A 72,089-nucleotide genomic window follows, 5' to 3' on the forward strand; every position below is an offset into this window, starting at 1 on the left:
AAAATCTTGTCACTTGGTTTGAATTTAAATGATGATGATCAGGTCGCTCAGTTTGAATGTGTTTGTGTGGATATATGTGTCATAAACTGCAAAACGGTAAATCTGAAAAATTAAGGTAGAACGCACCTCGGGGACAGACATTCCGACTCTCAAACTTTTACAATTCTCTTTTGATATACCACATGTGGGGGTTCATTTTAAAGCTCTTGGTCAAAGAAAACTTTTCCACTGGCTTAGTTTTTCGAAATTTTAAAATTTATATTTTTCTCCATGGAGTTAACACAGGGATGGCGGCCATTTTGAATTTCAAATATCGGTAAATCTTGGGTAATTCTTTCTCCAGTACCAAAATTTGCACGGTGACCCCTTATTTTATTCTTGATTTTGAAAGAGAATGATTGAAAGATTCCTTGAGGAAAGTTAGAGCAAAAGTTTAAGTCTTTCACTTTCGAGGTGCATACTACCTTAAGGCAGCTATAGTATGTAAAATCTTTCACGTCCGTGCTAAATTTACAAAGGTAACATTTATGGCAGGTAAAAATTCACAAGAACAAACAAACACAGCAAATTTAGCACAAACTATGAATGCTTTTTTATTTGATAATTGTCTTGTTCAAATTGTCATAAGAAGAAAAAAAATTCTGAAAGAAAGACGTCATTTTTCCAGAAAACCCTCACACATGCTGTTGCGGATGCAAAAGTTGAAGTGAAAGTTCTGTGACTTAGCAATGTTTCTCATAGTACAAGTTTTAGTGAATGAATTAACAAAACTGAGATACACATATACACAGTTAAAATATTTATCATTACTCAGCTCAAAAATAATGATTAGATATGGGAAGTTTATATCCTTCGTAAATGCTTCGAATTCGAACGGAAAACAGATGTGCGTGTGGTGGCGCTCTTTGCTGAGGTCGATGAGCGCGAGCAGAGGGGTAACAAAAGGTCAAAGGTTGCACGTGACTGAAGATGTCTCACAGATTGGCACTCAGTGGATTGGCATTGTATTCGGACGGTAAGTTCACCGCTGCCATTTCGCCTACGTACATTTTTTTTCAAGGCAACCGGAGAGCTGGTTGCTGCAGTGTCCAAAAGCGAATTCCATGACAGCAGCCGGGCATGAATAATGACCAGCTGTAGGTGATCTGCATTAGCCATGAGTACACGTTAATCGTTATCTCACTTCAAGTTACAACCTCCATGCTTGGAGTAGGCGGCGTTGTTGTTGACAATGTTGTTGTTGATTTTTAGGGAGGGTTTTCCAAGGGGCACGCGTTTAAGCATCTTTTATATATCCATGACGTTCTGAGTTCTCAACAATCCATGGTGGATAGAGGGACTGTGGTGAAAGTAACCTTACGTTAAGCGACTCAATGTAGGATAATACTGGTACTGTAATAAGTTCACCTTTTCATGCATGGCGTCACAACTCTGCATGTATGTGGTCTGGCCCTACTATCAATCACTTTTTACGTATGCAGACGTGATTATTGATAATGTCATCATTGAAACATTATTTATGTAACTGTGATCGTGCAGGTCTTGATTTGTAGCTACACTTTTATATTCTGCTACCAAAGGTCACACTTTGTCTGTAGTATGTTTGCTGTCTAGGGCCCTCAACGACAAGATTTCTGACAACTTTTGTTTTCTCAAGGGGTGGATCATCACTGCTAGGCCATTCAGGTGTCTGCAAAACTTTGACAAAAAGGCAGCTTCACTTGTCCTCAAAGAGATTTTCCATGGAGAAGGTAATTCTGACTCGTTTTTTACAACACTTGAATGTGCATTGTCAAACAGTGTTTAATTCCATGACTTGAGATCTGTTCATTTTTATAGCATTTGATCCATTCTGTCTAGGTTGTGAGTTCATAAACTCAGACTTAAAATAATATCTATGTAGCAGTGCAAAAGATCTGTGATCTAGTTTTTCAGTTGACTGTTTACAAGTTTTCACACTTTAATTCAGCGCAGGTTTCAGTGTTCATGTGTTTTCATATACAGAGCAACCTCAGGGATACCCGTATTCATAGTTGAAGTTTGGGAGCCATTTTTCTTTAGTTCGCTGAAAACTATCTGTCCATAGTGAACGCAAATTAATAGTAGATCAAGACGACAGCATCAGAAAGGAGTGCACATCATAGAACTATATGCAAATCTAGCCAGTTATTCCCCTCCCCTCCACATGTGGGTTTGAATTCTTAGTCTACTCCACTCAAACATTTCAACATAATCAAAAATACATGAGAAATAAAGAAAATCGCAGAATTCAAGCAAGTCATGGAAAACTGTAAGCTCAACTCAATGTACTGTATGACTGAACAGTTAATTCATAGTTCGGAAAATTCACACAGTCATAGTATTAAAAGTGTATGGAGAACTGTGCTCTGTGGTTTCCTTTGATCATTTTCAACAAATCAGTAACTTCCAAAACCTTTGCACCTTGAGTTTTTCTAGAACTTTGCCCCTTTTCATAAAATTATTGTACAGCATGTACATCCAATGCAGACAAAAGCAACTGTAGTTCGATTATCAGTTTCTCAGTAACCAAAAACTTTGTTTTCACTTTGCATTCCCGTATCCTAGACTTCAAGTTTTGATTTTCTACCTTGTGAGAAGAATTGAAACAGTTGAAAGTTTGCTGTAATTTACATTTCTTTCTCACAACTATACTGTGTGTGTATTGAACTTTCAATGATTTGGCTTTCAAGTGCATCAAAGGGTATTTCCATCTAATTATGGACGCCAACTTCATGTATCTTGTCTTGAATTTCAGAGCGTGCCCTGGTTCAGAGTCAAAGGTCTCATCGCAGCACCAGTGACACCACTGACCAAAGATGGGTAAGACGAATTCCATTGTGACTAGATTTGACTTTGTTATCCAACTGTCGTGAAATAGGTCAAAGGTCACTGTCGTAGACTGAATTTGGTTAAAAGCAAAGCTTTGTATCTCTCTCTTTGATGTAGCTGTTATGCTCTCCCCTCACCGCCCTCTAAAACAAAGTAAAAAGTGTTTTGCTATTACTATACAACTGCTCAAGCTAGATCTTCAGTAAAATACAATTTGGCATGATGATGTTGAGTCAGGCATGGAAAATACTCTGATTTCTGACAATCACTCACTTTTTTACTTGTAGGGAGATAGACGTGTCCAAGATTGATGGTTATGTTGACAAGCTTTGCAATGATGGCGTTAAAAATGTCTATGGTGAGTTTTGCTGTTATGTCATGCTATTGCTGTTTAATGATAAAGGTCAAATTTGTCAGATATTACGACATCTTTAGAAACTGCACATTTACTAATGTAGTAATATCCAAAGTGGCTTGCGGTTTGATACACAGCAAGAAAGAGAGAAAGTTCTGTAACACGATTGCCACAATACACACATCACCGAGTTGAGAGATGGCTTTACCTCAAAAAATAAGGCACAATTTATTCAATATCCAGCGTCGATGGCTGCTAATTACATCTCTAAATTCATACCTGTTATCCTCTTTGCATCAAACTTGATCTTCTGTGCATTTTAGAGCATGATTTCCCAGGCAACCCTTTCTAACAACAGCTGCTGTACACTCATTGGCTCATTCAGTGTACTAATCAAGCAATCATAGAATGACAGCAGATGGCCAATCACAGCGCTACTACTTTCAAATGTACTGCAGCTGTTGTAAGAAATGAAAATTCTGTTTTCAAACTTTGAACCTGTCTTTCTAATATTTACAGAGGCCTATGCCGTGTATTGAGCCAGAAACAATTGTGGTAATATCCCATACACACAGACTCTTACTCACAAAACAATGGCAAGTTTTGCTATTTGCCACCTTGGCAGTTCCACAATAATGAGGGCTAATGGTATCATTATTACATGCCTCGATGTGAGCGCAAATCAGTGCATTGATTTTAATAGGAACATTCGGGGAGTTGGCGGGCCTTGTGAACTATATACTGACTGGTTTCCATAGTTACCCGGTCCAGTGAAGCCCTTTGACGTTTTCGACGTCAAGGCAGACACTTAACACTAGATGAAAAATATCCATGCATGAACTGTTATTTTGACTTTCTTTTAAATCTGTTTGATGCTGGTCGATAATGGTAAAATTGTTTGAGAATATAACTAAATGTCATATAGAGTTAACTGTGAAGAGGCATGTAATAAAATTATTATTGCCTGAATACATGGATGGGTCTACCGGTATATGCCCTTGCAGCAGGAGACAATTTGCCCTCCTTGCGTCGGGCAAATTGTCACCTGCTCTCGGGCACATAAATCCATGTATTCAGGCAATAATATATGGCATTCTACAGGATGACTTGTATTTACATTCTTACTTCCAACAGTACAGTAGCTGAAGTTTGTTTTTCCAGATTCTGTGATTTGTAATTTCCACAATCGTCAAGATGAATGCATTTTACTTTTGGGAAATTTGATTTACAGTTAATGGCACCACAGGGGAAGGATTTTCACTATCAGTGGAGGAAAGAAAAATACTAGGAGAAAAATGGTTGTCTGCTGGTAAAAACAAGTAGGTACTGTTAAATGTATAAATGTGTATGTTTGTTCTACCTTAGATCAAATTTTATCATATTGGAGAGATGCACATCATTTGAGTGATGTCATTCTAATTCATGCGTGTCATATGAACAATGGTAGAGGAGACAGTGAAGATATTTAATTATAACATAATTCCTTTGTTTTTATTTTCTGCTGACAAGGAGCCGGAGTGCAAGTTTTCAAAACTTAAACTCAATATCTTGTAGGCAAATTAAATTATTTAATACCCTATGGTATTTTTATTGATATGAATCTGCCAGTTTGAGTGATTTCTCTGTAACAGCCAGTGATGTTCTGTGAATTTTGTACAGAGCAGCATCTGTGATATAGTGTAAATAATTTCTTGACATAAATTTGTAATCATCCCTCAGCAAACTGTTGAATTTTGGATGCCTTGTACCTGCAACACTAGCAAGATATAGGGGTGGGCAGGTTTAATAGAATTGGTAAACTCATGTACATTGAAATGGGGCTGAAAAGAGCTATGCTTTATTGTAATGATAGTCAATATCTCAAATAAGACAATCATTGGTATGAATTATATGTAATTTTTTCTCTCTTTAGTTCATTTTGTTTGTTTTCTTTGCAGGCTTGACTCCATAATATTGCAGATTGGTACCGGAAATCTGAAAACCACACAGGAATTGGTAAGTGCTCCATGGATAAGCTATAAATCATTATACTCATAACACCTGCAATTACGCTACAGACCAGTGATAGAATATTGTGAAACTGTGACTTATACACACAACTATCACAACAGTCTATAATATCTTGCTAATTCACAGTGTCGCTTGAAATATTTCCACCTTGTATTCTCACATTCATTTATTGTCACCAACGTTTTACAAGTGCCATATTATACTTCTTTCATGTACTAGGCAAGACATGCAGAGAAGATTGGTGTTCCGGCAATTGCCGCAATACCAACCGTTCCTCTAAAACCAAAATGTGTTGGTAAGTGGTTGCTGATTCTTAGGTGTGGTAGATGTCACCACTCTGTGATATATTACTGTAGTACCACTGACAGAATGACAACAACAAAAAAATCACCGCTTTGAAATAGATATTGTTGTAGCATACCCATCAATAGATATAGCCATGATCACCACTGCCCCTCCAAGGAGCATCAGTACATGCAGTAAGAGATACGATGTTTCTCCCCAGACAAGTCTGGCAGCGCCACGTCAGTTGAGCCAAGCCAGTGATCCATGATAGAGTGCTGCCAAGTCTTGTATTCAATTCAGATGTGCCACAGTACATGTTACATTGTTCCAGCACATCTTTCAGCTCTACGTGTGTGTATATACATTGCATGCATAACCAGAACATATGTACATCTCTCTTACAGATGACATCGTTGTGTACCTGAAGCAGATTGCTGAAGTAGCTCCCAACACTGCACTGTTTTACTATCACTTTGACAAACTGACAGGAGTCTCATGTGAGTCGATATTTTTTGTAGAGATCATGAAAATAAATAGAGAAAGGCAAAAAATCATAAAAATACACATTTGTGTAGAACAGATTCTGTGTTTAAAATTTTTTCCAATAGTCAATAAGACCACAAGGAGCAACAATCCTTGTCAGATTCTGTGTTACAAAATTTCAAGAAGAGCTTAGATTTGTGTGGCTGCCACGAAACCATATCCAATTAGAGTGAATATGACTTGAATAAAAGTAGAAAGAATACATATTTACTGTGAAATTTCCAATCACACTCGTCTTGATTTCATGATTTGATTGTTTCTAGTTGCCATGGAAACACTTCTAGACGCTGTGAAGGACCAAGTGCCAACATTCCACGGAATGAAATTCACAAGTGAGGACCTGTATGATTTGTCACGGTGCTTGCAGCACAGCGGCGGAAAATACCAGACATTCAGCTCCAGGGATGAGGTAAGTACAAGCACACCATAGTCTCGTATCTGTAGATGCATAATGATATCTGTCCCCATTTTTAGCTCATATTTGGTTTTATATATAAATACCAAAAAGAGCTTATATGATGAGTCTGAGTGGCGTCTTGTCTGTATATTTGTGGGTATGTGCGGATGTATGTCCGTCACACACAAAGGCTCCCATACCGCCAAAGCTACCGTCTCAGTATTTGGTGTACAGGTAGATGTAGGGGTTGAGATGTGAATTTGTTCAAATGAACACATCAGTGTCAAAAATGTGCAAATGAGGAAAGAAAAAGGAAAATCTGCAAATGTTAATGAGTGGTCGCATGCCAATGGCTGAAACAGGATACTCCAATGACCTGTAGTCATTTCCTGTCATTGTTTATGAACTGTTACATATTAACAGACCTGCTCAAACTAAGGGATGGACCATTAGATCTTGGGAGGGGGTGGTCACAATGAAATTCTGAACATTTTTTTTACAACTGTAAATTTCTAAAAAAAAATTTTTCCAAATCAGAAAAGCTGTGCTGATATTTTTACTTAGTAAATTTCAGATTTATAATTTTTTTTAGTTAGACGCTGTCTGAGGATACAATGTACATCCATATCACTAGCGCAAATAAGATTGCGTGCTGTAACTACTTATGGCCCAGTGATTTATATTGCTGATAGATTTCGCAAAATGTTGCAGATCATCTTTTGACAAGCTGAGAAGCTGTTTGCAAAAAATGTGGTGAAATTTCAATATTTGTGTTTTTAGGACAATTTTGCCCTTTTTTGATCAAAACATCAATTCTCTGTAGCAGTATGTCAAACTTCTGTCATTCTTGTTGTTTTTCTGGTTGTACTGTGCAGAAATCATTGTCATAACATCAACGTAGAATTTTCCTGCACTGAACAGATAGAAACAACATTTATTGTTGATCTTTGGTACCCATACTGGTGTGTACCCAATTCTGATCAAATGTGAGCGACACCGTATAATTGCACATTTTTCATAATCTGGTCAAAATATTTACATCTGATTTTCTTTGTTTCTCTCTTTCCAGCTACTTTTGCCTTCCTTGTGTCTTGGTGGGCAGGCATTTGTTGGCAGGTAAGCCTATAAAATTTGATACATAGCATTCCACAATTTCGATGCCAAAATTTTGAAAAAATAAAAAGATGAGCATTACATTCCTGTGTTATTGGTATTAAAATGGAAGGACCATGAACTCAAAGAGATCAGCTTCAATTTTTTGTCAATATTACCCATTAGGTTAGTACATGTGTTTGCCTAAAATGTGATTTTAATATAACTGTGACAGAAATGCCTATGTGTCTCTTGAAGGTAAAGAAGGAACTTTGCATTGTTACGCAAGTCCGGCCTGAGACTGTATTTTAGTCCCCACGGACACCGTCCGGGGGGACTTATAGGTTTGGTCATGGTCCGTGCGTTGTGATGGTCCGTCCGTTCACGCAGAATCTCAGAGATGCCTGGAGCGATTTCATTCAAACTTGGTACAAGGATTACTTCATATGTCATACAGATGCACGTCGATTTGTTTGTGATACGATCCAATATGGCTGCCAGGCGGCCATTTTATTACGATTTTTTCATGTACAGAGCCATAACTCAGGCATGTTTCAACTGATTTTATTCGAAGTTGGTACAAGGACATTGATCAATGTCATAGATATGCACGTCAATTTTTTTGTGATACGATCCAATATGGCCGCCGTGCGGCCATTTTGTTACAATTTTTTCATGTACAGAGCCATTACTCAGGCATGTTTCGACAGATTTTATTCAAAGTTGGTACAAGGACATTGACCAATGTCATAGCTATACACATCAATTTGTTTTGTGATACGATCCAATATGGCTGCTGTGCGGCCATTTTGTTACGATTTTTTCATGTACAGAGCCATAACTCAGCATAAGTCAACTGATTTTATTCAAACTTGGTACAAGGACATTGACCTATGTCATGCACATGCACATTGATTTGTTTTGTGATACGATCCAATATGGCCGCCATGTGGCCACTTTATTACATTTTTTCATGTCCAGAACCATAACTCAGACATGTATCAAGCGAATTTATTCAAAGTTGGTACAAGGAGATTGACCAATGTCATACATATGCACATTAATTTGTTTTGTGATACAATCCAATATGGCTGCTGTGCGGCCATTTTGTTATGATTTTTTCATGTACAAGCCATAACTCAGGCATATCTCAACCAATTTTAATCAAATTTGCTACAAGGACAAGACCTATGTCAGACATATGCACATTATTTGTTTTGTGATACCATCAAATATGGCCACCATGTGGCCATTTTATTACGATTTTTTCATGTCCTGAACTACAACTCAGACATGTATCAAGCGAATTTATTCATAAGTATTTTTATCACAGACCTAATGAAGAGGACTCTATCCTCTCTGAGGACCTGTAATCAAAGTACCCCTTAACAAGTGGGGACTGTGTCATCAACGATGACTTTTTCAGAATATTAATGTTCAGTGCTCAGTTAGATGTTGTTTATTTGCATCGTTGGATATAAAGTTTTATCTGAAGGACACTAAGAGTGAAAGAAATTCCTTTGACAAGCCCTCCCATCTTCTTGCAGTACTCACAACTTCCTTGGAAGATTCAACAACAGAATCTATGAGGCTTTCCACAGAGGTGACATTGACACCGCCAGGCAGTTACAGGTCAGGTTCATTAATATGCAAAAATATATATTTGTCCACATTTTTTTTTATTACAATTTTTAGCTCATATTTGGTTTTATATATAAATACCAAAAGAGCTTATATGATGAGTCTGAGTGGCGTCTGTGTCTGTATATTTGTGGGTATGTGCGGATGTATGTCCGTCACGCACAAAGGCTCCCATACCGCCAAAGCTACCGTCTCAGTATTTGGTGTACAGGTAGATGTAGGGGTTGAGATGTGAATTTGTTCAAATGAACACATCAGTGTCAAAAATGTGCAAATGAGGTAGAAAAAGGGAAATTCTGCAAATGTTCAGGAGTGTGGCATGGCAGCATGCTACTCCACTGAGCTTGAGTCATTTCCTGTCATTGTTTATGAACTGTTACATATTAACAGACCTGCTCAAACTAAGGGATGGACCATTAGATCTTGGGAGGGGTTGTCACAATGAAATTGTGAACATTTTTATTCTACAATTGTAAATTTCTAAAAAAAATTTTTTCAAATAAGAAAAGCTGTGCTAATTTTTTTTTCTGAGTAAATTTTCAGCTTTATAATTTATTTTAGTTCGACGCTGTCTGAGGTTACAATGTACATCCATATCACTAGTGCAAATAAGATTGTGTGCTGTAACTACAACATACATATGGCCCAGTGATTTATATTGCTGATAGATTTCGCGAAATGTTGCAGGTCATCTTTTGACAAGCTGAGTGGCGGTTTGCTAAAAAAGTGGTGAAATTTCAATATTTGTGTTTTTAGGACAATTTTTGCCCTTTTTGATCAAAACATCAATTTCTCTGTAGCAGCATGTCCAACTTTTGTCAACTTGTTTTTCTGGTTTAAATATTTCTTGTATTTTTTCTGGTTGTACTGTGCAGAAATCATTGTCATAACATGGAAAATAGAATTTTCCTGCACTTTAATTGTTGATCTTTGGTACCCATACTGGTATGTACCAATTCTGATCAAATGTGAGCGACACTGTAATAATTGCGGTATTTTTTGTAAATTACTCATGCAAGAATGGCAAAAGTACCACTCAGTAGGTGACAGCTAGTGTAACAATGAATACTGAAAGACATCTTTACAGTTGCGGCAGCTGTATTTAGTAAGAAACCTGTAACCACGAACTGGATTATTTAAGAATCAAAATAAACATCAACTCAAGTCTGACAAGTGAAGTCTGTGTATAGACAAGTAAATTCTGTAGTTTTGACTGCAAAAAGATGAAAAATGTGCATTCTCCTTGCCACATGGAGATCGCTTAGGATTCACATATATTTACATTTCAAGGAAGATTTGTGATTCCTTTACACAGTTAATTCAGAGAATAAATGAGCAATGATGACTAATGGTAATAGCAGTCAACTTTGAACAAGTTTATGCTCTTTTTATCAACAAAATCTTGTTTGCTGCATTCTCAAGGGCATTCTATTCGGTATTTTTTTCTAAATATTGTTATTAATCATTTTACAAACCATGACAGGCTTGACTTCTTTGTTTTGTTTTTTTTTCTGTTTAGTATCAACAACACAAGTTCATACATATTCTAAGGAAGTATGGTGAGTACTATTTGTATCAGTCAACAGGAGTGCTGTTTAACCCTTTCATCACCATGGTTTGGTCTGAACCCATTGTCAGCAATGGTGATTGTGGACCTGTTTACAGGGAATTGGGGATGAACAGGTTAAGTTACATGTAGAATGCGCCTCGGGGACAGATATTTAGACTCACAAACATGTACAATAGTTTTTTCGGCCTACCACTTGTTGGGGGCTCATTTTGAACAAATGGTAGGAAAGTTTTCATTTTTTCACTTTTGTGAAAATCGAAAATTTAATTTTTCCAAATAGAGTTAACACAGGGATGGAGGCTATTTTGAATTTCAAATATCAGTAAATGTTGAGTAATTTGTTTCACTGGTACCAAACTTTGCAACGTGACCCCCTGTGTAAGTAATTACGGTTGAAAGTTCGAGAAAAAATTTCAGTCTTTCAATTTTGACGTTCGTACTACTTTAATACCAATTTAATAAATGATTCATTAAAATTTCTTAATGTTGTTATTTTGAATTGCACTCATCACGTAACTGTTGGTATCTGTTTGTTTGAGGGCTGCCTTAAAAAATTGTAGAATGAGTTTTCCTGTTCAAAATAGCATTGCATCCACTGTTTTCTTGTAGCCTATTACCTGGTCAGTAAACATGGCCAGAAGGAGGAAATCTAGCTCACACTAATTGTGTTCTCAAATCACCATAAATTGAACAGATTGTTGCTTCATAAAGCTCAGAACACCCCCTAAGAAACCCGAGTGCTTTGGTAATGAAGAAGGGGGGGGGGGGGGCGAGGGGCGGGAGGAGACAAATGTTCTTCAAGGGCAATAAAAGACAACTGATGCTGTATGTCTGTGGCACAAACTCAACTTACTTTTGATGATTTTTTCACAAGTATTGTTTTTAATGTGAGTTACAGTTTCTTGTTCTACTCCCCAAAGTGTGTTGAGATACACAGTATTCAATTTCTCTACTCAGTCACTATAGGGAAAAAGTGTGTGACTAGAGCGAGAAACTGACGCTTTCTCGCAATCGGTGAGAATCTGTTCTATTCTCACCGCTGTCGGTGAGAAAATTTTAATCTCCACTGGAGATTGGTGAGAAATGCACTCCTTGGCGAGAATCAAGTGTGAGAATAAATTCTCACCGGTGAGAATGGAAATTCTCACTAAGTACAGCGAGACTTGAAATTCACTGGCGAGAATCATCAGATTCGCCATTCATTGGCAAGAATCATAGAGACTCTGAACGGCGAGTCTTGATGATTCTCGCCAGTGAATTTCAATTCTTGCTGTACTTAGTGAGAATTTCCATTCTCACCGGTGAGAATTGTTGTCACACTTGATTCTCGCCAAGGAGTGCATTTCTCACCAATCTCCAGTGGAGATTAAATTTTCTCACCAACAGCGGTGAGAATAAGAACAGATTCTCACCGATTGCGAGAAAGCGTCAGTTTCTCACTCTAGTCACGCATTTTTCCCTATAGTGAGTCTGTACATGTGTAGACCACACTGTAATTGTTAACAAGTGAATTCTGATCCAGACTAGAATTCTAATGTCACCAGTAGCAGTGCATTTTACATGTAGAACACTATGTTAACATGCAAGATAGTGGGTGTTTCAACACGCTTTGGGGAGTAGAACAAGAAATCGCCAATTCATGAGAAGTTCCGGCTACTGATCCGTCTAATGTATCTTATCATAGGTGCTGATCCAAGTGTGCACAAACATATCATGGCCCTGAGTGGATTTGACTGTGGACCTGCCAGGTATCCATTTGCAGATCTGTCTGAAGAACAAATTCAAAATTTGAAGAAGGACTTGGAAGAGATCAAATACTTTGAAATGATAAAATAAATCATGTCATTGAGTGACAAAAACTAGTAATGCTTGTCAGTACTCTAAGTAAACATGTCAGGTCAGGAGCATTTTGCCCCTATTCAGAACTCTTTTGAAAAATGAAATAATTTGCCAGAATTCTCTTAATCTCAGGCAAAACATGCATTAAATTCAACAATCTCATGTGGATAAAGCTTGGTTATCTGTTAAACTATGATAGTTGGAACCATACGCATTGGTTTTATACACCTGATATTGAGTTCAAGGTCTACCAACACAGTATTGAACCTCTTTCTGAAGTTTTGTATTACTGAGGCTTGCAGTTTTTCAGCAATAATTTTCTAGTTGTAATGTCATTAAAATTCAGCTCAGGCAATAGGGGTTCATAATATACTAAGTGGTCCTGTTGTTTTTCTTGTATTTAGTTTGTAGGTTTATAGGGACTATTCCATTCTGATTTTGCCAAGATTTACTTAATTGAGAACTTTTTATTATTCAGAATATTTTTGTCAATATTTCAAGGGAAGCTAGGGAGTCTTTTTTGCATTGGTTTTATCTATCTCCAGGGATTCACATGATCAATGATTCAGATTTATTCATTTGTGACAAAATGAGAAAAATCAGCACGTTTCTTTTTAAACTGTTGTGTTATTTTACATATGGCCAAAGTGATGAATTCTTTGCTTTAGTTTACCCACATGCTGCATGTGGAGGTATTGTTAGGTTTTCCTGGGAAAGACCCGGCGTATTTGAACAGACATTTTTCATGTAGATTTTCTGCCTACAAAATTTTGTCTGCAAATCATGTAAAATGTGCTTAAAAAGCACGTGCATGCCAGCGGAATGTCACAATGCAGTGCAACATAGTATGTAGGAAAGAGAAGTACAAACATTTAAGCATACTCAGAGAGTGAGAGAGTCTTTCAGTTATTCAGGTGTGATAATCACTACTATCGCATAATTTCTGCTTGAAATCAATTTACATATAATGATGTGCTGCCTTTACAAAGTTATTATCAAGGGTCTTCCATTTCTTCAAAATTATCAGACTTTTCTTACATTTCCTCTAATCTTGACTGTGAATGGGTCATTGAATTCATGTAGTAAATTCAGTATAGGTGGGGAGATGTACTAAAGGGGAAAATTACAATCAGGGAAATACATGTATGTTGGACACACAAAAAACACTCATCGACTTTGGATGTGGTTTCCCAACCTATCATTTTAATTGACACCATATCAAAATTAAATATAAAGTATTTGTAGAAAAATGTTAATACTTTTGGAAATCTGTGAAAAAAGTTGAAAATAAAAGTGTATGGATTAAATATATATTCTCGTGGTGATTTTAATTTTCTATTAATATACATGACAAAGATAGTAGTTTGAAAGATTTTACAAAATGCATGTACTGCACAAAAAGTTACTATATGAGGTTTACAGTACATTGAAAAAAATGACTTTAAGAAATGCAGTTATTTGTATTAAAGGTAATACAATAATTATAATTTGAATATTAAGAGTTCTTGGACACAGAAATACCGTGACAGGTAGGTCTCAGGTTGCAGTGTTGCCACGGTTATTGCTGTGGCAATTGTTCAAATAAATGTTGAAGTCAACCAATAGTAAAATGCAAAAATATTTTATGAGGTACTGGTAAAAGATTCATTGTGTGAACTCACTGTCACACTCACTATTCTTTGTTTCTCGTAATTTTTTATTAATGAACTGGATTCTTTCAAGAATGGAAAATATTCTTGAAATTTTGCAGCTGGTTAGTTAGCTTTGTCTGAACTGATGACAGATGTTTCATTGTCTCACATGCATGCGAGGCAATTGTTCCCAGATCCGAGATGCCCACAAAATCCCCCCATTTTGAAGTTTATGCCTCATATAATGCTGAACGAAGTTATTTTCAAAACTGAAAAATTGCAGGCTCATTTATCTCGTGTCATTCGCATGTACGTGAAAGCTTCCAATATGAGACTGAACACCAAGCACAGACTGTGGTGTCCAATCCATGCCAAAAATGACAACTGTCTATTTTACTATTCTGAATTCAAGTTTTAAAACTCAACATTCTATTCAGAATTCAATTTTAAACAAATAGACACGATTGCAAGTCAAAGGACGTCTTCATCCTACAAGAGCTATGGATAAGGTTCTAAAGGTCTATCTGCGTCTGAATCTGAGTCTTAGTCGAAGGTCAGGAAAAGTCAACCCTACATCGATAGAGGTCGCTCTAACATATCGAATTCGAATTCTGCAAAATCTATATTCTCCAAGACTGAATTCTTCTGGCGCTCTTAAATGTAGTCATCAGATTCAACCTTCATGACAAGTGTCACACGGCATTTCGAAAAGCAAAATGGGAATTTGTAATTATAAATTGTAAAAATGAAATTTAAAGGGATAAAACGGAGAGCTATTATGTTGAACTGTGAAACACTGAATTGTGAAACACTGAAATGATCAGAAGTAGCAAGTCGAGTAGACGAAAGTAAACTACAATGTAGACAGAGACACAGAAAGTCGACTTGTAAAATCAATATATAATGGTAATAAGGCAAGTCGAGAGAAATGCCGAGCTGTAAAATTGAATTCAGAGTTGTAAATAGAAAGTAGTAATTTTGGCCATACATAGTATTTTTGATTTCATATATTGGTAAATTTTGAGCACTGCTTTTGTTTTCTCTTATGTATAGACTATCGTTTCAGGGGTTTCTCAGGCAGAGTGTGATGCAACATTTTCTATTCTTATTGTGCGTTTCGCCTACATGGCACATTACAATAATTTGTGTACTCAGGGAGGAAAATCACAAGTGACGGATCATAAGATCTTGGGAGGGAGGAGAGTTATAAGGAGGGGAGGAGGCAAGCTTGCCAAAAAATACTTTTTGCAGGCATATATATTTCTACAAAGAAATTCACAGTGAGGTCAGCCGATAAAAGTGTAAATTTTGGAACTATAGTATGCTAAATGCGCAAAATCCGGGGTTTTTTTTCAAATTTCGGGACGCGAAAAAAAAGGTTGCGTGGCAGAATTCTGAGCACACCTCTACAGATCTGGTGACCCATCCTTTGTAGGGACAGAGCCACGACTTTTAATCAACTGCAATATTTCACAAAGGGATTTTCGCTCCCACTGTCTAGTAAAGTTATCTCACTGGCAGGCTGAAGATTGTAATGTGTTTCACTTAGATTTGAACAACATGATCATCCCCGAGCTGGACGAGATTGTATGATATAATTTCGCAAAAAATGTTATGTGTCGTCATAACGAGCAGTCACACTTGTGTATCTCTATGAATGTCTTTCCACCACGTGTTTCGCCGCAGACGATTCGATGCAGACCTGCACCGCAAAATCTACCAAACTGAGCATTTGTTGGCAGGGTTCATCGTGCTGTTGACGGGGCAACTGAATGCATCAGCGAATTCGGGAGAATTTGACAGCGCTCCTATGCACCTAAAGGAAGAAACACAAAGGTTTAGGATACAGTGCGCCATCTGTTGAGGGACTGTAGTTAGGATGAAACAAAGAATAATGGAGTGTTGTAACAACTCTTGCTATTTGTCACATTGTTTTGATAGTAACGCAAGTTGCTCACAAAATATCTCTGATAAAATGGCTTTAATGTTCAGTTTCCACATTTGTCTCAGTTTAATTTTTCTTTTCTTTTCTTTTTTCGTTTTTCCCAGTTTTCCGGACGAAATCAAGGTTTTTTGGCGTCAAATAAATTCGGGATAGTGGAATAGGTAGGAAACAACTAAAACCCTTTTAATATGGCCGTTTCTTGAAGATTGAAGTTCAACCCATGACAATGATAGTCTACAAGGGCGACAAAGCACCTTGTTATATTTAGGGATGCCCATAAGCACAGTGCGATATTGGCTGTGTAATATACGTTTAGAAATTTAAACATTTCGGCGTCTGTTATTACATATATATTTGCGTCATAAAACTGTCATGAGTAAATAATCTACCGGTACCTGTATCTACCCGGGCTGTGGGCACCAGACAATACTTTGTTTCTCGCGCCTTGTTCTGTGTACTTGCTGCACCAAATCTGAAACCGAATGACAAAGTAAGAGCGTACACCAACCTGTTAGATTCATTTTGATGTTGCATTAATACATTTCGGTAGCTTGGATAGTTTTCTGCAATGGTCACTTTTGAATAGCACCCGATCTACGTCGAAAATACGATATCTAACTTCTTTTATTTGAGCAATAATGTACCCCCTCCTGGCCCACAATGGAAAGCAAACTTTGCACAATATAATATGGAGTGCAAAATTTGCTTGAGTCCATTATGGGCTAGGAGGGTGTACATTATTGCTATTTTTTAGTTTTGGCAATGCCAAAGAATTCGTAGATGCAGAAAACATTTGGGGCCACAATGTTGGATAATCGGATACCTTATTAGTAATAATCTGAGGGTATGACGTCAAAAAATTCACTGATATTAACAAAGCTGTGATATAATAACACAGAAAATTGAAAATGACCTTGTTTACTTAATTTACAACTCTTCTTTCCTTACAGAGATGCATATAGAACGAAATACAAAGCTTATTACTTGACTTATTAAGAACTACAAGTGCCGAACGCTTAAGCTTCAATTATAATTACAAAGGAAATGGGAAAACTGACGTACTTGTCCAAAATTAAGAAATAATAACTGCTCCTGTGTGAGATTTAAACCTGGAAGTAACGGCTCTTCTTCGCCTCTGTCTGCCAGCCATATTTTATATCCCTGTAAGATAGACAGTGGTGGAAATGTTACCAACAAATGCAAAATTTCTCATTTTATCATTTAGCTTCTGTTGATATCTTACCTAGACTTAGGTCGAATACATGGATAAATTGTTTGTTGAAGAATTTCCTAACAGGGAGTCCGATGACTTATTTACGGGCTCAGTGATAAACACTTCAGACCTGTAAGCCGTTTGATCACGTGGAGGAGCCTGCTGCCTTATTTCCATAGCAAAAGGACAATTTTTCGTTGGTAGATAATATCTGCAATACCTTGTACGCCTCTTTCAAGCCACCATTATCAGCAATGTTTTCTCCTTGCGTTAAAACTCCGTTCAGCTGAAATGATGAAGAGAAACCAAAATTTCCAGACTCCATATTATTGGGAAAATCGAGTGATACATAATGTGTCTATCATACTTCCACGTGCACGCAAATGTGTCCACGTATATGCACGCACATACACATATACATACGCACATAGATACATATGTATATGTACGTACATGCGCATACAACATACATACTACATACATACATACATACATACATACATACACACACACACACACACGTACGTACGTACATAAGTACGTACATGCGTACGTACATATACATACATACATACATACACATACATACATACATACATACATACATACATACATACATACATACATACATACATACATACATACATACACACATACACACAGACACAGACACAGACACACACACAGCCATAGACAAAGAGACTAACCGTCATATTACACTCCTCAAACCAATATTGGTCATACTGATCAACGATGCACTGAGCTCTTTCTTTGTACGCTTTGATGGAGTTCTCTGTCCACCACTGTTGCAAGTTGCCGTTTTTGTCGTATTGTCGACCTAATACATGAAAAAGTAGTTAAAAATGGTGAATCTAAAATTATAACTTACTGCGAGGAAATGAGTGGGAAATGTTGAGTTCTCGTCATCAGATGAGACGCACATTTTGTTTCGAGATTCGAACAGCTTACTAAGATCATGGAAGGGACCTTCGTACCTCAATGCTAAGATTAAGCATGCTCTTTTTTCACCTAGTTTGATTCACGTAACAGTAGTCTGGTGATTGAGTGCCGTGTCATTTTCAGTAAACCATCCGGAAGTTACCGTGTCTCTATTAATAAACCCAAACACGATTGGAACAAATTTGGGATAATTAGATGGCGAAGTAATGTCTTTATTTAAAATCTGCAAATGTAAGCTAATCTGCTTTTCTTTTTACGTTACACACTTGTTTTTCTGAGTAATTTCTAATATTGAGACATTCACCTATAGGGTACCTAAGAGTTTTGAGAAATTTGAAAAATGTGAAGATCCAATTATCCCAAAATAGTTCCAATCGTGTTCCCATCCTAATCATCAATTTCGACGATGTGTTTGCCAGTACACTAAGACAGGAACTGTAAAGGGTCGCATACAGCTTTTAACATGACTGTGCAGCTTGAAGACATGTCTGATGCCTCATGACCTGTCATACCAGCAGTATATCACCGCTCATTTTCATGAGAGCATACAAAAAGTGAAATCCGAGAGATCATTTTATAGAGATAATAAGACCGACCCACATGGGTTAAACCAATGACTGATCAGTATATAAAGCAGACCCCGGGGAAATGTTTGCAAGACGATAGATCTACTTTTCTTCCCTACAATGTCATGGAAATAAATTGAAAGTCGCCCTGTACTGTGTATTGTTTTCTATGTCAACCTGTCACCTTGCTAGTTCACTTTACAAGCTATCGAGTTGCTACACTCTGCCAAGCGACGACTTTACCCAGTACTTAACCCTTTGAGTGCTGTTGTTTTTCCTATCAAAATTTTAGTGCAACATTCTACCAATTTTTCTGCAATTGTTTTGATAATTTTGACCAAATGAATATCACATTTCATTGGCTACAGTTTTTTTATGAAAATTTTGGCAAAAATCTGAAAAAAAGGTATATTCTATAAAGGTGACAAAAATTGACTTTGGCGCTCAAAGGCTTATATATCGATGTCCACAGCTCCAGATAAGTCAATTAACAACTGCCCATTAGGCGACTATATCGCTGCCATAGTGGAAATGCAACTACTAAAAGGTAAGATATGAGGTTGAAACAAACAAACAATACCCACAGTATAGTAAAAACAGTTTTACAATAATTGTATTATGAAGATGAAGCAGTGGAAAGGGCTGAAAGGGTCCTTCGTAGTCATGGCAACATTTCGCTGTTGGTATGCTGGTACATGATTGGAACTACTTTGGGATAATTGGATCTTCATATTTTTCAAATTTCTAAAAAATCTTAAGTGCCCTAAAGCTGAATGTCTCAATATTACAAATCATTCATAAAAACAAGTGTGTACCGTAAAAAGAAAAGCAGATTAGCTTACATTTGCAGATTTTAAAGACATTACTTCACCATCAAATCATCCCAAATTAGTTCCAATCGTGTTATGGTGAACTTTGAACTCAGTGCATATACTTACCTCTGTCGTCAAATCCGTGCGTTATTTCATGGCCTATTACAATTCCAATACCGCCAAAATTTAAGTAGCTGTTTTGGGATATGAAAATGAATCGTCAATTCTAAAACCGAAGTAAACTATGTTGACCATAGGTCAAAAATAACAACATGTATTTTATATACCATTGCCATCGGTATTTTTGTTCGCCAAAAAACTGTTTGCTCTTCGCTAATTACTCAACTGAGACAAAAGAAAACCAATATTAACAAACCTGCTGAACAAACATATAAACAAAACAAACTGACAAAAAACAAACAGACAAACAACAAACAAACACGAAGACTTGCAAATATTCTCTGTGTTGTTTGACTTACTTTGGCGAATCTTTGTGATAATATAGCCCCTGTAGTATTCCGGCGGGGAAAGCTGTGCAGAAAATTACATTCGGATGTTAACAGACAGGAAGGGCTTGTATGCTTTTAAATATTTACGTCGGCTGAAGTGGTTACATCCGTTTGCAGTGTTTATTCGTGTGTGTATTTTATTCATTTTCGAGATATTTTCATTAGTTGTCGAGTGGTGAATTCGTTACTTCGCGGGTTCTTCTACACTGTGCGAAAAACCGCAATCATGGCGTAATATTCATAGATTGGTATTGCAATATTTCCATCTTCTGATAGAAGCGGTGTCAGCAAATATCGACCGTACATTGCGGGTTTTTGACTCGGAAATGGCATGGTAAGGTCCGCAGACAGGACAAAAGAAAGACGTCGTCGGGTTGTACCCACGTAAATTAACACATAAGCACGGAACGTGTTTTCATCGTGTACAATATGAACTATGATTTGACAGAAGTGCCTCTGTCTTTCCATACGACATCAATTCCCGCACTGTCCCACTCTGTACTTCAGACAGCATTTAAGACCGATGACATCAATTGATCTACAAATGTCGCCTGCATACTCCACGAGGTACGCTAATAACATCACATTTTCAGCTCAACGTTTGTGTCTGTTAATTGCAACGTGAATCAAATGTAAAAACGACTTGAAATTAATGCCTATAGCTGCACTAAAATACTATGGATGATTGACGGCTTCGTGTTGACGGCCATACAGTTATTCGATAAATGCACAAAATAACACCTACTTATGTCGTTGTTTGTGAAATCATAGAATGCATTGACAATAGCAGGTCCAACTCCCCATCTAAAACAGGGAAAATAAAAAAATACATCAGGTTATTCCGAGGCATAATTTTCATAAATATAGATTAGGCCCTGAAGCTTTTAGTAAAGAGCGGAGATTAAGGTAACTTTTACCATTCGGATTGCTATTCTATTGGTACTTATCTAATAACAGACTTACATATTCTTAAAAAAAAAAAAAAAAAACTAACAAAAAAAAACCACTCACGTCGCAGTCTTGTTTCGCAGCTGATGTATGAATAATATAATCATATCATCCTCAGGCGCATGCGCCATGAACGCAAAATCTAGAAATCTGGCGACCACACTGGGGCCGACAAATAGTTCGTGCCGCTGTCGACGTACGACTTAGTAACTGATACTTACTCGTCAGGGTCGACTGGTTTTCTCAGATACTCAAAATTCTTCGCAATGCGCCACGTGACGTACTGAAGATAGTTTCCAAAGTGATAGTCTGGTGAAAAGTTAAACTGTCAAACAGAGAAATGAGAGAAATACGTTTCATAAACCCGTCCTATAATCAAAAGTACCGGATGGGAAACATTTGCTAGTTTGCAAGAAGGCCGATCAAATACTTGGCTGAAGTGCAGTGAACACACGTATACATACATCAATGAACTTACATACATACATACATACATACATACATACATACATACATACATACATACATGCATACATGCATGCATGCATGCATGCATGCATGCATGCATACATACATACATACATACATACATACATACATACATACATACATATAGAAGGTATGGAGTTAGATTCTAATCTATGAACCCCTTGAAAGGATATTATATATATATATATATATATATATATATATATATATATATATATATATATATATATATATATATATATATGTATATAACATCTGATTGTCAGTGAAGTATATAAAAAAAATCACATACATCAATGACCTTACTTACATATTTGTAATATTCGTTTAATTTGTCGTCGTTGGTAATCCAATCTGGATATCCAATCTTCCGCAGCATGGTCCAAACCTTACAATATATCGAGCATCAAATGTCAGTGAAATCTGTCATCAGTGATGCCAAGATATCAAAATGCAAAGGTTACCATTGTGTGTTACCACAGCAGATAAGGCAGTTACTATTGTCTTCGACGAAATATACAAGGAGTGAAAAACAAGAGAGAATTGATTGGTTCCTTATAGATCACATGGAGTTAGATTCTAATCTATGAACCCCTTGAATAAATGATGTTCAGCTCTTAAACAGTGTTTACAGATGACATGAATACAGGTTAATAGACCATATATTGTGACAAAACAGCAAAAGAGTATCGTAGCCATACACGCGAGTTTACCTTCTCCTTAGCGACGTTCCTTGTATCTCTGTCCATCCATGTCGACTCATCAATCATACCTCCAAAGGCTTTTTGAATGTAGTCAATCATTCTGTTCGTCTGCATGATGGTGAAGATGTAAGAAAGTTACTAAAATAAGGCCGACGTCCGTACTTTTTTCTACATTACGATGGGATGGATGCCGGTCGGAATGTTTGTCTGTGTGTCAAATCGTCTGTTGACCGTTGTCTTGATTTTTTGGTTCATTTTTTTCCCTCAAAGCAAAGCCTACCATCAACTAGCGATCAACAAGCGATGACCCGCATGCAACATTGCTGCATTTGTAGTCTTGTTAGGCGATGGACTAATTTTAAATCCATAATTATATTTTAAACGATCTTATGCTAGCCTTTTACATTCAGGTTTATGTCATAAAAATGTATCAATTCAGCAAGGTGTTGCACATCTAATCAAAATATTCCTTACTAAGCTTAACGACCAATCAAAATATTCCTGACTCTCCTTATCGACCAATCAAATTGGATAATTGGTGGTTGGACTTTGAAATATCACTTACGCTTTCTTTACTTTTCTCGTCGTAGTGCTGACTGATAAACAACCTCCCCGTTGCAAACCTCATCACATAATTAATGTGATTCATGCATGTCTCGTTCCGAGATTGCTCGGCCCTGTTTCCGAAAACTACCGAAGAGTACTCGGTATTTGCATTTCTGAACTCGGAACTCAGCTGGCCGATGAGATTCGTGATGGCTCTCCACACGAGGTAGTTTGCCACTGTCCTGCAAGGTAATTGGATGGAGAAGTGGCGATTTAAATGAAGTACTATACTTTGTTTTCGTTGAGCATGAAACAACAGGAAGAGAAGTGATCAGTTGACCGAGAAGCACTTGTTGCGTGGCAAACAAAGTAATATTATCCTTGACGAAGGCAGATTTCATGGAAAAATATATGCTGCAAATACCTAAAGAAAGAATACGTGAAAGTGCAGATAAAGTGATGAATTGTGTCATCTGTAAGTGGCGACTTTAGGGAGTTGAAAATCAAATAGAGTAAACGTTGCCATGCAAACTATATTTCTAAATATGTCTAATATAACGATCACATCAAGCATTTTCTGACACAGAAATCAGTTCGTATGACAAATTGACGGATTTCGCGTTATAATTGAAATACTGTGTAGACTACGAGCATAAGAACCGGAAAAGACGATAATACTACTACCTTTGGTCTGTATCAGAAACTAACGACATAACTTCTTTCACGTAGTTTGGTTCACGGACTATCACCTCTTCCAATTGATCAACAGACACAAAGTTAGCGTTATTTATGTAATTGACCCAGTTGACCTGTTGATATTGAATCGGAAGAGCAAATTAGTTTGGCGCAAAGGCACATCATTTGGGATCATGATCGATGTTTACTGCCACTCAATGATCAATCGTCGATAATTGAACTTCAGAATCTGTTTTTCCGCAGTTTCCCGGGTAACTCGAGAATACCTTGGAGAAGCTTAAAAAATCAGTTGTATAGTGTTTTTGTTCTACAGGTTTTTTGTTCTTTTTTGTCTTACAAATATACATTTGTCGGTTTACTGTACATGACATCCAGAAGAAAATGTATGAGAGAGATTCGACTAGAGTGCACATGTAGATGCAGCAAGAATTAGGAAATCCCGGAATGACGAAATCAGTTGCCATATATCGCTTTTTTGCAAAACATGTTGAACGACAGTGAATGACACCTACGTCGAGAAAAATGATTCATTTTCCTTTCCCTGCGGCGATCAGTAAAGAACCTGCTATGCTTACAGTTCTCATTTCTACCTCATTAAATTAAATAATAAAGCAATGAGCCAATCAAAACTGTTGTCTCACCTGCGGTACGTCAAACTGCAGGTCCCTGAGTGTCATTTTGTTATAAAGTTTCTCCATGTCCCTGCGATTTTCTGCCGGCGAAGTCAACTGAAAATGAGCAGAAATCCGATGAGAAACAAGTGATAAACACATTCGAACACAAGCGACCTAGCGGCCGATATAGCTCCGCTGTGTTTATTAGAGAATAACTATTTTTGACACATGTTGATGAATTCGAAGAAGGTGCATGGAAATCTTTGATAACTCAATGCAGTGGCCAGAAAAAAGTGGCTAAAATAAGCTGCAAAAATACAAAATTGAAGATTTCATCATACTTTGAATATATCACATCCGATCATCCCTAAGAACATGTCAACCAAAGCTATCTGATGAGTAGTTTTTTGAGAATAATTTTCTGACCAAAATATTCGACCAAAAATGGCAACAATTGCCCCCAAAATAAAAATTGCAGATTTCATCATAATTTCAAAATATCACACTTAGTTCATATATAGAAACCTGTATACCAAATTCCAAAGTTGTTAGACCAGTACTTTTCGAGAAACGCATTTTTTGACCAAAATGGCAAAATTGCCCCAAAATTACAAAATTGCAGATGTCCTCATTATTTCAATAAATATCATTTAGTTCATCTATGGAAACCTGTATACCAAATTTCAAAGCTATCAGATAAGTAGTTTTGGAAATACACATTTTGTGACCAAAAATGGCAAAAATTGCCCAAAAATACAAAATTACAGATTTCATCAGAAATTCAACAAATATTCTAAGCTTATCTGTAGAAACCTGTATACAAATTTCAAAGCTATCAGACCGTACTTTTTGAGAAATACATTTTTTGACCAAAAATGGCAAAAATTGCCCCAAAATTACAAAATTGCAGATTTCATCATTATTTCAATAAATATCATTTAGTTCATCTGTAGAAACCTGTATACCAAATTTCAAAGCTATCAGATGATTAGTTTTGGAAATACACATTTTTTGACCAAAAATGGCAAAAATTGCCCCAAAAATACAAAATTACAGATTTCATCAGAAATTCAATATATATTACTTAGTTCATCTATAGAAACCTGTATACCAAATTTCAAATCTATCAGACCAGTACTTTTTGAGAAATACATTTTTTGACCAAAAATGGCAAAAATTGCCTTAAAATGCAAATTTGCATATTTCTGCACAATTTGAACAAATCTGAAATAGATCATCCCTAGGGACATATGTACCAAATATAAAAGCTATCTGACCAGTACTTTTGAAGAAGAAGATTTTTAAAGATTTTTTTACCAAAAATGACAAAAATTGCCTTAAAAATACAAATATGCAAATTTCACCACCATTTGAACAAATCTGATTTAAGTCACCCTAAGCAAACTGCATATCAAAGTCACCCTAAGCAAACTGCATATCAAATTTCAAAGCAATCGGACGAGTGGTTTCAGAGAAGAAGATTTTTTTACCAAAAACACCAAAAAATGCCCCCAAAATACAAATATGCAAATATCACCATGATTTGAACAAACTGAAGTAAGGTCACCCCAAGTGCACTGCATATAAAATTTCAAAGCAATTGGACTTGTGGTTTCAGAGGAGAAGGCAATTGTTGACGGACGACGCCGGACGCCGGACGCCAGACGCCGGAAGCCGGACGACGGACGACGACGGACGACGACGGATAATCAACCTATTTGATAAGCTCCGCGTCGCTGACAGCGGAGCTAAAAATACAACATCCACTGATTTTGTTAGAAAAGTGATCATCCTACTCTGTCCCAACTGTTACCGACCATGGTCTATTTGTATTTCGCTTCGTGGATAACCACCAACTCAGACTATCGAACAAATTAACGCTTTGAGTGCCAAGGTCAACTTTTGTTGCCTTGATGGAATATATCACCGAAAACTTTTTCCAGATGTAGACGATTTTTTTATAGATTTTTCCCAAGATTTTGTCAAAAATTGTAGCAAACGAAGAGTTTTCGCCATTTTGTCCAAAACTACCAAAATATAATACAGCAGATTAATGAAAATTGGTAAAATGTTACACTGAAATTTTGGTGGGAAAAATTACTGCACTCAAAGGGGTAAGAATCCGAGTGAGTATCGACCTTTTTTAGACGTAAAGATAGTGACTTCGACCCGCAAAGAACTCGAAATGGGTGGCTAGATTATTCCTTCACTTTCAGTCCCTCGACTTCAGCCATGGCCAGCCACCTATATCTTACGTCACGTGATTCGGACGACCGTGTTAGTCGATGGGTCGAGAAGGTCATCTTGGTGTTGTTGGCTTTGTCAGTAAGCAAAGATTCAAGAGTATACATACGTTTGCAACGGCTATTTCGAAATCCACCACTTCCTGCAGCTGCCTTTCGGCTTCTTCTCGTTCAGCGCCCAACATCAGGGACACGTTCAACATGAACCCGTAGTACACTTTCAAATACTGTCAAGACGAAAGAAAATAAATCAAACACAATGTGAAAGAAACCAGAAATGACACGCGATTTATCTTCGCTCAACTATATGATCAAAGGGCAAGACAGACAAGCCCTGGTTTACACGATAAGGCATCAACCGCCAATGGTGACCAAGCCTTATTCAATTCTTAGCTTTTCTGATACAATGACGAAATTGCAGCATTTTCCGGAGTATACAGTAATTTAACACGTTTTTGTCAGAAAAGACATTAAAGAACTTGCATGGCACAATAAATGACCGTCTTTTTTATTTTCATCGGAAAACTCTTATGTTAATCGAAATTTCTGAACTGCAAACGTTGGCGCGAAACGGAGAGATGTCAGTGTTCCGGAATATTCCTCGCTTACTCATAACGTACCTCTTTGATAAGGTATACATATGTGTGCATTTACTTGTGTATTGCTGAAAATGATGAATTTCTCCGTTGGTTAGCATCAAGAGATCTCACTCTGGACACGCGTTTGCCTATTGGCAAATTTCGTCAATAGATCGTTAAAAGCGACAAGGTCGCAACAAGGTCAGCCGAAACCATATTTTAAAGTGTTGAGTTATCGTTTGAGGTCCTGGTTATCGCAAAAAGGTCAATAAGGTCAATACTATGACACGCAGCTTTATATAAACATAAACAAGCTATATATGTTTTCTTAGTCTGTAACAACATTGTCGAATGAATTATATATATATATATATATATATATATATATATATATATATATATATATATATATATATATATATATATATATATATATATTCATCATCGAAACATATCAAACAATAAGTGGAGTACAGCCTAGTGTTTTTGTCACTATCTTCTTTGCTGGGTGGGTATGTACCCGGCCGCCGGTTGCGAGTTATAATCCATTCGAAAAGTACTGAATTTGAGAGAAATTTACTTTGACAAGCAATGTGTGAGGTCTGTGTCTAAATTTTCAACGATAATTCAATCAATATCGTGAGCTTGCTCGGTTTACAGCGCGTCTGAAGGCTACGTCCGAATAAAATCGAGTTCTTCATAAACACACTATCAGCTGGGAACTAAAGCACATTCCGCAAAACAACGGTTTGAAGGGATACACGGATCATGGGCACAAAGTACATGTACATGGGCTTGAAGATTCACACACGGTTACCAACGAATTCAGCAAGATCTGCAGGGGATCATATTTACGAGCTGTAAGTCTTGGTCTGTTTATATGAAAGCACACTGATCTTTGACATCAGCAAACGTCGGTACGAACTCCAGAGCGTTTTAGCGTTTGTCACGAGCTACAACATTTTTTACTTAAAGCGCTCCAGAGAAATTTCATGCAAAGGTGTTTGTATATATATATATATATATATATATATATATATATATATATATATATATATATATATATATATATATATATATATATATATATATATATATATATATATATCCCTGACAGTATGTAGAGATTTATGTAATCGAATCCTGGCATTTTATTTCAACGAAGGGCTGATAACTGACCTGCAGACAAACGCCCTCGTTGTTCTAAATACTATGCGACTCAAACTTCATTGGAATTTAACAAATCAATAAAAGCTTGCTTAATTTATGATATAGATTGCGTGGTTGAAGTAGATTGGGAATCAGATTTATTTTCTGTAGCAGTTCATCAAGATCCTGAATCCTGAATAATTATTAATTGTCGTATTCGTATACATATTCTTGCACGGATATCAACAACAACAATAACAGTCTAAAGGCTAAGTGTGTTTCCAAGCCTCGAATGTGTCTCCAAATCTAGTTTAAGGGTGCAACGTAAGACTTATTTATCATATGAAAATATCAATATATTAGAGTCACCTTTTCATCGAATGGTTAACTAGACATGGAGTTCAAGTTTCAATTTAGCTTTTTATCTTACCTTCTTTTCAGCAATGTCTTGAGTTCCTCCGAGGTAATAGTCACGACTTGGCATACTCGGCGTCGCCTGGTCAATCTGTTAAGCATTTAGGAAGCAAATCTTAAAAATTTTGACCGCAACGTAGGAGAGAAAGGTTTTCTGTACATGTAAAAATTAAGGTAGGCATACTTTGTTTCCAGTTTGAACTGACAAAAAAATTAGCCTTTTATCCTACAGTGAGAACTTGTGTGCGCATAAGAGCGAAAGATAACGAACTTTTTCGAGACATTGTAAAATTAGTATGTTCAATGTGTTTCCGTTTTCTCGATAGCATATTCGTATTACTTTATCACTTTGCCCATGACTTCCTATGTTAGAGCTAAAGGGACGACTCTAAAGGCCGCGACATTGCACCTCACAGCTTGTTTTGTGAGTTGAAGTGCGCATCTGCTATTCAGAAGCAGACACAATGCACTGCATTGTGTATAATATGCGCATTTAAACGGTCTCTGCAAGAATCTCTTCTGTCGACTGTGAGACTCTTTTGATGTGACAATGTCACTCTGACCAATGATCACGTGACTAAAGAACCTGAATGGTGGTACCCTTGCTCTCATCACCTAACGTTTCATCTCTGGCTTCACCAATCTTCTTAGCAACATGATCTCGTAGTTCACAAGGCAAGTTTTTGAGGATCAGTTCAAAAGCATGCCTGTCAATCATAGTCAGCTGCTACATGGGAAGGAGACGGTTTGCTCTTGACAGCGACTGTCTCTTTTAAAACTGATTTTTAAGTTGGAAGCACCATCATTTTGTGGCTGTTGCTGGCACGTGAGTGTCTTCCTCCTGTCTAAGAATGATGATTTCGTAAACCTTGTTACCTCTTTTCCTTAGTATGTCTAGACATCTAATCTAAATAATGTTAGATCGATTGTTTGATGTCCCCTGCACAACAAAAGTTTATTAAATCGAAAGTTTTTACAAGGCCTCAGTAAAATTGAAGGTAGGGGGAGGCCATGTTCAACAAATTCAGTAAAGGGGGAGGGTCATTTTTGAGGCAAAGGAATTGGGAAGACAACATTACAAACAATGGACATGCTGAAAACTCCCTATTCTATGGCGAGAGAATATTTTACAGTGGCACTTTGGATCACAAATGACACGGACTCAATCACTGCCAGCCAGTATTTGCGCCAATGTGATAACTAAAAGCCTGTACGTCAAAAATATGAAATGTTGTCGTCGACTGAACAACGAAATCTAACTTAATATGTCAATCAACACACTGTCAAGGATGGTAAACTCGTTGGACGGTTCAAAGGTCTCAAAAATGGCGCGATAGGAACCGAAATGGGACCGTATATCATCAGGAGTATGTCACTCGCTTATAAAGAAATATATATTATTAAATCATTATTATATGTATGCATAAAGTACTCAAAGACGTGCAAATACATGATTACATGCATACGCAGATACGAAAATAGACTCTTTAAAGTAAGCGTAAGTTCTTTTTACCTGTTTGGTGTATATGAATTTATAAATTACAAAACTCCCATCACGTGAACAAGCCTACAAAGCTAAATTGATGACTATCGAACTTTGAAGAATTCACATACCTGGAGCAGATGTCTTGAAGATTCCTTGCTGTCCGTGGTGACGTAAGTGTTGATGAGGAAGCTGCTTCCGATGTCGCGAAGGAGCTTTGACATCAAGTGTTCAAAGTTGAACGTATCCGGGTTCCAGTTACCGCCAGGGTTGTTCCCTAACACTGGCCATCCACCGTAGCTGTCAAGTACCGCTATCAATGGCTGTGCGCCTCGTTGCTCTATATCATCTGAAAAAATATCCATTGTATATAATGATATGTTAAATACACTGGGATTCTATATTTGAACCTTGTGCGTAGTGCACTGTAACAAACTGCAAATTAGTGATGCAGCCAGTGTTTAGAGCCTGAAACATTCATCACAAAATTCCTTTTGTCGTTCATCTCCTATACAAATACGGAATTGTACTTGCTTTTTCAGACTTCTCATGTCATGTGAGCTTAATTTGCATGTCAGATGATTATAGGACAGATTCATGTTATTTTAGCATAGTTGTACACCAATGTCGTCCACATCCTAGCGTTGTCTTGTAACTGTATGCTTGTCCCTCAGCGTTAGCAGCGTTAGTGTTAGTAGGTCGAATAATAACTGTAATTTATGCAAATTGATGAACGCGACTTTGTGTGTAGTGATGTGTGGCTGTATGTTCTAAGTGTAACAAGAAATGGAAATTCATATTTATAAGTATGCGTTTAGTAGACCATAAAGTCCAATGTTGAACTGAATTGTACAGTGTGTTCTTTGTCGAGTTCAAATCATGTCTCAGTTGACGGTACTGCGATTCAGTACAACAACAAAAGCAAATGATTTCTGTATTGCGTTTCTTTTCATATTGCTTATTATATACACCATTATTTATATGAATTTGTTTGCCAGATGAATGGAAAAACCAGAAAAACTGAAAATCAAGCAAAAGGCAATAAAAAGTATTGGTTTCATAATTATATTTACCGAGTTTCATGCAAGCCTTAAAATTGTTCTTGGTGTTCGCTATTGCGGGTATATCTGAATCATTAGCGGGACTGGATAACAGTTCTGAAAAACAAACAAACAATCATTCATAGGATGAGACTAAAACTGTAAAAAGTACACCTGTAAGAAGGAGGGTGCGTTGACGCGACCGTTAAATCATAATTTGTCAGATAAAAATTGCAAATGTTAGTTATTTGTGGAAAGCGCACAGGTTTGCTGAAACACACTGTCAGGGTTATGGCACATTGAACATCTGACTATCTTGTACTTGAATGCGATCTAAAAGGGGGCGTTAGTTGTAACTTTTGATAGTATTTCGTCAACTTTTGTTCACAAGACAAACACAGTGTCTCCTTCCTCTCCTTGAAGTATGTCGACACATAGATTATTAGCTCTGCAACGTTTGCCATCATGTAAGCTTACAGTATACTTAGTTTTGCTCGTGCATAGTAACAGATGCATCATGGGAACATACCTAAGAGCATAGTAGTGACTTTCTCTTTGATTTCTGCGAACATGTCGTATCGGGATTTCTCTTTGGGAATCTCGTTATTCTTAACCCACGTGCCGCAGGCATAGTCATAGAAATCATCGCACGGGTCTACAGACAAGTCCATTCTACTGCGCATGTCTTCAGCTGGCATACGTAAAAAGGGGTGAGAAAAAAAACACAGATATAGTTTGTCGTTGTTACAATATTTCGTGTAAATTGAAGCAGATATGCAGCTTCATTACATTCCATTGTAACATATTATACAAGTTGTACTGTATCGTATCGCACCTAACAGAATGTAATACTATTATAACTGTACAGTTCAGTATACTTTTGAGGCAAACTTCATCATCATCATCACCATCATCATCATCATCATCATCACCTTAGAAATCAGTATCATCATCTTCATCATATCGCCATCATCAACAACATCACTATCATCGCTGTCGTCATCTCATCATCATCATCATCATCATCATCATCATCGTCGTCGTCGTCGTCGTCGTCGTCATGTCCTTGTCGTCGTCATCATCGTCGTTCATCCACGTTAATATCAGCTGTCCAAGACATCACCATTAACACCAGTTTCTTTGACAGAAAGTACCCTCTCGTTTGCAACAAAGTTTCGCAAGAGTCAATTCGATTTTCTTGCAGTTATAAAAAGTTGGTCGAAGTTAACCCAATCAACCATGCTCGGTACTTACCAATCTGTATGCAGTGATCTGTAAGACAGTATCGACGAGATGAACTATCATGGTCGTTCTGGTCCGAAAAGTCGTCAACTGTAAAACAGTGGGACAAAGGCGATGTTATGGAAATACGTTAGCATCAAAATTTGATTCACTCTTCCCCTATGTGTATAGCATAGATAGATAGATAGATAGATAGATAGATAGATAGATAGATAGATAGATAGATCGATAGATCGATAGATAGATAGATAGATAGATAGATAGATAGATAGATAGATAGATAGATAGATAGATAGATAGATAGATAGATAGATCAAAATTCCACGTTATGTCTACACGATATAGAATGTAAGGCCTATCATCAAACTTTGAGTCGCTCTCCAGTCGTGTAGACACTGTAGTAGATTACTTGATAAATAAAATCAATGGCTACCAAGTTATGTGTACAAGATCTCGAAAGTATGTGCTACACGTGATCTTGAATAGTGTGTGGTTTCTTGATAGTTGAATGACGCCACTGGCGATATTTGTGAAAATAAACCATGGATTCTTACCTAATATAATTGTTACGCATTTTAAATCAATAGTACAAAATACGCTTCATCAATTATGTGACAATAGAACAGTTATGATGATACACTAGCAAATCTGTGAGTGACGAGATGTTTTGTTTAACCTTCAGTTCGGTTGTAACGTGTATTCTTCCATTCCGCGTCGTTTGCTCGAGTCGGGATCGGACATCTGTTGATAATTCAGTTTGATGGGTCAGCTCATTGGGTGAGTGCGCTACAGCTCAGATCTCAAAATTTATGGAACATGGCTTCTTACGGGCCACAACAAATAATGGTATTCCTACGTACGTTTGTACCCATGCATTCCATTACAGATACTCATACCATTCTAAAAAGTTTATGAAGGTTCAATGAAACATCATGCCACGTTCTGCAGTCAATCATATTAATTATTCCGTGTGCTTATAAATTGGATCCGATAAATGCACTGAGCGAGAGAGAGAGAGAGAGAGAGAGAGAGAGAGAGAGAGAGAGAGAGAGAGAGAGAGAGAGGAGAGAGAGAGAGAGAGGAGAGAGAGAGGAGAGAGAGAGAGAGAGAGAGAGAGAGAGAGAGAGAGAGAGAGAGAGAGAGAGAGACAGACAGACAGACAGACAGACAGACGGGGAAGAGAAGGGCGGCAAGACCGGACGGAAATAATAGGCAGAAAAGGGACAGACGAAGACACGAACAGGCAGAGAGGAACAGAAAGGCAAAGAGACAGACCCAGAGGAGATCGATGCAGACTAATGGACAGACAGAGTCAGAGACAGCATAGAAATATTATAACCCGTTTAAATGAACTAGAGTCTCCGTCACCATCACAGAACCTTATACATGTCTAAGTGCATTGAGGTCGTAGAATACAACGCCACTTCTGACCTGTGGGATTGACACGCGGTCGTCACTTAAGCTCTGGTGGAAACCACAGGATGATCCGTTCTACTTTGAAACATAAATCAACCAAAACGAGACGTAAGCTGGAGTAAAGTTTCATCTTGATAAACTTTCAAACATCATCCGCGAGATGACAAGTAAGATCTCTTCTATCCGTGCTCTACCCTTCGTATTGATTTCATAAATCATTTATTAACTTTTTCGGACGCCGAAGTCAATTCTCACTGTGTTCGGGAAAAACTCTTTGAGTGCTTATATTGTGCTGATAAACGACAGAAACACGTTCCAATAAATTATTAATTTTACATATGACCCCAGTAAGTATCCTCGCTATGGACAGTACACTACAAGTTGCAGCGCGAATAATTTCTCCGGATTGCAGAAAAGATGTTTTGACATCTTTACATTTTGTATCTTTCATTCATCAAATGAGAACCATTGTGCTGATTGTTGTCGGATCATCGCCAATATCACAACCACTACCACCACCACCACCACAACAACCACCACCACCACCACCACCATCATCATCATCATCATCATCATCATCATCATCATCATCACCACCATCATCATCATCATCATCATCATCATCATCATCATCATCACCACCACCATCACCACTATTACCATCATCATCAACTCCACGCCATCATCATTATTTCATCGGAAAACTTGCAAAGAATCACCGTGTAGATTTACATTCTGAATCATTTCTAATACATCTACATTCGAAATCGTCCATTTGTACTTTGAATAGACCAGATGCCCTGGACTTGTCCAATCAATATTTTCTCAACGTTTGTTGTCGTCGTTCGGCACAGAGTGAATGACAGTCAAGGCTTCATTTTTGTACAATGGCAAACTAAGCAATTACTGTCGCGTACAAGCTGTGCACAGCAGTACAGACTTGGTAAATTTTCGTCGTTTCCAACTATAATGAAATTTTAGTTTGACGAATTTCACAACGTAAACACATCGAAGACTATTAAGAAGACCGCGATGTGGACGGACAGCTCTATAACACGGTCTAAATATTTACGGAAACGACGCCTGGTATCCTGCTACCGGTGTCGTCTTTTCTGGAAGTATCGTATAAATACTTGCCAAGCGTTGAACACAAAGAGTCAAACTTTAAACGCATGGAAAATGTTCTGTGTGAAGGTCACAACAAGCGTAACACTCGCGGCAGTAAATACTGGCAGCGTTTTCGCTGGGGAAGACACCTAACGTAAAACGCCTTGCAGTCTCGTAAAATAGTCCATTAAAACCACAACTAAAGAAACCACACGATGAAAGGCAACAATGGGTTTGGTAAACAAGTCCTGTCTCCTGTTGTAACCATTCCCGTGTTTGTCCTCCCTGGATATGCAGACTTTAAAGGCGTGTTCTCGCAAAGAGACTTCCAGTAAAACTATATTTGCTGTCAGTACGTTATACATAACTGCTCATATGCGTATCTCCATACGTTACTCTGAAAACATTGGTCGAGTCTAGATACAGCGTTGCATCTGTTCTCGCCAGCGGGTCCATGCAAGAGCAAATATCAAATGCATTGTAGTTTTGACACAGGTTTACGCCATGGAAAATGTTTCTCTGGTTCATGACATTTGGCAAAACTGATCCAACGGTGCAATAATTTTTTTTTTTATTTTACAGTGTTCCTCAACCAACTGTGCGAAACTGTTAGTACAACATTCCTTTTTTAACTGGCCGCAATTATACTTCCTTGTTAGCATATATATGTATGGAGGTAAGGCAGCTAAGCACATTAAACCTTTAATTTTAATAACTATATGATATCGTGCATCATATTGATTTTTTGTGTTTTCTGTTATCGGTTTGTTTGTCATTACAATGGCGAGGATTTTAGAGAAAGCACTTATGAAGGGCACATAGCAAACGACGTTTAGATCTCTCAAGGTAATGTTAGCGTTGGACTGAAATACAGATTTTTAAACCAAATTGTCATGCGCAAAACCAAGTCTCATACATATCAAGTCCATTAATTAAAGCCTTTGATGATTTACTTAAATATTCTTGTTTGAACTGTTTCAGAACTTCTACCGTTATTTTCTAGTTTGCAAGTTACCTTGAACTCGACACTGTTCTATAACATATCTGATGACTGATCTATCCGACACTTCTACGATTTCTTAAACGTCTCCTCCTGAGAAGATTGACACTCTGCAGCCAACATGTAAATCTTCACCTATTTCAAAATCTACAATACTCCTTAAACTTTTTCTTTCGAACTCACAACTGATTAACTGCCAAACTTTATGTTCTGTCTCTTTTCGACATTTCCCGGATGGCAAAATGCAAACAATCTTGCTCTGGGTCAGTGATAGGAGACATTGGCTTTGCCAGGTAAGAGATATTTTTTGCAGGAGAAAACATTGGCTGGAACTGCCATACCTATTGTGTATTTCGAAAGTTGTTATGTACAGAGTTGGTCGAGTGGGTAAATAAAAGCGGCGAGAATTATCAAAATCATGACGCATGACGTATGACCCATCTGATCATGTAACCAAAATAAGCATACAACTGGCCAATTAATTAAACTTTGTAAAATCATGACCCACACACGCACACTGTTACCGACATCTCGACCACAAAAAACACACGTTTCATGGTGAAAATTTCTAAGACCACAGAACTACACGAAGCGGCAGTCTGAGTGCAATAGAGCCTAGCATAGGTCAATGCCATGTAAGCTTTTTTCTCAAATGTTGAACTTGTATTGGAAATGTCTCGACTGATAAACAACTTTGTTAATTTGCAGTATTCATGGTATTCAGAGGAGGCTCTAGGGTACAAGGTCGGTCTTTGTGGATGTGTTTTCAAACCGTATTCAACGGTTACCTGACACTGGGCTTTTTTTTCTGCAGAAGCGACTACAATTGAACATGACAGAGTAGATAGTTGTTAAATCTCTCCGTGACCGATGATGCTAAGGCATACGCAGGTCGAGTCATCGCCATTACTGAGGAATAGGAATGTAGTTTTTAGAGTTCTTCTATACTAACTTTTTCTGTTGCCATTAAACACACATAAGGTTAATCAATACCAACACTTTGGTGTTATCTATCGAATAGTGCATTGTTTTGAATACCAGAAATAAAAGATAATGCTTACGCACAGTGTTGAAGAGAGAGAGAGAGAGAGAGAGAGAGAGAGAGAGAGAGAGAGAGAGAGAGAGAGAGAGAGAGAGAGAGGAGAGAGAGAGAGAGAGAGGGGAGAGAGAGAGAGAGAGAGAGAGAGAGAGAGAGATGCGCCTTGATCAAACACATTCACAGGATCCTTAAAAACTTTGTAAACGTATCTACCATTCGTTGCCTTACCTTCATTATCATACTCCTCTGTACTCCGTAACACCGCTCTGGTATTTACGTTATCTGTCATGCACAGCAGCAAACAGCTGATAAGTAAGACGGCGGACTGGAGGGTCATGTTTTACGCTTCTATGGCAGCTTGTCAGCTATGGACGACGGATAGAAATAAGCGTCAGCTAGTCAAAGCATGGATGACTGGTACTGCCAAACATTGGAGCAAAGTGTGCAGTGAGGCACTTTTCAACCAGACCCCCTGAATACGCTGCTTTGGGTCTAATATGCTTTTAATACGTCATAGATACGTCAAGGGCGATTAGTGATAATGCGCACACCACATGTCAATCGTGATTACGCATTGGAGATAGATCAGGACTTTACCAGAAGTGTCACCCAAACAACTGATATAGGGTAGTGCGACGATCATAAACGTGGCTGCAAGTTTTTAACGGTGCGACATGCACTAGACTGCAACGGTCAACCGTCGCGTTTACCGCAAGTTCCGTCGCTTTTGCAATCAAGGTCGAAGAGGTTGACAGCAAAACCGCGAGGGGCAATATACGTTTACTCTGAACGAGGCTGGTAAATCCAAACCTTCTCAAAACTCTGTGGTTGACTTCTGATACCTGTGAAAACCGGACTCCCCCATGCAGAAAGCACAGACTAGGGTTTTTTATCGCATGAGGTTTAAAAGATCGCAATGAAGGGTGTTGAAAGCACATTGGAGGAAGACATATCAGAATTCTAGTACCGCTAAAAGTTATGTTTTACCATGAGTAGGCTGTTTTGGAAATGGGTAACAATTTAAAGTTAATTAACGGAATAATAGACAGGAAGTGCGTACGCAAGTGCCACTGTTTCGTTGTGGTATTAACATGATTAAGTATATGTTAAACACGGGAAACCGTCAACTGAAAGACGGCTCGTTGATGTAACAATGGTGTTGTGATTCACAATCTCTCGGTGTATCTGCGTAAACATATTATATCACAGTCATTAAATCTTTTGTGAACACATGCACCCAGGCCAGGACCCTGCAATTTTCGAACTCTGAAAAACAATATAGTTGTAAATAGCGCTTTATAATGTGAAGACGAGGGGACGCATGATCCACATGGATGAAAACACACGGCAGCTACCGAACCGTTTTAAAAAAGTTGGTTTTGCCTTCATGATCTGGGGAAGCGTGCCGTTGTCTGCGCGATTCGACACCAATAAAGGCATGTACAGCGAAATGTTCTGTGCGCTAACTGTCGCCAACTGTTCGCTATCAATCATTGCCGGACAGCGGTGATCGAACGCATGTGTTTGCCCTTGTTGGGTCGAGAGCACTTGTTCCATCGTTTGATGCTTATGTAGGTCGAAGCCCTATGAGGTATCTTACAGCCAAAGCGTCGGTGTATGGACGCACAGTGAGTATTTTGGAAGGCCCCCTTTTTTCTCAATATCATGCGGTCTCAAGTCTTCTCTGAGAAACCTACCTTTGACGGGTTCGTTGATTCCTGAAGTACACAAGAAAAGCACGCCGTGTGAGGTGCCCTATTCTGTGTCGTTCACTCTACCGAATTGTCTTGAAATAAATCAAGTTTGCAAGTCGTTCGGTACCAGTATGCTACGGTCGCCAGCCAGTCAAGATAGGACAGGAGCATTAAGCATTCTGCAAGACTTTGAGCTTTGACAAAGTTTACTCAGAGCCAGGTCAGTTATTATTGTCGTTTCGAAGTCACCAGCAACGAGACCTACGCCTGCTGTAAAAATAACACCAAGAATTAAAAAGAATCATAGCTAGCAAAGCATATGAACTCTTTCTAAAGGTGAACAAATCGCATCTATCGATATAGTCATTTCACTCCAACGAGATTCACACTTTTTATTGGGGATCAAACGGGGACCATGATTCACTCATTTTCCTGTGTCGTACAACAAATACATTTTCCGTGTGGCCGAATACTCTATCATGTCATAAGGTAATCAGAAAGGGTCAGAGATAGACAATAGCAAAACAAAATAGCTTCACACAGCCTTCGACTTTGATTTTATTAAAGGTGTCCACTTTATATCTGAAAAGTTAGCTTCGCCTTGTAAGATATAAACATCTCAATCATACTTGGATTGGAACAGCAGTATATTCCAGATAGTAGACGCCGCGAAATTTAAAGACAAAATTTTGCTAAAACTTCCGTAAGACAACATTGAAACATTCCTTTCGATATCAAGAATAATGATCAGGGGTCAAAATCTGGTACTAAACTCAATGTCCCGATGCTTAAAATTCAAAATGGCTGCCATCTCTGTATTAACTCTATAGGGGGGGAAATCAAGTTTTGGATTTTTCACAAAAGTAAGCCTATGAAAACTGTTTTTTCTTGGTGAGCTTCGGAGTGAGCCCAACAAGTGATAAAGGTATGATAAAAGTTTGAGAAATGGAATATCTGTCCCAAAAACACCGCTACAACTAGAGAGGGACCACGTGAATTTGTTCAAGTCAACTATTCAAAATAGACACCACACATTGCAAACAGTCAACTACATAGGTTTGTTAGAGAGCTTACAAATTCTCACTTTGTTGTAGACAGGGAAAAATAATACTTTTTAGCTTACAAATTCTCACTTTGTTGTAGACAGGGAAAAATAATACTTTTTAGCTTACAAATTCTCACTTTGTTGCAGAAAGGGAAACATAACACTTTTTCACATATTTTCACGAGATTCTTCTTTCATCCCTTCGTTAAGATACGTTTCAACTATGGACAAAAGTTGCAGGGGATTTCACCGCGCGTTAAAAGTCACGTGACATCTGATGACAGATAACATTTCTGTGAAATCGATGGTGTCGTGATGTCGTGATCCCCTCTGATGGCATGGCATTGTGGGCTGATTTATTTCTGGTTGTGAGATGATAGCTCCAGGCTCGATGTCAACAATTTGCATCTCTAAAGATAGTGTTGTGCATTTACCAAACACACAAACGCATACCCTAGCGTGGTTTTTACTGTGGCTTTTGAAAATGACGATTTCCACTTACTGAATGGTATACAAAAAATGTCAACATGACTTCTGCATATTAAATCACGGTAATTGCGGAAACATTGACGATGCTGATGAGATTAAAACTGTGCTCAAACGTAATCACGGAAATAAGATGGTTCTCGAGACAATGCCTGTATTGTGTGCATGCAAGTTTCCATTTGTCTTCACGTCTAAAATGACGTCATTAACACACGGACAACCATAGACATTTGAGAGGTGTTGCAGGAGAACTACTGTCTCAGTGATGTTCATGGATGCTTACAAGATTCAACGATATGTAATTCACATGAGAAAAGTAGAGCTATGTATTGCAGGACAATGTCGTCAGTGATCATTTATTTGAAAAGAAAATCAAAGCACATGAACGAGTAAAGAGGGAAGCAAACAAACAAATGCCCATTCAGGTTTTGTTTTGGAATTTCAATGTCATTGTCCATATTTACCGCCGACGAATTGCCCTAGATATATTTTCTGTTGTTGTTGTTGTTGTTGTTGTTGTTGTTGTTGTTGTTGTTGTTGTTATAATTGTTCATCACCATCTTAAATATAACAGCTTTTCCATCCAGTTTCCATATTTTGCAGTATGAATATAAAAGAACCTCGATTTTGACAACGACGAATTTAGCGGGACGGATCAAGATGATTCATAATGCGCTTCTTTGTGACCATCGGTGTTCAGTAATGGCGGAACCCAGAAAACTTGCCGTGGGGTACAAAGACGCCAGGAAAGCTGGAAAAAAGTGATAAACTCACTCGGAAATCACATCTCAAATTTGACACAGTTTCAGATGGCGCCAAAATTGCATGACCATGAAAGTTTCTACATCAACAGAGACTTATAGTTGTTTTAATGGTACGGCATGCATTCTCGCTGGCTGCCTCCATGTAATTATGAACCCCATAAAAAGACATAAAACTATCCTTTGGCGTCCATTCAGACGATGAATTCGTCGCCAATATAACAACAGTCGTCAAAAATATTAGCACCAGAACTCTTTCGAACAAACTTTTGTCGTAAACAACTGACCTTGACAGCTCCAGCTTCATCGTAATTTACTTGGAAAGCACTGTTGCGCTGTCTTCGTGATTTGATCCGCAATCAACTCTCCGGGACTGTGACATCGTCATCGGGTTCTTTTATTACTCATCGTTTGCCAGGGCAGGGCTGGTGTTCCAGAATGAGTTGGTATCCTTCGCGGGAGGGAACTCTGGGGGCTGTCGTATTTTTAGCTTTGATGCGAGCGAGGCCCTAGACAGGGAAGTTCAGTAATCTCTTATCGGAACAGCACTTATAACAATGATGTGACAACGATTTCTTACTTCTTATCTCTACCCAGCGTTTTTACGCTACCCGTATAAAACTTTATAAAAAGTTATGTAAACCTCGTTTAATTTATGTTAAGATTATATCCTCAGAAGATGGGCTTGGGTATTCGCACAGCATGTTAACCATGGCAACTGTGAATGTGATAGAAAGTCACAACGTCACTACAATCCGTGTGAAACGTCATTACTTATGCGATTCGTTGCTCTTCTAGCATGTGAGCCTTTTAACCAAACTGGAGCAAGCTGGAACAACACTATTCTGTGGAATACAAATTCTCAGTAATGATTTCAGGTTATACAAATCACTGCATGAATACATGATGGCAAAACAAGAACAAGCATTAACATTCTTGCTTTATGAAATTACCCTCAGGGCTCGCCACCAAACTCTGGCCAGCAGCCACCGTGACCCTGGCCAACAACCCTCAAGGATTACAATGAAGGGTTATATGAAATTTTAAAACTATGTGCTGTATTGAGGGATAGTTTAACTGTACGTTCATAATAAGTTTTAGAATGGTGGAGGCTCAAAGGCTACAAGAGGAAGCTCTTCAAGGAAGTATATATAGAGAGCAGATTCACCGGTATCTGTCAGCCTAAAACCATCTTCGCAATTGCGCCCTCAATCGATTGGCGTCGCACCATAATACTTATTTGTCAGGCTGAGATGAAGTAAAGTAATAAACTGCATATATAACCTCATGCATACTCTGATTCTGAGTGAGATAAAATTCCTGGCAATGTTAGGGTTGCAACGTATGTATGTATGTATGTATGTATGTATGTATGTATGTATGTATGTATGTATGTATGTATGTATGTATGTATGTATGTATGTATGTATGTATGTATGTATGTATGTATGTATGTATGTATGTATGTATGTATGTATGTATGTATGTATGTATGTATGTATGTATGTATGTACTCGCTATTTCTTATCAGGCGAAGCACAAATGAAGACTGTATGTCAGAGCACATATACACTTTGGTTCCATTCTTCCGGTGGACGACGATGCTCACAACCAGAACATAAAATTTGCCAGAGGGCACTAGCTGTGCGCTGCATGAACAAGATATACGTGTGAATGTAGTCATGTCAAAGACCAAGCTCTTATGTTTAAAAAAAATTAGTGAAATGAAATGATATAGTTGATCGCTCCGAAACTGTAAAAAGTTGGATTCAGTATCTGCCGAGTGCTGACAATCGCGTGTGTATATTACGCTAAATACAATTCTATAGTCGGACTGTTAAATAAAATATTTGAACAAATATTTCGCTTTTTTGCCGTGTCGGGGATGACACAGTTCATACTGTTTGTCCCTTTTCGCTCCAACTCCTTTACAATATTCGTAGACGATTAGTGCAGTTATCGGTTCGCGATTCCCAGTTGAAAATTCTACTCTCACATAAGCTGCTACACTTCGCCCTCTATCGATGAATAAAATGAGCACCATCTATCCTCTGAAAAGGAAAGTTGTCGTGATTATAGAAAGAGGACAGTGCGTATAAGCCCACTAATCTTTCGTGGATTTCCTCATTCATTTCATGAATTCTTGAGTGGAAAGGAAACCGTCTCCTCTTCGTGTTGATGCGATCGATTGATGTAAACGCGATTATTTGGAATTTGAGTACTTTACCGCGGTAATCAAGCGCTGGGTATTAAAGGTATACGGTCACCGTAAATTTGCATATTCCATATATGGTAAAAGGTTGGGGCTTAGCGTAATACCCCGTAACATCTGTGGCTGTCGGTCCTCCATATTTGATACGTCAAAGTTCATGCAGACGACGCTACTAAGTATGCCATGGCTGGTCGTGGGGGCGCCCTTTTTAAAAAGCGGCCACCCGTGTAAAATCTGTGATTGGCTATTAAAAAAACAGGTGACTGACTACCTTTAAGACATGTAGCTAGAACTCTTTTGAAAAGCCTATTTTGAAATGTTATGGTAATTCGAAGTAGCTGTGTTTCTTTTCACGACGCTAAGAAAACATTGTGCAAACAAAGTATTTATATACAGTTTTTCGGTCAATGACTCAAACATATTTAACATTTTAACAGAATAAAAAACAAAACAAAACAAAGATCAAGCTTAAGGGAATTACCACAAGGTATCGCGAGCAATATTCGTCTAGAAGTTACGAATATGATCAATAAATGTCGTGTATTAAACTTTTTTTATTATACAAGCCTTACCTGTGTCTAGTGTGTGCCTGTTACCTTACCCTAGCTATCTCTGTATAGTATTTCAAAGAAAACAGTCTATATCTATTAATTGCCCTCCCTAATCCCCTTCATTAATTTGTTCTGCTGATCACCAACATGGGGGCTTATCGCCCTGTAGTCCAGTCAAAATAGGGTTAGACCCACCACAAATTGCAACAGAATTTTTTTCTTCGGAATGCATTCAGAGAGGTACCCAGAACAACATATTAAAAGTTTACTCGAATCCACCTTGGGGAAATATGTCTAATTTGCATAAATCAAATATGGCGGCCAACCATCCAACAAAATAACATAATTTGCTATATATCACATGTTAAAAAAGCTATTTCAGTTATTTCAAAGTCTGACACTAGTAATTTGGCCAAGGGAATTATTTTGGAGGTATGTTTTCATATGGGTACTTCATTAATTTGCATAATTCTAATATGGCGGCCAACATTCCTACAATAGACATTTTCGGTCATATACCACGTATTAAACAAGCTATTATAGTGATTTTAAAGTTAAAAGTATATTTCTTTGGCATGGACAAACGATTTTCGAGATGCCATGATTTGCATAGGTAATTTGTTAATTTGCATAAATCCAATATGGTGGCCAACATTCCTACAAAGGACATTGTCGGTCATATATCACGCATTAGGCAAGCTATTTCTTTGATTTTAAAGTTTTAATATTTTTCTTGGGTATGAAGAAACACTTTTAGTGGCTCAATTTTTACAAAGGCCCTTTGATAATTTGCATAAATTAAATATGGCTGCCATATTAATGCCCCATGGCTTAATAACTCCTAACATAAATAACGGTTTTGCTATAGTTTTTAGCACTAGGAAATTATCAAGAAGAAACTGTTAAGTCCTTGGACATTTAATTTTAAAAAATTTTGATTTTTCTGTGTATGACGACTGTTAATTAATGTTAGTCTTCTGAATGATATATTCTCTTTCTAAATATAACATTGAATTCATCTGTGTGTGGCATTTTCGAAATTTGTAAGGGTCTTTAACACTCTACAGTGTCAAAGCATGTAATCTGTAATGTTTACTGTTAAAAAAGGGTTGTTCAAAATCTTAAGTTTTTAATTTAGACTGAACCCCCTTCTTATGGATGGGTGCATCTTTGTAGGATCCCTTAGATGATAGGCAAGAAGTCATCACACATACCAGCAAAATACAATAAACACAACAAAGCTAAAAAACAGAAAAATGATATGACCGAAATAAAAAATGTCGTAATAACACACAAACTTAGCAATATTACAAACAATGTCAGATTCAAAAAAACTTTCTGGACACACAAACTCAAAAAATCTGAAAACTGCATGCTTTAGCAACGACTTACAATTAATCCAAACACATAATCCAACTATTACCCAATACAAAGAAGTACATCTTGAGTCATTTTTCCAAGTGTCATTTTTCCAGATGTACATGTTTGTATCGTGTAACAGTTGGATTCTGTTGGGCTAATGAGTTGTTTGAATTAATTTTAAGTCTTTGCTAAGCATGCAATTTTCAATTTTGTGAGTTTGTGTGTGATCAAGTTTTTAAGAGTCCGACATTGTTTAATTTGTCTGTATTGTGGCATGTGTTATTTGGGTCACATTATTTTATTTTTGTGTTGATATTATCTTCGTTGAGTTTATTGTTTTGCTGTTATATGTGATGACTTCTTGCCTATCGTCTAGGGGGATGTACCAAAGATGCAGTCGTCCATAAGGAAGGCGTTCAGTCTAAATTAGAAACTAAATATTTTGTCCACGACTTTTTTAAAACAGTAAACATTGAAGATTACATGTTTTAACACTGTAGAGTATGAAGCACCTATAAAAATCACAAATAATGCCGTACACAGATGAATCCAATGTTATATTCAGAAAGAAATTATTATTAGATGACTAACAATCATAAACGGTTGTCATATTTAGAAATATCACAAATAATTAAAATTGCATGACTTTCTTACAACTCAATAGTAAACGCACATCAACATATACGTATTTTAATCCGTTCGGAAGTCATATGTAAGTCTACCAAATTTGCTTTAACATTCTTATCAAATAACAATATATTCATGGGGTATTTTAACGAATTCAGGTGTCACAGACACCTATTAAAATAAACTTTTATTCTTAAATGGATCGTTATTGTAAGTAAATTTATTGTATATTTTCTACATTTTTAAAAATAAATGTTCAAGGACTTAATGTGGAGCTGCACGTTGCCAACACAGTTTTTTTCGAAGGAATATTTTTCATCTAAGATGACAAGGAAACCCGTACAAACTATTTTGTGAAATGTAATATTTCACTTGAAACAAGAGTAAATCCTCATTCTAAAATGGCATGGGCTGAACGACTGACTCTCAAAAAAGTGCTTAAAATCATGGTTAGCAAAATAAAAATGCCTCTAATTCAAAATGTAAGAATTTTATTGCAAAACAAAATAGTTGTTTTGTTATATAGCATTTAAAAACACAATGTGAATACTTCAGAAAATATGACCCAGCCAGAACAGAGTTATATTCTTTGGAAATCTTGAAATTCAGATAAAAGGGAAGCAGGAATTCGGGTGATTTGCATACATTTGCAAACATTAACCCTTCTATATCGTACAACTTACGACTGATTGCCAAGCTAAACGGTGAACCTAACCAATTTCTAATCTTGGGTTTACAAAATAATAAAAATTGGAAGAATATTTGCACAATACAGTGCGTTGGTTGCAGTGCCCTTTTGACATTTTTTTCTTGATATTCCTGTTCCTAAAATCTCTACCATAACCTTATTTATATTACAAGCTTTTTGGGCATTAATTTGGCAGCCATATTTAATTTCTGAAAATCATCAAAGTATCCTTTAAAAACATTGAACCACAAAAGGTGTTTCTTCATGCTCAAGAAATATAATTAAACTTCAAAATGGCTGAAATAGATTGTTCAATACATTTTATGACAGAAAATTTCTTTTGTATTGGATTTATGCAAATTAAAGAAGTGCCAATGCAAATCATTGCACCTCAAACATCATTTGACCATGCCAAAGAAATATACTTTTAACTTTAAAATCACAGAAATAGCTTGTTTAACCCTTTGCCTGCTGTAATTTTTACACCAAAATTTTAATGCAATATTTTACCGATTTCTGTGAACTTTTCTGTACGGTTTTTTCATAATTTTGGACCAAATGGATATCATTTTTCAGCAGCTACATATTTTATCAAAATTTTAGCAAAAAGCAGAAAAATTTACTGTGGTACATTTTATAAAGTTGACAAAAATAGACTTTGGCGCCAAAAGGGTTAATACGTGGTATATGACAGTAAATGCTTTTGTAGGTATGTTGGCCACCATATTGGACTTATGCAAATTAACAAATTATCTATGCAAATCATAGCATCTCGAAATCGTTTGTCCATGCCAAAGAAATATACTTTTAACTTTAAAATCACTGTAATAGCTTGTTTAATACGTGGTATATGACCGAAAATGTATTTGTAGGAATGTTGGCCGCCATATTGTAATTATGCAAATTAACGAGGTGCCTATTTGAAACATTATACCTCTAAAATGATTCCCTGAGCCAAATAACTAGTGTCAGACTTTGAAATAACTGAAATAGCTTGTTTAATATGTGATATATAGCCAATTATGTTATTTTGTGGATTGTTGGCCGCCATATTTGATTTATGCAAATTAGACATATTTCCCCAAGGTGGATTCGAGTAAACTTTTAATATGTTGTTCTGGGTACCTCATTAAAATGCATTCTGAAGAAAAAAATTCTGTTGCAATTTGTGGTGGGTTAGGTGCCAAATCTCGTAGATTGACTGGACTACTGACCAAATAACTTGTTAGCAGCTCATAAATTATGGGAGAAATATATTAAAAATATTTTTTATTTTAATAGTTGTAACATTGTGTTTGTTTCTTAACTTTCTCTTAAAAATACAAGCACGCTGGTGGCAAACAAAGAATTCATTTAAAGCGCCTTACTTTAGGGGACGAAAGAAGAAAACGTGCTTGTTTTCTATGATAAACAATGGAAATGTAACCAAAAGTTGTGATTTATGTCTCTTTATCAGTCTGACAAAAAAATTTAACTAGGTGAGATCCCATGCGTACGCACGGTTTTATAATACCTGGCCTTTTTGTGTCTGAAGACGATACAAAATACCGAGAGTTTTCCTAATTATTCGTGACAAAACTTACGAACCACAACAACGTTTGTCTGTATTCGATTCTATGGGTTGTAGTGTCTTATGCCTCCGATTTTTTTTTTTTTTTGATCGATAATAATTCTTAAGGATTGGACTTCTATCAAATGGAATATTTCTGTCGAATTTATTTATGGGAATGTTGATGAGTTTCGATGTGAGGAAAGCAATACTGTGTATTGAGTATCAGGTTTTGGCGGGAAAGTAGTCTGAAAACAACAGCGCTCTTGAAATTCTCATTTGCAGTATCCTGTATAGAATTCAAGCATCGAATCGAATGTAAAATCTCCCATGTTGCCACTTGAAGCAAAAGCACTATTCACAGAGCAGTTGTCAGTGAATATCATCACGGCAGACAACAAAGCCGGTTTTTTTCAGTACCACCGCGTCTGATCATAATCACTCAATTGAAAGCGAACAGCAATGAAAAGAACAAATCGAGTTTACACCACTGTTGAATTAGCTGTAGCCGCAAGACGCTCAGTCGCAAGGGAAACGAGTTGCCAGGTAACGAGGCGCGCGTCGTACACAGGTCACGCTGTGCACATATCTCCGCCGATTTGGAAGCGCGTCGGTGATCACAGCTAACTCGGCTGAGAATGGAGGTTGCACGTTCTGTGGAAGCCAAGCGCTTTCGATGAAATTACACTAGTCGAAGAGAAGATACACTGCCATTCTCCAGGTAATTCAGTCTTTGTCTCGCTGTGTCACGGGTATTTTAATTTTTTCTTGACATTGTTCATCTGCCGTTGGTAGGTGACACATCTCAGGAGGGCAAAAGGACAGTTACTGTATTAAGTTAACTTGTTATTGCGCTTTCGTTTTTTCAAAGATGACCTCACAATCTTACCCAAGGGACAAAGAAACTCACGGAGGAATACGCACGGGGGCATTGCTTCACCTCAATATATAAATGATAGTCCGGACGATGCTGCTGGCTAAAAAGTGTAGACAAGACAGACAGACGAAAAGACACACAGACAGGATGATCAACGAACAGACAGACCGGACACACTGACAGACGTACAACCATATAGACTGTATTCCGTGGATGTACGTAGACACGTACGGAGATGGCCGGATAAAATGGAACAAATCGCTCACTGATATACATTTCACGAATACCTTGACAACTATGTATTTTCCGCTGGATATATATGCACTAGTTATTGCCTTGGCATCTTTGCAAACAAGGAGCTCAGAGATGCTTTCAAATATAATATAGTACTCAGATCGCAGTCTCAAAAATACTATCGAAAATAGAACACCAGTATGACAAACAATCCCGTCTTTTTTTATTCCATGTCGGCAATGTCAGTCGACCGAGAAAAAGTGAAAGAAAAATGCATTTTCAAAAAGGGGCCATCGCTCTTTTATTATCGAAATCTTGAACATTTTGAATGCAAAAGGCAAAATATAAATGTGAAAGGAGAACGGGAATTATGCTGTTTAGCCGGAAGAATACAAGGAAATCTAATCTAGTGAAATTGGATTATAGTAAGTGTTCTGCTTAAGGATAATCGATATCTACTTCTCCTCTGGGCGCCATTGTGTTGCTAGGCAACAGGTGAATGGGAAATGGAGAAAGTCTCGCGCTTTACGGGGACTGGGTAATTCCGCAATCACGTGAATGCTGGTTCAGATTGCATTAGCGAAGAATATGTTAGTCTGCGACGTTTTGACTACGTATACGTGTCCTCAAGGCACAATTGTAACCTAGCGACGCGTCTTGAGATAAACAAACTTGACATCCCCTGCCGTATTTTACATTTTGGGTGTTCTCCAGGAGACGCTGTTCTAATTTTGAAGCAGTTATTCTCGCGAATAAATCTAATATCAGATAATGTCGAATACTCAATAATATGATCATAAGTTAATATCTCAGTAGATATTAATGTAAGGGAGAGCTATATATTGGAACGGGGAAGTGCAAACCAATGCTCTTTGCGCATGCGTTGTGGTTTTGATAACTTACCTCCGCGACCACGCGTTCCTCCTCTCTTGGTCTAACATGTTCTTCATATGGTATATTCTGTATCAAGTTCATTGGGCTTGAATGAAATTTAGAGACTATCAAATCATACGGCTATTGATTTCCTGATGCAAGTTTCGAAATCTAATACATCTGCCAATACGTCACGGTTGCCCTTGGTGACGAATGGTACCATACATGTACTTGCATATTTTCCTTTTTGATATCAGGACGGGCTACCGCTTCGACAACGTTTTCCGTATTCAAAACTGTAAGGCCTGATCCTCACTTAATTAATTTACCGGATCGTAAGCAAGTCAACAAGCAAATCTATAAAGCTTGCCATACTACATTACCATGGCGTTTGACGCATCGATGTCAATCATGTTGCTAGACTGTACTGTTGCTCGATCAAAGTGTTATGGCGATGAGCGGGCCCTCCGTGATTGCATTCATTAACATTGATAAGAGTCAAAACAGGTCTTGCAGAATGCGGGCTAACCTTGAAGCTACCGTTCTTAGACAATGGACGGATAACAAGAGCGGTGTGTGTGCTTGGCAATTCAATCGGCTGGCCCGGTTTAGTTCTGGTAATTACATGCAAATGTCGTCTTTATTTGGCCAAGGCGATATGCGTGTGACTATTGTGCCCGACACTGATACTATTTATTTGTGGATACGTAACACGGTCTACTAGGGGCTTGCTGAAAGTCCCCTGTTTACCAGTACACAGATGTTGCCAGTGTCTGCACTGCCTTTGTGAGCGTGGACTTGAAGGACGGCTATAAGAAACTCAGAACCTTTGGATCTCAAAGTTACGAGTTCCCCTTCAACGTTGTTTCAGCGACGAGTTTCAAGTCGTGGAAGTTTATAAGAAAGTAAGTTTGGCATCTAAACTTTCATTCCTTGGCATTGTAATCAACATTTATGTTTCTATGAGGTAGTGGTAGTAGTTTGCTCCTAGTTCTTGCTACAGGTGATCATTGGTAAGTGTTAACTTTGTCGGTTTCTGTGGCACAACTCTACGTCACACATACTTATTACTTCGCACTGTTTTAAAATACCTCGGGTTCATAGAGGGTGACGCGGGGAGTTATGACAACCCGCAACGTAGAAACAGGAGGAGTGCATAATTCCCACTATTTTTCTTTGTGATGTGTCTGCCACGATCGTTAAATCTGGATCTCGTCGGAAGCTGTTCCGCACGGCTGGCCATCACTAATGTGCGATTACCGCGCTGCATTATTGAGACTCCAACAGGTGGGTTGACTGAAACCGCTGCGGAATAACGTGAACATGTAAGCGCAACATGCCCGTCACGGCCACACTTTCTGACGCTTTTGAGTCAAGATAGTACGTAAAACAGCGCACTGGCATGCCAAGTCACCTTTATATGAGCGCCAGAATGTTTCAAGAATTCCAGTTCACAAACTATGCCACTCTTGGTTGAAACACAGTCCCTCCGGGGACTGTTGTAATATACGTAACTAATACCACCATAGTGAGACGTAAACACGATACATGTTTTACCATCGAAGGGTTGTGCTATTTATACACACACACTTAAAACACCCTCAGTGTCCAACTTCTAACTTACACAACTCGGTGAAACACCTCTTGTTAAGCATCGACATTTTCTTTCCGTGTATTTGCATAATCTGATAAGTTAGGGGATCAGATAAATTTGCTATTGCGAGCAAAATAGTTGTCGATTTTCATTGAGACTGAATCATGCATGAATAATTTTCCTGATTACATCCGAAAGATTTCTAAGTTTGTATAGCACCAAAATTTTGAGAAAACACGATTGCCCCATCCAGCAACTATCAAAGTAGCTTGGATCATGGAAGTATAAAAAGATACATCACCCCCACGCTTGGATCAATTAGTTTTTATGGTCACATTTCAGGCGTTTCAGACGTCACCCGTCTTTGATCTTTACGAATTAATTAAAGTGAAGATAGATTAATCTAGTTTAATACCGCCATCAGCAGGATTTAGTGATACGCCTTATCACTCAATATGTTATATCGTGTTAGCTGGTGATTGTCCGTTTTCATTTCAATGCAGGGTGAGTTTAATGTGTGACTGTGAGTGGCCTGTATTTAGTGTTCAAGGTTTGTTCATGAGGGGATTATTTTCAGTATTATTAGTTCAAGCATAACATCATAGGCAAGTCTGACTCTCCCCACAATTGGTTTGATCAATTGTATCCCAGAAAACGTAGACATCCGCGCATTCTTTCGACGAGGGGTTAAGACGGTAAAAGACTGCACATGCTCTATTTTCAAAACTCAGCTTGAAATAGTCATGCCAGCAAATGTTTGGTGCAGCTTAAAATTTGTCAGGAAACAACACCATTGTTAAGAATACATACATGTCTTAAATGCCTTCCAAAATGCCACTGAGGGCCAAAATGTAATTGAATCTTCCATTCACAAATAACAACCTGTTTTGTAAACAGTACTAATATTTCAGGCTAATGCGACTGTAGCATTCAAAGTCGATGTAAACAATACAGAACCCTCGACGATAACTATTAATCAAACTCCAGAGAGAGAGAGAGAGAGAGAGAGAGAGAGAGAGAGAGAGAGAGAGAGAGAGAGAGAGAGAGAGAGAGAGAGAGAGAGAGAGAGAGAGAGAGAGAGAGACTCTCTTCTACTGATGAGTGACCGGCGAATGAAACTGTACCAATTGCCCGGATGAGAAAGTTTGGTTAGCAGGTGCAAAGGCCGTGTGCTGTTGGTTTGATATTATATTATTCTCAAACTTTTAGGCGTCGTCCAACACCGCTGTCATTATTTTCAATCTCCGTGTTTGATTTAATTTTATTATGACTTTATATTTTCCTTTAAATTCCGTATGTGCATGACGGAACTTATTACAAGCTAACAACCAAGGAATTCCACGACCCTATGGAACGTTGTTAGTAAACGCCGTACGGCCTCCGATCGAGTCACATGAAAATACTTTAACCACGAAACCTCAAAGTTCCAATGTGAATGTTAGCTGGTTATAGTTTCTTCTGTTGATGCAATTAAGTCAACGGTTGACACCAGACACTATTCACTGAAATTGCTATACGTCTCATTTCGTGGACAAAAGTGAACGCCAAAGAAAACTCGGAAAATTTGGCCTTGAATTTATATTTCACGTTTTTTTATGTAAAGAGGGCGAAACGTTGCAGTGTGTGTTTACTGAACATTATCATAGAAGAAATAGATTTAAGTAAAAAGTAATAAAATCGGTCCTAAAACTGTTTGTTCTCTCAGGCTTTAACTCGTACAGATTAATTGAACCAACATTGTTACCTCGTAGCAAACGACAGATCTCTATCTCACATCATACAAATTCGACAGATAATATAATATTTCGAAAGAAATTAACTGTCTCACGACGGGAAATCTAAGATAAATTGCTTTTCTCCCCAGTGACGGAAGCAGAAAGACTAATTCAAGAGCGTTCGGTAAATTTCCCCGTCATTTTTATTTCATTCACCCGAAGAAACATGGACCTTTAAAGTGCTTCGCCAATAACGAGTGATTTCCTGTTTCCTCTTCCGCAAGCCAAGGCGCATAACTTCCATTGGATGAAGTCATCTCATAAATTCACCATTTTATTTCTCTTTGCTTAAGCTACGTTTTCTCACTAATCATATATGACATGGTTGAATAGAGAGTTTATGATGGGATAGCTGCAGAGAACGAGCATCGAGGCAACTGTCATTTGTATTTGAACTGGGTTGTTTTATCGAATTACTGGCGTGTAGATCGATATGAGCGTAAGTCAACTGGCATGTGAATCGATACATGTGAGCTTTAAGCCTATGCTTCAGTGGTCAACATGCGACGGACAGCTTTGTGTTAATGTTCTGCAAGACGGCTTTTACATGGCAGTGACTGGCAGTGATGTTAACAATGCCTGCAATCCAACTCGCCATCCCCCTCGGGCAACCAACGACCCATCATGCCTCTGTGTCTAAACACGCCACTATGTCTGTCACGTGACCAACATGATATGCTCCTGATGTTTCACTCATGAACTCACTCACATTTCGTGACTTCATATTTAAACTTGAGGCAGAATTGAAATGACATCCTTTCGACATAAACGGCATACTTTTTCTGCATCACGGCACACTTGTCAGATGGCCAGCGAGGCTTACTCCACATGCAGAAACATATTCATCCCTGTTGATCGACAATTTTGGACTCATCTTCAAGTTCTAACTGCTTGGATTTACCATCATGACGATTGGATCGATATAAAGCTATAGCTACATTGAACTGCAACTTTTGGTGTTTACTTGCTCTGTCATTAAACTACGCTTTCTTCTGCCGGCCATAGTCCCCAAATTTCGTGGGAAATACTTATTCAGCTTGTCAACTAAGCCTTTATCTGTAAGCATATCAAACGTTATCGTAGAAAACTTAATTTTCGACCGGGACAGAATGTATTTGTCAACAACTACTTTGTTTATTGCACACAATATGTGTGTGAGCAAGGCTACTGCTGTATTTCGATATTCTTTACGAAGACGAATTTAGAGTAAATTCATTAAATTTGTTGTTATCAGAACAGAGAAAATTCAAATATCACCAAATGTTACAGCTATATCGGTCGATTTTTATGTTTGAAGGTTAAATCTCATTTTGACGTAGCAGTCCCAAAGGTTCTGTAATTCCTAAAAATACATTGCTTATCACGACAACAGTAACCATGGTAACCGAATTGTGTTTCTGATTTGAACAGAATTGCCGACAAAAAAACTAAATCAGTCGATGTGCTAGTCGATACAAATTGATTAATTAACCCCAGGTTTTGTTCGTGCTTTTAAGCAGAGAAAGAAAACCCGTTAGGCGTGCATACGTCATCTTTTCTCCGATCAATAAACTCATGAAATCACACTGGTTTAGGCAATGGGCCTAGGAATACCAAACACGAGACTGTCATCGTTCTGTTTGGAACAAGCTTCTTAAAAATGTTCCGCTGAAGTAAGTTATTTCGGCGGATAATGTTGACGCACAATTGCACATCAACTTGACTTCATGCATGCTTATATGGCAACCTTTGTGATCGCAGAGCTCCGTATACGACATACTAACCCTTTGAGCGCCAATGTGAATTTTGTCCCTTTATAAGAAATCACGCAAACAATTTCTTTTTTCAGATTTTCCCTAAAATTTTGATCAAAAACTGTAGCCGATGAAAAGTTATGTCTGTTTGGTCTAAAATTATCAAAATAATTGAGAAAAATTCATAAAAATTTGTAGAATGTTGCACAAAATTTTTGGAGGGAAAATTACAGCGCTCAAAAGTTCAAGCACAAATCCCATCTCTGCAAAATAGTATGACAAATATCAATATCCGAGCACCTCAGGATAGGACGATATGAGCAGTATGGCGTTTGAACTCATTTCAGTTTACAACTTTCAGAACTGCGTGGAACGTGCAATTTGAACAGGTGACTGTCCAGTGTACACAATGACATATCGACCCCAGCAGAATAAGTACACACGTTAACCAGTTTTTGTATCGTTCGTCACGCCATGCACATCTCTTAGTAACCATAGTCCCTTTATTGTAGTGACCGAGGTATTCTTGTCGGGCGAATTGGACTTTGATTAAGTGTGAATAAAGCCCGACACGCTTTATTTTGTTGACTCCCGCGTGTACGCAGATCTATGCAACAGGTTCAAAATGTTAGCCGGTGTGGGTGTGAGCGATCCCTGAATGATTCATTTTTGATTTATTTAGGGTCAGTGAGACGTGCGTGTCACCTTTGAAAAAGACATCGGTCTGCTTAGTCGGCTGTGCATATTTTTGTCGGTGCAACATTCGCGTTCACAGCCCTTTTCCGTTGATAGGAACTGTGGTTGGGAGTGCCAGGGAAAGTAGAGATTCGATCTGTGCGCTGTGTATGGAATGGACGTCACCAACTCGAGTGCAGTGTAAGTTATGTGAACATTTTGACTATTTGTGTAAGGACGAGTTTCGCTTTCCCGCCGACGTCGCTTGGCAAAAACTTACTAAAGGTTTTGAAGGCATTGTTTAGGGCTTTTGTTAGGGTTTTTTTAAGGCAGGAAAGTTTTTCGGATACTGTTATCTTGTGTCATAATTAGGCCTGAGCTAGCATTAAGACAAGAGCTCACTTTTGTCACATATATATTGTACATACGTTAAGAACGCTATAACTTCGTTTCGACGTCAACCTCTGCACCTAAAATACCAGAATGTGAAGTATACTCAAGGGAGAATGTGGTCGATCGATACAGCACTAAAAAACCGCCCATAGCATTTAAAGTTTTCTGTGTTCTGCCCGGCACGGCTCGGCATTGCGTTGCGTTGCTTGCCTGTGTTTACTCGGGCTGAAATTCCCATATCGTATGCGTATGCCCCGTCGCCGTTACGTTCAGCGCTCTCCCTATGTCCAAAGGGACCAAGTATCGTAGCGATTATTATTATTAAAAATGTAAAAGCTTAATTGGTAGGCAGAATTGAGGCTAATGGGTTTAAGGTCACGGGCGATTGATTTATCGTCACGGAGTACAAGGTCAAATCAATGCAAAGTCAGCGTTCAGAAATAGGCACTTGAAGAACGCCCTGTCGACGGAATACAAAATGCACCTGTTTTGTCATTCAATACGATGTCAAACTTCCAAAACCAGTTGCCTTGGGAACTAATTGGCTGTGATCTGTCAGGGGTATACCACCCTATATTGAAACACTTGCGATTCGATATAGTGTAAACAGTGTTTGGCAACAAAATTTGATAGCTTGCACATATTCATATTCAGTATACTGAAAACTATATTTTCTTGTTCAAATCCATACCACATGCTGACATACATGGTGTTCTGCTCAAATTACATGACGTAGCTTGAATTTAAGAAGTTGCACATCTCGATTGTTGACGAGTTACATCTTGATTGTTGACGAGTGACCTTAAAGGGACAGAAACTGTAACTTTAGGCTGTATTTTTTTCAGTATTTTCCGTGTATTCACTGCAGTAACGTTTCTTGCTCCGCTCGTAAGTTGTAGCACGCCAAAGTTACCCAGTCTCCCGCTGGTCGACAAATCATCTATCTGTGTAACAATCAGTTTTGTACAATGAATTCACACTAAGTCTTGATTCCAATTCGATTTTTTGTAAAAATTCCGACTATACACATATTTGTGTGTTAGCATCATCATTCGCTTCAAGAAGTAAAACTACTGAGAAACTGTCATCGATACATATAACAAAGATACTGCAAAAATAGCAAAAAGTGACTGGTACTAAAATATATTAATACTTTTTGTCGACTTTGACATGTCAACATGCATGGACACATTCATGTCTGTCAAAGTTGAGCTGCAGAATTAAGCTGCTGCTGGGGCCTTTCTTCCTTTTTTGGCACCCATCATGCACTGCGACATTCGCTGTGAATTGTATGTGTTCACGTAAACATGCCGAACGGACGATATCGATCACTTTTCATTGTGCCGATTTTCAAACAACTCTGTAAAAGTTCTACACAGTCCTGCAAGTACATGTTTTACACTAAACAGTGTGTTTGTTAAGGCCATCGAACCAAACACTGCGCTTGTTTGATTTCCACTTTTCAGATCCTCAACGCGACGGATGGAACATTACTCTGCACAAACTCAAGGTGTTCTTTTCAATCGAAGCATTGTGAAAAGTTTTATCACTCAAGTGAGATCGACGACACTGAAATTTGTCCTGTAGGCCTATGTGATTAAGATTGGATCGAATTCGTAAGCGAAAATCCCTGAAATGAAATGAACCATTCTCGATAGGACGAATCAAAACTGTCCACCTGGTTTGAAACCCTACACAAATACGTAGCTTTATAGTCGACACGAGCCGCCAAACTTGTTTCTAGTACGAAGAAGCTTAGATTTAATCTTCAATCAAATTTTTCGATCCTTGGGTTTTAGACTTGACGCAATCAGTCTCGGTTTTTCATGTCAGTTGTATTTTCAATGAATGAACTTCATCAGTCTGCGATGTTAAATCCAATGACAGCTACGTACGAGTATGTCAACATCGCCCATGAATTTGAACATGTAAACATCCCATGGGAAAACACTCACATGACTGGACAAAGGCAACTGATACATAGATGATCCAACCGGAGTGACGTGATGTGACAGGAGCTACATACAAATAACTAAACCCCTGTTCAAATTTTATGTTTTATTGGTTTGAGGTTATCAAAACTTAAATTCCATCCATCGCGAAACTTTAAGTGAAAACATTGTGTTTGGTTCTTCTAATCAGTTCCTTGCGCTGTTTCTCTACAATCTATTGGCACTTTCAGCTTAAAAGTCAATGTTTGTCTCAGGTGTGCGGACAGCCGTGCTTCTAACATTGGTATAAAAACATCAGCTAGGTAACTGTTTGACATCCTCAGACCTCACCGAGGCACAGAAAAACGAAATGCTTTTGTGTTATCTTTAACTAAGACATCTTGACGCTTCGCTTCATTAAGACTAGACCCTTGAGATTTTGCCAGCGAACTCGAGTATTTGTCAAGGATATTTATACAGGGGCGTTCAATGCTATCCAAATATCCCCGTCAATTTTACTGAGCAAACGTAGCACTTGACCGTTCAGCGTACGAGCTGCAAGGTCGAAGGTGAAGGTACACGACAGAGAATTTTGGTAGCGTTCATTCAATAATGTCAATTGTCATTTTTTAAAATTAAACTGAAGATGAACATTTTAACGTAACCGGCCGATGCATTCTCGCGAGCCAAAAGCACCATTTCTCGTTGCCTGCGATGCTTCACACAAATCCCCAAAAGCAGCAAGGTTTACTCCACATATGGTTTTCAAGTCAGAATAGACTTTATCCGAGTAAAGCTTTGTGTAATGGAACAAATTCCTTGAAAAGTGATAAAAACCGTTTTGCTCACGTACCTGCTGTCGATCGCACTGTCGAGCTTTACATTTGTTTATTTCAAGAGCAGTAATGACATCACGCAAATCATATTTCACTAAAATAACCGCTGTTCGATTTGTTTTAAGATTTCGGAATCAGCATTTGTTACTTTTAAAACTATCATCTTCACTGTGTTTGTTGAAAACAAGACAAGGTACACATTTCCCCTTCTTTTCTGTGAGGTATGGTGCAAAAACAGCGTTAAGTTTTCACACGAGCACATACAGGCTGCTGTACTAATGGTATCGACAGATGGATTTTAGTTGGGAATGAAATCCAATTGTCCCCATTAACACCAAGCATAAAACAAATACCGGTTGTGTTGACGTGTTAACACCAGGAAATTGGACATGCGTCATTTGGCGAGTGAAACAGAAAAATGCATTTCACAAACAATGATTGCAAAACATATTTGGTACAGGAGGATTAACTTGTTTGGAGTTTGTTTGATTTTTGTAGTTGGTGCCGTATACTTTAATTAATTGGTTACAGAGACGTGTTTATATTGATTATAGTCGATGTTCTCTTCCATAGAATAGAGGATGTAGTGCCCAACTTTAGTATTTAACACCTTGCATATGGTTTGGAGGCCCGCAGCTTCAAATTTCTGTTCTTGACAGTACAACTGAATTATTAAACAGCGTGTAAATAACGCGCAAGAAAGCTTAAATTTAATATTATGGATCCACCTGTTTCACCAATTAACAGTGAACGAGGCGACCAAAGAACCGATGCATTCTCAAAATGACTAAATGGGCAATAAAAATTATAGTAGCTGACTTTTAGGGTTGTATTGATCTTTTGTGATGAGTTATAGTTACTTTATTGCTTTAAGTTTTACTGCTGTGCATTTTCTGAAATAGTTTTACTGCGACAAGCAGTGCATTGTTGACAACTACCACGCTTAAAATGAGATTTGTTTTAGAAAAGTAGCTGCATTTGTAATGACACGTTCTTGAAAGTGAGTATATTGAATCGCCTATTTGTCTTCATTCTCTCAGGCATTCAGGACTGGTGGAAAGATAAACAGGGCATGATGTAAAACGGACAAAATGTACGTCATTGCCAGTTTACACTCTCTCCATTTTAGACATCACCATAATCGTGTGGTGTCCTGGCTAATGCGTTAACTTGCGCTACCGTTGGACTTCAAGTGCAATATTTTTACGAAATTAGAGGGTAGTTCCTCTTTCTGAGACCAAAAAGACAACATGCCTGTCGATGAATTCTCTTTTAAAGCATTTTATGTCACGGTCATGTATAGGACCACCGCGAGAAAGATTTTGTTTATCAAAACTGATCAAGAAAATCAATCATTTGTATCAATATGGCCAGTCTTCGTAAGTCGCATGATTTCTGTAACATACACAAACACGTACAACGGCGTTCGGTTGCCCAGTACTGGAAGCTTTCATTACAAATGTCAGCGGTTTTCCAAACAATACAGTTTTGTTCCCTGCCTTTGGCTGCAATCGTTGGCCTCCACGAGGAAAACAAAACAATCGATTGGCAATGTTTCTTTGATTAATGTGTTTGGAATTAATTATGATGACCTAATTAAGGTTGACATATATGTGAGATCGGATCGATATTTTCAACTGGGAGGTTGTCAGGACAAGGATATCAAATCATTTACCCGTGAACTCTGACACCAGTTGCTGTGACAACGGAATTGACGCTGTTGTAAATACAGGTGCAAATTTGACGAAAAGCGCCGCAGGTGTAGATTTTTCGCGGTTGCTCTGAGCAACGTCCAGTTTGACTCGGAATTACAAAATAGTCCACAATAGTAAATTTTACGACTTGCAGTGAGTAGTTAGGCGTGTTTGCTATACTTAATTTTGCATCATGGGAGTTCATTGATATCAAATAACTTTACTTGACGATTGCGAAACCATTCATATTATCGAAATATAGCGCAGATCATATCTGAACAGTGCGTATATCGTGTTATTAAACCACCGCTTCAAGAGCATCGGAATTGCTTGGCCATGTTGTTTTAAAACGAGAAGATGATGGTTTGTCTGTATTTTTTTGTTTGCTCCACTACTTGACAGTGTTTCCAAACGATATGCCACTGTTTACGGTTGCAGTATCGCCAGATTTTTGATAAGTTGGTACAAGCTCTTCAAGTTCTTGGGCGAGTAGAGTCCTGCGAAAAAATAAAAATTACACATTAGTTTTACACTTGTGTGATTTGTTGCCTGCATGTGCGCAAGTTGAGAGTGAACAAGTGACAATATCTTGTCGTCGAAATTCGCTTTATTGGACGAGTTTATTCAGCCAAGATGCATCGAATACTAAAGGTGAATTCACGTAGCAAAAGTTCTGTTGGGGAGCAATTGAAAATCTCCCTACTTTGTAACTAATATAATCATAGAAATATATAGAATCGTGGGAACTGCTCGCTCTCACTGACCTTCACACTCAGTTTACTTACATTAATACATAATCTCAAAGTAGCGACACGGCCTTACTTGCAGCATGTTATTAATGCTACAGTTTTCTCTTTGTTAGATTACTGCGCCACCGTCACAGTTTATCAAAATGCAACTTCACTTTGAAAAGCAACTTACCATGCACCTTATACTTAAATTTACAGTCCGTATTCACTTCTAGCTACAAAAAGGTGATCATGTGTCCTACCATTCAAGAAAGACATGGCCACCGTTTTTCATATCGAGTCAAAAACGTGTTCATAGCAAAGTTGCACCCTACTTATCCAACTTCGTCGTCCAAATTACTCTGTTCATCTCTACAACACTCGAAGTAATACCTCATTCCTACAGCCCACCAATTAGATATCGCATGCACATTCTGTTCTGCCAAATAAAAAACTCAGGTGACTTAACCCTTTGAGCGCCAAAGTCAATTTTTGTCAGCCTTATAAAAATAATATACCTGAGTCAATTTTTGTCAGGTTTTTGCCAAAATTTTGATAAAAAACTGTGGCTTATGAAATGTTGTGTTCATTTGGTCCAAAATTATCAGAAAAATTACAGAAAACTTCATAAAAATTGGTAAAATGTTGCACTGAAATTTTGGTGGGAAAAAATACAGCACTCAAAGGGTTTATAGCTTATTTATTTTTCACTCAGTTATGACATGTTTTATTTTGCTCACTTCTTTTTCGTGATGCTACATTTATCGAGGCATTTTTCATCACCACGTTCTGTATTTTTGGCGCTATTTAAAGTATTGCCTTTTTATGCAGTTATTCTAGTATTTACTGTCTGTTTTTTCAGTTCCAGGCTATTGTTTTAATTTTCAACTTTGTCGTAATCTATACGCATGAAAAGTCATTTCTGCATGTGCTGATTTAGAGAAATCAAATGTGATGTGAATGTAATTTAAAGAGTCTTCGTCAGAGGAAAATATCATTTTTTTCCCTTTCATTACTGAAATACATCGGATTCCGCCTAGATATATGAAAGGACAGCATGCACACGGAACACTATCAGGTTTTTCCTGGCGTTTTAAGCGTTTGTTCACGAAATTTGGACAGCGGTTTAAGTTGCCGGATCGCAACTAAACTTCTGTACACAAATCATTGTTTCTCCTTTCCTGTTTGCAGGTGTCTGAGAATGACGTCATGGGCGGTCTGGTGACTCGCAAAGTTAATATGGACAAATAGCGTGACAGTCGTAATCACAGAGTGACAGTCGTAATCTTCTGTGTGGAACATTCTTGCTGGAGTTCGTGACAGGACAAATCTGCTGCCATGATGTCTTTCGAATTGAATTTTTCGAAGTCGAAAATCAATCCGCAGACGCTGCCGACGACGAAAATTCGGTCGCTGTTCCCTATCAGCGAGAAGATACGTCGCAGGGCATTCGTTCTCAATTCCCAAGAACACCAAAGACACGAAAAGTTCGTGTCTCACATGGATCTTCAGCAGAAGATACAGGGTCAGAAGTTCCGCCGTACGAGGCGCAGTCTACAGGCCGATGTTGAAAATTACGAGGTCTACAAGAGGGCGCTGTATAACATCGGCAAACGACAGTTAGAGCTGGGCCTGGTGAAGAACGTACCGACTAAGCACGGCTCGACCCGTGGCGCCCCGCGGCGATTACCGCCCGTGGCCGAGTCTCTGACGGAGTCTGTGGTCGCTGATGAGGATGGCTCGAAAGCAAAAGCTGAAAAAAGCGAAAAGAAGCAAGTTGTACACGAAGATAAGAAGAAAGACGAAAAAGAAGGCGGGAACGAAAAGAAAAATAGAGAAGATGTGGATGAGATTAAGATTAACTCTGCAGGTACAGGGATCATGATAGTGACTGCAGCCACAGAGGAAGATTATATTGCGCCCAATGAAGGGTACATAACGGATGAAAACAGAACTGAAAAAGATTTTGTGAAGAAACCACAGAGTGATGTAGATGAACTACTCATAGACGAGGTCATGGTGGCAAACACCGAAACTCGCAAGGAAAAGATAGATGCAGGTGCTAGAAAGCGAAGACGGGCTAAGAAGAAATTAACCGGAGATCGCTACTACGAACGGAGAACTCCCAAGGCGAACGTGCTACCACCGTTCGGCATCTACAACGGTAAAGTTTACCGACATCTGAGCAAAGAGAGACGCGAGGCGCATTCCGAGCTCGATCCTGTAGAGAGGAGAAAGCGACAGGCCGAGGCGCTTCTTGAAAATGCGCACGCGCAGAGCTCGGTACTGATCGACAGAAATATGCCCACCTCGGCTTTGTTAAGGAGCAGAGACTCGTGTTTGAAGGACAGGCTGAAACCCTCGGCGAGTTTGAGACTGAAACCGATCAAAGCTAAGATGAGGGCTGTCCAAGCCTTCATGAAAATCCACGAAGATGTGTCAGTCAAAGCGGATCTGAACAAAAGCACGGACAGATTCGGCCGCGGGTTGGGGCTGGTGACCAAACGAAGGGCCTCCAGAGATGTCGGCGCCATAAAGACCAAAAAACCAGCCATTGTATGATTTTCTGACCGTTATTCTGTTTATCATTCTAAAAAAAAAACAACAAGACGAGATTCATATCGCGAAATGATAACAGTATACTTATTTACAATGTAGTAACCATCCGTCCGTGCTCAGTAAAGTTATGTAGCGTTATCTTCATGTATTCTTAGCGATTGTAATAAACTGTGTGTGATCATATTTACTGCTTACGTCACGTTGACCGATGTCTCCTGTGCAAATTGTACCAATCAATTGAACCACAGCCTGAAAACTCAGAAACCCATCGCTTTAAGTACATCTGTTCTACTACACGCTTCTTAAATGAAGATTTACCAATTTATTTCTCCGATTTCAATTTCTAGATTGGTGTTTAGTTTTTCCGTGTCTAATGAAACAGCTCTTAGTTAGTATACAAGTGATTTGTCATGTTTTCATGCAAATTAACCAGTGTTTTCCTTGAAATAGAGAATGGTGGTTATTCAAATAGACTCAATGAGAACTTGAATCTTTATTGCAATATTTGTCTGAATTTACACATTAGGTGGAAACTTGTGAACGCTAGCCCTGACTGCACTGCTACTGTTATAAGTACAATCAGAATCCTAACTATGAAAGTTCAATTTATTGTCCGTGAAATAATCAGCATACGTTATTAAATGAAAGTGACGCTCATGATTGAGAAGAATCACTTCTTTTCTCCAATGTTCCAGTTCAGTTGGGTCAGGGAATGTTGACGAAGTCGCCGTAAGAGGGCGCTCGGCAACTGCGAAAGGCTAGGCTTAAAGAAAACCATCGTAAATTTGATTTCGGGACAAATTGTTATTTGTTCAGAAGAGATATTAAACTAATCGTTAACTTAAATAGCAATTTATGAGGCCCTGTGGACATAGGACAAGTAGATAAGGGTTTGTTTTGGTGCCTAACATCAAGCAGCTGTCTGTCCGTAATTCACCTTTTTCTCATTTTGTGCATTAAAAAGTAATGAATGGGAAATTCTATGGAATATTCGTCTCTGACCCTCCGACCTACCTGTCTGAACACCTGCCTATCAGTGATCTAATCTCAATTGCTGCCCTGTAGCACGTGATACGATTTCCCCATAATGCAATTCTTCCGATATCACCATCGTTATGGAAGAAGATCCACCACCACACCTGCCGTAACCGCAAGGCGATGGAAACACAGAAGACACCATCGCGCTAATGTCTCTGGACAGTACGACGAAATATGTTCAATCGTTACCTCTACAGTTCAGGGGAACGTTTTAAATGACAGCTTGGGGTGAAAAAATGTACATTTATCGTAACTGCAATCGTCATTCCAGATAGTCATCTTGGCGTATGATCAGATTGCTTAGCGATTAAGGTGACCCGACTTAATCGACAACACACCAATGAGGTTATAACTTCAATGATTGAAGTTGAAAACATGAACTAAAATGTCCACATATTTATGTCTGTTTCTCTCCTGAACATATACACACACGGACACATACATGCTCTCGCTTCTCTGTCTGTCTATCTGTGTCTCTCTTTCTGTCTCTGTCTCTGTCTCTGTTTGTTTGTCTGCCTGTCTTTGTCTGTCTGTCTGTCTGTCTCTCTGTCTGTCTGTCTGTCTATCTGTCTGTCTGTCTGTCTGTCTGTCTGTCTGTCTGTCTGTCTGTCTGTCTGTCTGTCTGTCTGTCTGTCTGTCTGTCTGTCTCTCTCTCTCTCTCTCTCTCTCTCTCTCTCTCTCTCTCTCTCTCTCTCTCTCTCTCTCTCTCTCTCTCTCCCTCTCCCTCTGAACATCCCACAAAATCGTTCTTAAATAGTCAGTGGCATTCCATATCACAACGGTCCATCTTTATACCAACAACTCTTTTTTTCATTTTTCTATTATAATCTCACATGTTTAAAAGTTACGATTCCCACGTCAAAAGCTGATCTTGTCCGCCGACGGTGGTCAGAAACAGACTCAAAGTTAAGCATCTGTCGTCCACGGAGTAGTGACTGGCAGCTGTGAAATATAAAGTGATAGCGTATCTCTGTAGGATTGACTATTGACTGTGAAGGACATATTTAAAAGCGGTATTGAAGCTAATCCATATTTTCTGCCAATTTAAAAGTACAATTGACATGCAATTATCCATAATGGCCTTACTTTCCTCGATCAAATCTCTGACCTTTCTCTCAACGGTACACGTGTAAGAGTAAATAGTTTTATCAAGCATGGTTATAGAATCACTGATGTAATCCTCGGTGTATGATTTTTTTTTGTTCTTGAAATAAATCTGAAAAAAAGACGAGACTCCTCTTTGGCGAGGGGTTATTCAATGTAAGAAACAGGTTCGTTGACTGATCTTAATTCTTCACCATTATGTAACACGCCGAAGGCGTAATGCCATATTCAGGTAACATGCATCTAAGGAGTGAAGGTTGTGAAATTTGATCATAATTTGCTTAGAGAAGTCTTTTATTGATCTCACGATGTGACAAGGTGGAAATGTATCGGAATGCATTAGGGAAACAAGTGGACACGAAATATGCAGAGGGAGTGTTGCGTTCCTGTCAATGTTTTGAGATACGTCTAACAAAATACAAATCATAATACATCTTGTCCTTTGCCTTCAGGCAACTTAATAAGTAATACCCGCCCACCTGTCTTGGTTTTCGCAAATTAGATTTTTGCTCAGTCATCCACATTTAAGTCACGATTCAAAGATAAATCCTACCTAAGGGATATAAACTTGTTTATTTACTTTTTTCCTGTTTTAAATCAAACGTTTACTGTGACGACTTTGGAAAAATAAAATAATTTATGGATTCATTAATTAATGTGCAAATCCCTCTGAAAGAGAAGGGGGTGTTTTTTATCACATTTGTAAGAAATTTCATACTTCAAAGACAGGAAGCTGTCTGAAATCGATACATTCTCAATTCCTTCTCATTCTTCAGTGAAGCCCCATCAGCTGTGTCTTTTCGCGTTTTACCAAATACAATCCAATCTTTAGAGAGCTGTGTTAGATTTCTGTTTTAAAGCAATATTGTCTTTGAAAATGTCACTATGTTAATCCTTTGTGATGTATTTGGTCGGTTAAAGATTCACGCGCTTACGTATATATTTGTGGCAGTCTTGTATTTGTGTCGCAACTAGAAAATTACCTTATGAACAATTTCGTGAGCTGTGATTCGTCGCCAATGTTTGGAAAAGGTCACACGTCGGCATGCAAGCATTGCGTCATAACTTGCATTTGATTTCAAACCATCTACATGTAAAAGTAACGCAAAATGGAATGGTGCTTTAAAGAAAATGGCACGATTTAACAACAGCGTTTTCTCCAATTATGTGCAATTCAATGGAATGCGCCGGCGCCAAACATAAACAGGACTATCTATACGCCAAACAACTCACTGGTAGCCTGCTCTGTTACACAGATTTGAATTAGATCGGGTTTCCGCGACCAAGTGTCCTCTTGACGACTGCCCATTATTTGAAATCGTATGCGTGAAATCTTATGTCTACAAGCGAATCCTTTTGTCATATTCGTTCTCAAAGATAAATATATTATAGCGCTATAATTGCCCGAGGCATTGGCAAATGTAACCACATTTAAAAGTGCAACAACATTGAACTAGTTACAGAGAGAAAGTACGTCAGCACCTTGTCCTTCGAATATAAACGCTCGCTGTGTATGATCAGCTCAGCAGAGTAAAATTACCACTTTTTACGTCACTTCCTGTGTTACATGTCACTTTTCGCAGAAAATTATTCGTAGGGTGATGTTGGAACTACCGAATTAACAGGAAGTTGTAAAAACAAATTAAAGGAATAACCGTAAACAAAAGACAAGTTCAGGAAGGTCTAATGCTTACACAGTCCTCTGCTGTCAATGAGACATAGTTAAAATTTTTAACATGCAACTGGGACAGTTCGCTTCGTTTGTGTGCTCTAAATTGACAAAGACAAAGATGCTGGGCAAATCTATACATGCATTTTTAATATTTGATGAATATTGCTATACAGGTGCGGAAATCGATTTTAGTGTGTGTAGGTTTCATTAACATGAAAAGTGACATCCGCCAGCAGTTTCCATATCCTTTCTATCCATTACAAACAAATATTACTATCATCTGAATCGCATTCCACAACGTGCACATCTCATCCGCCATCTATAAGATCTATATACTTCTAAGCTGCGCTAATTTTATACTTAAGCAATGTCTTCCTTCTGTTATAGATAAGGGGCAATCAAAGATTATTTCAAAATCCTCCATGTAATAGTGCCTGCCCAGAGCGACGCCTTATTGTTCTCGTCAAAGCTATTATAATAGCGATGACCTTCTAGACGAGTTGTTCAGTGAAATTACTTTCCATATTTCAAAAGTTTAAGGTTCAAATCGTTATGTTTAGAATACCCACTTTCCAAATTAAGCGACTAAAGTACATATTTAAGCCGATGTTCACAGATACTGTGTCTTCATTAATTATTCAGATATCAGAACCTCGATGGTCGTCGGTGGTATTTGACAGAGAGTTCGTAAACATGGCTCTAAGGCAGATGAAAGTCGTCTACGACAACTTGCAAAGCATCGATCTTGTGCTTCTAGAGACGGGTAATGCGCCTTCTGAACGCGGTAAATTCATATTATTGACAAAGAGAGACCAAGGCATTTGATCTGTAATATCTAGTATTAATTTATGGACCAGATAAAATCACATACATACAGTTCAATGAAACCCAGAAATGAATGAGTTATGGATGAATGAATGAATGAATGAATGAATGAATGAATGAATGAATGAATGAATGAATGAATGAATGAATGAATGAATATATGACATACAAACACATGTGTTTACGTACATACATGCATACATGTATATATACTTAAAGACATAAATACACATACATACATACATACATACATACATACATACATACATACATACATACATACATACATACATACATATGTACATGCTTTCCTAACGTTACACTTATTACATAGTTATGGATAATGCTTAAGCTTGTTCAAAACTGCCTTAGTATCAGAGATAAGTTAGCGATCGTTGTCATGTATAATCAGCCTAGTTACCCAGTTCATTTTTTGAATTTCTGTCCTACTTGATCAACGGATCGGCAATCTTCCATCTCTTTTTTGTGACAGAGACACCCTACTTCAGCTCGCCAGGTGTGTCTGTGCTATCTCTTTATACCTTTTAAGTGTGTCGCACTGAGGTCTCTCTCCGACGCAGCCGTTGTGTAATTTTGTTTGAAAATGTTGAAGTATATGCGATTTGTCTGTGATAGGACGACACTTACACAGAAGATTATCAAACATTGTTGCAAACATTGTATCGGACATCTGCCTGCAGAGTAAACCTCCTTTACAAAACCCGGACCCCTTTCTAGTGTTCGTCAACTCTCTTTCTGTATTATCCTTCCAACGCGCTCATATTTTATTTCTAGCAAATCAATCAACCTTTGAATCTCAGCTTTGGATGGTGATTCATTCCAAATAACAGTACAATACTATCCGCGTGAGTGATGCGCGTGTTCATAATTAATCTGTTATTTTAGCGCCTTTCGATATTTGTTGATATAAAAAAAATTGCCATCATCTAGATGGTACGGCACAAAAAAACAACAACATTTATTGCATATCAAGAGAGAAGGCTGGGTATGTATGTATGTATGTATGTATGTATGTATGTATGTATGTATGTATGTATGTATGTATGTATGTATGTATGTATGTATGTATGTATGTATGTATGTACGTATGATGGTGAATAAACTACCTCGTAGTCTTCAGTTGCACCATACATAATGCTCTATTACTGTCAAATGTTGAAAACTTTTGGGTATGAAATATTTCTCTTGCCAACCCCCCCCCCCCCCAAAAAAAAAATCATCCAAAAAAAAAATCATTAAGTGAAAATTTTTCTTAGGAGTTGACGACATCTGCATAAGCACCTGTCCACTGAATCGAAGTGATACGGTCGATTGAAGGAAGAACAATTTTGTACGTCGCCAATTCCTCATCAGTGAACACTACCACAATACAGAAGGCGAAGGCAGAAAAGCGAAAAGTTACAAACTTAATTCGATTGGGTTAATGTTGCCTCATTTGTCAGGTATTAATGGTACTTTGTCTGTCGCATTTCTATCGATTATTTTATTTTGTCAGGAGATAAAAATCGAAAGATGTGCCTCCGGCGTGTATTGAGATTCCAATCTCTGATAACGGAATCGATACGGAGCTCCTGGCCATAGAAAAAGAGGATCAGTAGAAACTATTATGGTCTGTTGTCCCGAGGACTCCGCTATAAACGACAACATCTCATATTTCTGAGTAACCAGAGATTTCCTTTTAGTAAATGTCATATTTTCTGCCTTTTATCTCCTCGGTAATTCGACTCTTAATCGTGTGATTTCATCAGAATGCTTTCGCGTCTCTGTACTTTGGGAGCTTGAATTGCCTTAACCGATAGTTTTACAGTCGTCCTAATTAATTCAAGCAACGTGTCAATTCTTTGATGTCTCCCTGTCGCTCTATTCACTCGATTACTTTCAGGAGCGGGGACTCTATCTGTCTGTGTGTCCGTCCGTCCGTCTGTCACTTCCCATCTGTCCCCTCCTTCCCTTCCCAGCTACTTTAATGTAATGCAATGGTGAGTTTATTCGTCCATTTTAAGATACTTGCCGATCCAAACTTGAAGATGTGAATTGTGAAGCTGGAGATAGGAGCGATGATATTACGATAAAAAGCGAATCATCGGCATCGGGCAGTGCGTACAAAAAAAGAATCATGTGCAAAGTTTCCGAAAGTAGTATAAATATCTAAATACGTTCTGCATCTCCAAGGACACAGCTATTTGAACTTTATCAAGAATTGTGAGTTGCTCAAATGTAACTAAGAAATGACATCTTTGTGTCTGACCGACAAACTACTCGTAATTAATGACATATCAAATTTGTTAATCAGCGTTCTGAGTGCTATCTATACTGTGTACACAAAGACAAATTTTACCTGTTACAATCGATTTCTGACTTACCGAACTACCACCAACATTAAAGTGTCAGTGTGCTGCAGAGAAATCGTATGATATCCCTTGCAGGCGATTATGAACGTTCTCTTCGATAAACCAGAATATTTCTTCATACACCAGGTATGGAGTGCACGGTAAACCTAATCGCTAAAGGATGCCTGAGTATTTGGTCTATGTTCCCTCCTTAAAGCAGGTTCCTCCATGGATTTGACCGGACCGCCATTTTGGAGTGGCAGGGTCACGATTGAGGTCATGCAAAGTTTTAGCCAATCAGAGGCTGGCATTCCGTGAACCTCCCCGCAGTCTCCGGGAGGAAGTGTATTACCCCTAGGAGAGGGTGTATAGGTCACCGAGACTGGTGATAAAATGGAAGGCAGGAGAGCATTTTAAAGGGAACTGTTCACCGGCGTCAAGGGCACGCGGAACTTACCAATGTGTTCACATTTCTTGTAATCAAAATGGATTCAGCTTTAAAATTGCTGTTAGAGTTGGCTTTGTCTGCTTGTTGACTGAATGATACCGATAATGGACAGGTAATTGAGCGTGTTTTCATTTCAGATGAAATGAACGATTTCAATATCGTTCAAAGTTAGATTTCTGCAATTTTAGTTTTTACCAATCAATGCATCGTTTAGAGCAGAGAGAGCTGGTTACTAGATAATCGATGTCGGAGCTCTTTCAATCCATGTTGGTTGTTACCATCGACATTTTGCAATGAGTATTCCTATAGAAGTAGTTGACCTTATCATGAATACACTGTATTTATATTCCTACAGAAATGTTTGTATATCGAAGTATACAAATGTCCGCGTGGGAAATTACAGTGTTCGATGCTAAGCAGAGCGTTATAAATAAACAAATTACTTCAAGTACAAGTAATGAAATCTGTTACTTAAGTTTCATGCATCCTGCAATCCTCAGATAGAAGTGAAAGGATTAGTAATCTTTTCACTTCTATCTGAGGATTGCAAGATGCATGAAACTTAAGTAATAGACGTCATTACTTTGTAAATGAAGTAATTTGTTTATATATATGTATGTATGTATGTATGTATGTATGTATGTATGTATGTATGTATATATATATATATATATATATATATATATATATATATATATATATATATATATATATATTCTCGAACGAGTGCATATACAATTTGCTTCATTCAAAGAGATATATTACCCGCACACATATATCAGGAGGATTCTACTCAACATGCACATACATTAAACTTCAGCACCATGTGTCGATGGCTTAAGTGTAAC

At 38.1% G+C, this 72,089-nt stretch overlaps 3 protein-coding genes across 5 annotated transcripts; 2 read left to right on the forward strand and 1 right to left on the reverse strand.

Moving 5' to 3' along the window:
• Positions 1 to 958: 958 nt before the first annotated feature.
• Positions 959 to 13,893, forward strand: LOC139136742 (N-acetylneuraminate lyase-like). Its single transcript, XM_070704559.1, has 13 exons — positions 959 to 1,015; positions 1,658 to 1,751; positions 2,777 to 2,841; positions 3,138 to 3,208; positions 4,437 to 4,524; positions 5,143 to 5,200; positions 5,435 to 5,510; positions 5,905 to 5,997; positions 6,307 to 6,452; positions 7,510 to 7,556; positions 9,080 to 9,164; positions 10,693 to 10,732; positions 12,428 to 13,893. Exons 2-13 carry the CDS (start codon positions 1,743 to 1,745, stop codon positions 12,577 to 12,579), a joined length of 930 nt encoding a protein of 309 aa, XP_070560660.1. The 5' UTR covers positions 959 to 1,015; positions 1,658 to 1,742; the 3' UTR covers positions 12,580 to 13,893.
• LOC139136741 (neprilysin-1-like) lies at positions 13,883 to 41,389 on the reverse strand. Of its 2 annotated transcripts, none has more exons than XM_070704556.1 (23): positions 41,200 to 41,389; positions 38,624 to 38,890; positions 37,155 to 37,291; positions 32,377 to 32,454; positions 31,652 to 31,813; positions 31,156 to 31,239; positions 30,214 to 30,431; positions 28,616 to 28,690; positions 26,569 to 26,685; positions 24,243 to 24,329; positions 23,590 to 23,714; positions 22,925 to 23,147; positions 22,369 to 22,467; positions 21,966 to 22,043; positions 21,388 to 21,491; positions 20,964 to 21,022; positions 20,189 to 20,240; positions 19,836 to 19,903; positions 18,079 to 18,209; positions 17,592 to 17,657; positions 17,221 to 17,319; positions 16,554 to 16,630; positions 13,883 to 16,029 (listed from the first exon to the last, which is right to left on the reverse strand). In XM_070704556.1, exons 3-23 carry the CDS (start codon positions 37,261 to 37,263, stop codon positions 15,930 to 15,932), a joined length of 2,211 nt encoding a protein of 736 aa, XP_070560657.1. In that variant the 5' UTR covers positions 37,264 to 37,291; positions 38,624 to 38,890; positions 41,200 to 41,389; the 3' UTR covers positions 13,883 to 15,929. The 2 variants fall into 2 exon arrangements, with proteins under 2 accessions (XP_070560657.1, XP_070560658.1); XM_070704557.1 differs by having other exon boundaries at positions 38,624 to 38,887; positions 41,200 to 41,314.
• Positions 41,390 to 50,500: 9,111 nt separating this feature from the next.
• LOC139136743 (uncharacterized) lies at positions 50,501 to 66,261 on the forward strand. 2 transcript variants are annotated; one of them, XM_070704561.1, is made up of 2 exons: positions 50,501 to 50,790; positions 62,436 to 66,261. In XM_070704561.1, exon 2 carries the CDS (start codon positions 62,583 to 62,585, stop codon positions 63,804 to 63,806), a length of 1,224 nt encoding a protein of 407 aa, XP_070560662.1. In that variant the 5' UTR covers positions 50,501 to 50,790; positions 62,436 to 62,582; the 3' UTR covers positions 63,807 to 66,261. The 2 variants fall into 2 exon arrangements, with proteins under 2 accessions (XP_070560662.1, XP_070560661.1); XM_070704560.1 differs by lacking the exon at positions 50,501 to 50,790 and adding an exon at positions 55,545 to 55,863 and having other exon boundaries at positions 62,436 to 66,260.
• The last annotated feature ends 5,828 nt before the right edge of the window (positions 66,262 to 72,089 follow it).

The sequence above is a fragment of the Ptychodera flava genome, chromosome 7 (genome assembly GCF_041260155.1).
Source record: "Ptychodera flava strain L36383 chromosome 7, AS_Pfla_20210202, whole genome shotgun sequence".
Taxonomy (NCBI): Eukaryota; Metazoa; Hemichordata; class Enteropneusta; family Ptychoderidae; genus Ptychodera; species Ptychodera flava.

Coding starts and splice junctions, on each gene's coding strand:
- LOC139136743 (XM_070704561.1), top strand. CDS start 62,583: ATGATGTCTTTCGAATTGAATTTTTCGAAGTCGAAAATCAATCCGCAG.
- LOC139136742 (XM_070704559.1), top strand. Junction 2,842..3,137: donor ACACCACTGACCAAAGATGG/GTAAGACGAATT, acceptor TTTTACTTGTAG/GGAGATAGACGTGTCCAAGA. Junction 9,165..10,692: donor ACACCGCCAGGCAGTTACAG/GTCAGGTTCATT, acceptor TTTTCTGTTTAG/TATCAACAACACAAGTTCAT.
- LOC139136741 (XM_070704556.1), bottom strand. CDS start 37,263: ATGACCCTCCAGTCCGCCGTCTTACTTATCAGCTGTTTGCTGCTGTGC. Junction 22,044..22,368: donor GGAACGTCGCTAAGGAGAAG/GTAAACTCGCGT, acceptor ATATATTGTAAG/GTTTGGACCATGCTGCGGAA. Junction 16,030..16,553: donor CACAGCCCGGGTAGATACAG/GTACCGGTAGAT, acceptor TTCTTCCTTTAG/GTGCATAGGAGCGCTGTCAA.